The sequence below is a fragment of the Pelmatolapia mariae genome, linkage group LG10_11, assembly GCF_036321145.2.
Source record: "Pelmatolapia mariae isolate MD_Pm_ZW linkage group LG10_11, Pm_UMD_F_2, whole genome shotgun sequence".
Lineage (NCBI taxonomy): Eukaryota > Metazoa > Chordata > Actinopteri > Cichliformes > Cichlidae > Pelmatolapia > Pelmatolapia mariae.
In genome coordinates this window covers 73,707,523-73,771,479 of record NC_086236.1, presented here as the reverse complement: position 1 = coordinate 73,771,479, position 63,957 = coordinate 73,707,523, and the positions used below count along the sequence as shown (strand labels likewise).

Genomic DNA, 63,957 nt, shown 5'->3' with positions numbered 1-63,957 from the left:
GGTACTCGAGTCTTTTAAGTGATGTATGTGTAACACTAATTTTGCTAAGAGCTATTCAAATAAACTTTATTATTATTACCATTAATATGATGCTAAAGAGGACCTTTGAAGTATCTTGAGCTACCTGAGAACTTTATGTAGCTCTGAGCTTAATTTATGGAACTTTAAAGGATGTAAAAAAGTTTAAAAAAAAAAAGTAGAAGACAACAAACCTGATTAACCTGCTGCAGCTGCTGCATCAGAACACCAACACTAAAGTTCGCCTTGCATGTGATGCAGAGATACTGGAAGCATGACAGCAGATGAGTGAGGCTGCAGACACTGCAGAGGATGATTCAAACACAGGCTGTAGGTGTGGATGTCCTCATTCGCTGAGGGTCATGATGAAGTGATGCACTAATGAAGTGAGGGTGTGACGGGCATATGTATATGACTGAACATGGAAGCTAATCAGTTAAGTGTTAGCGTGTTTGTAGGGGAGGAACTCATCTCTGTTCTTGCTTCATGTCTCTGACCTGCAGACACTCCTCTGCAAGTGTCACAGCGAGGTGAGCCTCAGCTGCTCAGTCAAGCAGCGGATGAATCCTCCCACCTGCTGAGGCTCGCAGCGCGATGACATCCAACAGCAGATTAAAGAGACGCTCATGAAAATCACATCACACAGATCCCTGTGCAGCTGCAACACTACAACCCAGTTAATAATTCATGTCATTCAGAGGCTCCGCTCGCTGATGCCGGCGGGTTCTGGGTAACGTAGCTGGTTTCAGCTCGGCGATGAGCAAACAAAGTGTTTGTGCAGAAGAATAAAAAGTGTGAGCGCTTCAAGCAGACAGCAGAGAGAACACGACAGCCAAGCACGTTTCTGCAGCAATATCCTCTAACAGGCTCATCATTCATTATGTTTCAAAGATCAAGAAACTTCTTACACTTTTCTCCTGATTCAAATGCTATCAACTCGTTATCAGCTGGTCCTATCAGCTGGTCTCAGCTGGTCTCAGCTGGTCCAGTCCTCCTGCTCTGAAACCTCAGGTCCTCCACTCGTACAGTGAAACTTTAAAAAGTGATGAAAAAGCCGTGCTGATGTTCATGGATGAATTTTTCATCACATCTTCGAAACTAAAATATTTCAACAAAAAGACTTTTTTTGTCTGTAGCACACTTATCTGGGCCCACGTTACCATGGTAACCAAGGAAACAGAGGTTTAACTGTTTAAGGTAGCAGCTATGAACCCAAACTGATGTGTTTCTAAACTTCACTGAGTTTAATGCCAGATTTTACAAACACACACACTGACATCAGGTGTGATTCAACCACAAAGCCTTACAACCTCCAAATGGGGACTTTTAACCCTTTAAAAGTGGGAAATATTAACTTCTTGTATATGGACATATATGAGTACAGATGAGACCAGAAAGACGAGAAACTGGGCGTGTCCAAATTCATGGGCTGCATCCTCCTGAGGCCACATTTGTAGGCCGATTACGTCACAGCGACGCGACGAAGGCTGTCCAAATTCGTAGACTCCTCCGAATGCAGCCGACAAATTCGTCCTCCTTTTCCCCGAATTTGAAGGATGGGTCGGGTGTGTCCTTCGTGGTCCACCATATCCCAGAATTCATAGCGCGGCCCAGCCAATTCCAGTTTCCAACAATGGCGGCCGCTACTTAGCTTTAATATTACTCTTATTAATCTTTCTTGTGTCCTTGGGCAAGACACTTCACCCGTTGCCTACTGGTGGTGGTCAGAGGGCCCGGTGGCGCCAGTGTCGGGCAGCCTCGCCTCTGTCAGTGCGCCCCAGGGTGGCTGTGGCTACAATGTAGCTTGCCATCACCAGTGTGTGAATGTGTGCGTGAATGGGTGGATGACTGGATATGTAAAGCGCTTTGGGGTCCTTAGGGACTGTTAAAGCGCTATATAAATACAGGCCATTTACCATTTACCATTTTCTGGGTCACAACACAAACTTTCAACATATTTTCAGGCGAAATTGTAGCTGTGTAAACTTCAAATATCTGCTCGGTTTATCAAGACATCACATATTTGCAAAAGTGCTCCGACGTTTTCTGAGACGTCTGTTAACCACCCGCTCGATAGCTAGCCGAGAGCTCGAGGGTCACTGGAGCCGCCGACAACGGCGAACTCCCGGCACATCATTTTCAGATCACCGCAGACTTTCGCTACTCAGGTTAAACGTGATATATAAGTCACTTAGACAACCTAAAAATGTTATTGTTTGTCTTTTTTCAGTGTTTTATTTGTTTGTGAGTAAATCGGTTTGGCTGAGATTAAAGTTTTTAGATTAGATAAAACTTCATTAATCCCCTGGGTGGTTTTCACACAGCTGAATAAACGTCAAACAGAAAACTGATTAAACAGAAGTGTGAGACGATCAGAGTTTACGCCAGTGTCCTGTTACATTTTAGATAGCAAGGAGCAGACGGCCGAGTTTATTCAACTCCACCGAGACAGCGGTGATGCTAATCAGAAGGCTAGACCGTCCCATTTCACAGCCGTTTACTTCCGGCCTACCCAACCTTCTGAGGACCCGGCCCACGTAGACCGCGAAGGCCGGGTCCTCAGGAGGATGCAGCCCATGAATTTGGACATGACTACTGTGCTCAGTTCAGAAAATCAGTGATGGAGGTGATGGGGATAAAAAAAACCATGAAGACAGCGACTTTAAACGCCAGGGAAGAGAAGAATCCCTGTGCTTTTATTTTGAAAGTCCAGTCGCTGATAACCTGTTAACCACCAGACCAGTGGAAGCAAAATACTTATAAATAAGGCGGCTCATGACTTTTGCACAGTACAGTACTTTTTTTCCCTTTATGTTGTCAATAAGCAAACAAACATGTTAACCTGAAGCTGAATGGCTGAGAGCAGCTGGTGGAGCTCAGGGATGAGCGAGTGAACTCTGGGTTAGCGACTTTAATTGGACTGAATTGGAATGAATGGGCCACTTCGTGCTGTTCAATATTCAGTTGTTGTGATTCATGACTGCGGTGCATTATGCCGCATTCGGGGCAGGATGGAAAAACAGGACAGCTGCTCAGAGTTCATGCATTATTCACTGTTACCTCTGTGTTCACACTGGTTAAACAGGCCCGATCAGCTCCATTCAGCGTGTTCCTGAGTTGTAGCAGTTTGTCTCCACCAGCAGCACAAAGCAAACAAACTGATGGCTGCTTACACGTCGACCGGATCAGTGTTAATGTGTTTCCTGAGAGTTGTACAGCTTCACCGGCTCTGAATCCAAATGTTCTCGTGTTGAAGTTTAAGACAAAGTGTCGATAATTCAGTGAAATGCAGAAATGTGATTTACATTTTGATCCTCGAGTACAGGTGAAAATGACCCAGAAATAGCCAGCATGTGAGGCTCTGTGATTGGCTGATTGCTAGTGAAATGCATTATTTTTTAATAGACACAAAAGGCTGCAGTTCCTCTGACGTCCAGCAGAGGCAGCAGTGAGTCAGTCCACCAGACTCCAATGTTAAAACTTTACAGCAGAAATAATCATGCTTCCAGCCTGAAACACAAACTGTTTGCTCTCTATATATCATTTCTCCCTCCTAACACCTGTACGGGGTAAGAAGGGTTTTAGAATTCACCTGTTTAAATCTGAAAAAGTCTTAAACTTTGACGGACAGCTGGATGGCGACACAGGAGGATGTAGCTGCTAGCTGTCTGCTCAGCTTCACCTCAGCTAATCAGAATCCCTGAACTGGACCTTTGACCGTGTTTAGCTGTTGGAGCCTTTGGAAACATTTTTAATGACATTATCTCACCAGTAACAGGTAATATTGATGCAGTAATGTGGCTGCTGTGAGGTTAATTGTATTAACAGACTGTCCAAGAAGTCTGAGCTCCGGCTTCAGAGAGTGAAACTAATGATGTTACTGAGCAGTAAAGGCCAAAAGGCTAAAACTGAGAAGTCAAATCATTTGTCCGTCTTTCATCTACAGTCTTTGTTCTGTGCTGAAGGGGAAAAAAGGTACTGTAGTACAGAAGTACTACAGAGTACTACAGAGTACTACAGAGTACTTTACTACAGTACCTATGTGCCTCAGGGGGCGTTGCCATGGAGATCTGAGTCTCTGTTGTTCTGTGACTGAAACACACAGCATCCTGTGATCAGCTGATTGTCAGCATAGTGACGGAGAGGAAGAGTGACTCACCGTCATCATCACCTGCTGTATAAATAACACAGTGCTGTGTGAAGCTGTGAAAAACTGCCTAAACGTACTGTCACTGCAGAAGGACAAATGAAGGGGGCGGGGTTTCTCGGGGGGGGGGGGGGGGGGTGGCCCACGGACTCCTGTCCCACTGACACAAATACTCCCTGAGAACATGGACTCATCTGCAAACAGCAGCTGCTTCACACAAACACTTTCTTCTTCCAGTTAAAAAGTGACGATGCTGTTCGTTATCAGCGTCGCAGTGCTGGTGCTGTGGTTCACCTCAGGTCACTGCTATCAAACATGGACTAAAGGATCGAGTCCAGCCCTCTACATAGTTCCACATGTGTGAAGATTGCTGAAAATGTCTTCCAATAAAACACTCAGCTGTTCCTGCTCTCAGCACCACTGCAGACATGAAAATATGTGCAAAGTTTAACGTTTCTATCTCTAAAAAAAACCTGCTGTAATCATAAGAAAATAAGACTTTTTATTGAAATTACACTAATGTAGCGATTCATCGTGTGTTCTGTCAATGGAAGCTTATGAAACTTGTGTTTCTTTACATTAAAATGAACAATACACACTTTGCTCTATTTTTTTTGCCCTAAAAACATAAAACACAAAGCCTGTAAAATAAAAAAAGAAGTTAATTTTAGGATAAAATTCAATTTTCTGTAAGCTCCACCCCCAAATTCCAAATCGACCCAGAAAGGAGATATTTACTTATTGAGTAACATATATGTGAAGATAACGGAGTAGAGATGAAACCTGATGAAATATTAATCATGGCACTAATATCAGAGGAGCCCTAAAATGTCTTCTTCTTCTAAAAACTCATTCTTTTATTTTGAAAGAGCACAGTGCTTCCTGCTGTTAGACTCTGCTGTCTGTGTGGATTAAAACTTTGCCGATAGTTTGAAAACCTCCCTGTCCTGTAACCTGTTTCAGATGTTTGCGGATGAGCTGACGGAGGAGAGGTGGCGTCTTTACGAAAACCAGAGTAGCTCACAGGTAGTTCCACATTTGCTCACGCTGCCCCCTGGTGACAGCACACAGCTACAACATGGAGACGGCGATGTGCACCTGCAGACTGCCAACACACAAGCCTGGCCTTTAAAGTGCTTTTTATATCAATTCTGTTCATTTTATGTGGCATTGTTTGTATTTTTAATTTGTCACAGATTCTGTTGATAACATGGAGTTTCTGGCCGCAGGGCGGAGTGCATACACGACGATTGTCTCAGGGTCTCCTCTCTCCAACCTCCAGCTGACACTGGGCTGGTTTGAGGTCATGCTGTGAGGTGGGAGAGCGTGGAGTCCAGGCAGGGAAGGAGTTACTGCCCCGAGTGGAGGAGTTTAGTATGTTGAGCAGAGCGAGAGGATTTCTGCAGTGACGAGGACGCTGTGCCGGTCTGTGTGGTGACAAGAGAGCTGAGCGTGAAAGTGAAGCTGAATGAAACGTGGTCCAAAACTCTTTCAACAAGATTAGGAAAAAGAACGTTTGTAACTTTGAACTTTTCTAATCCTGTAAAAATAATCAAATAAATCTTGAGGATGTGAGCAGAGCGGGCTCGGCGGCCTGAGGCCCTGCGAGGCGTTCAAAGACATGGCACCAGGTATTTTTAGCTGAATTTAATGTCCGATTATGCAGCTGCGGCACAGGTTTATCTGCTCGTGTTTCACGGGTTTTTATCAAAGCTGCACCTTTTACATCTCCTCCCTGAGCTTTATCGCTCTTCTTCATCTCATCACCTCACACGTCTGCAAATCAGCCCAACTTCAAAGCAAATATTACAAACGTTTCCCAACCTCTGGCTCATGTGCTGCACAGAAGTCTCTGAATGCAAAACAGGTCCTCACCGTCCACTAACAGGCAGCAACCAGGACCAGGGAGTCACATGACCCCTGTGACTTTAAACTAATTGGCTACACGGAAAAGATGCTGGGATTTATGAGTATCTGGTTTTGCAAACCCAAACTAAGCATCTGTAACAAAACAAGAATAGATTTTAAAAAAATGTTCTCAAATAGAAAGAAAGAACACGTGAGACACACTGGCCACAAACAATGATTACACAGTGGTTAGAAAAAGATGCAAAAGGGCCCAAAACATTAAGCAACATGGACACAGAGGGGATGCCCAAATGGAGAACACCAAACTAACAGATGCACAAAAGCTAACTAATAAACTGAGAAGACATGCAAAACGATCACAAAAGAGACAAATAGTGATCTCAGAGAGACGTGAAAAGGGGGGGAAAAGTGGTCACGTGTGCAAAATTGGATGTAAAATGAATGAAAACTGAAAAAACCTCCAAAAGATGAAAACTGAAAAAAGTTGTAAAATGTTGAGACCGGACATAAAAACCAAAGTTATTAAAAACATGTAAAATGATCACAAAAAGAAACAAACAGGTGAAAAGAAAGCACAAAGGTGCATAAAGGGCCTAAAATGCCAACCAACAACAATCAGATGGGAACTGGTCCCAGAGAAGACAGAAAATGATGATTAAGAAACTAAACAGGTTAAAAGTAGAAAAAAGAAAAATATTGTAAAAAGAAACAAAATGACTGAAAAACCCAAAGAAACAAATAAAAAAACAGATTTTTAAAAACGACTCTGCAAATAAACAACAAACTAGCACAAAGATTCACAAACGAAGCGCAAATTCAAAAAACTGACAGGAAGGTGCTGCTGAGGTCACTGTGACGTCACCACAGGTGGAGACGGATTAAAACGGACTCACGAAGCATCGATGCTCTGATCAATAAACACCGAGAACCATAAATGATATCAAAGTACGAAGATCCTTCATTCTCGGAGAATCAATCATAACTGATGCTTTATTGATCAGTTCGAGCTGAGAAGTTTTTCATCTGCAGGGATAATAATGAATAACTCGTCTCTCTGTGCGTGATTCATTTTTTTATGAATAATAATGATCCATCATATTGATTAATGAGCCAAACACAAAAAGCGATTAAGGACAAACATTAGTCTCCAGTCGGAGCTTCACTGGCTGCGAGGAAACGTCAGCGCTACTGAAGCTTCTCCTGCCCCGCTTTTTAAAGTACCCGTGAAAAATCCACAGACAGTCACGGAGCTCACCGTGGGGTCATAAATCAACACCTGTGCTGTTTCTCACAAAGAAACACTAACACTCAATCTCATTTCAAAATAAAGGCCCAGTCCTTTCATGTCCACGGGACTCAGTAAATTACGTGGGCTCATTTCCACATATCTGAAAGACACGCAGCCAATAGGAGCGCTCCAAAATTTACATTTACCCCATAATTAAAACAACTGATGAACAAAGCAACAGAAAACAAGACTGCATCCATTCACCCATCCATCCCTCACCCATCCATCCTCCGTGAGACTAAAGACATGAAGAGGAGAAGATGAAGGTGCATGCTTTTACCCTGAGATGCTCAGAGTGCCGGAGTGAATCCAGCTTTAATCACCTCTCAGTCATCATAAAGGTTAAAGAATCAGGCAGGAAGTCAGAGTGGAGACATAAAAAATAAAAGAATTATGAGTAAAGGCTGTGAAAGAAGAAGCTCTCTGAGTTTTTACCTGCTCAGATGTTCATGAAGAAGAAGAAGAAGAAGCTCCAGAGCGAGAAAAGCATCCAAAGTTTCCGCTCAGCTCAGACGGACTGAACTGAGATCAGCTGCGAGCGTACGGACACACAGCTTCAGCTTCATCCTCCTCCTCTTCCACCTCCTCCTCCTCCTGTGGCTGCTGGAGAGCCTTTCCAGCTTCCAGTCACCTCGCGCAGCTTTATAGCGGGGAAAGCCTCACACACGCCGGCGGAGAGGGAGCGGAGGACGTGGGAGAGGAGCGCGGGCTGCAGCGACCCCTGCAGGCCGCACACCGGCGGCACAGGCCGGGCAGCAGAGCCGGAGGAGCGGCGCGGACCGAGCTGTGAGACCTTACTCATTTATAATAAAGCAGTAAGGTTCACATTATGATCAGAGACACGGGCAGTAAAAAAATACAAATTTATATTTTTATATCTGCCTACAGATTTACGAGCTTTTTTTTCAATTCAGGTCATTTTTTTCTTCCCGTATTTTTAAATTATGAATATTTTTTGTTTATTTGTTCATTTATTTATTTTTGAATTTGCCTTTACCTTCACAGATTTTTGTTTATTTGTTTGTTTTTGTTAAATTTGGTTCTTTCTCGCTTTGTTGTTTTTTGTAAATGAAATTGTTTTTTCTCTACTCCGTTTCTATTTATCTGCAAATTGCGTTGTTTTTATATATATATATATATAACTTATGATTCTTCATTTTTTGTTTTTTATGAATTAATTTTTTTCTCTTCAATTTTCTACTTTTTATTTTTGTTGTTGGTGATGTGTTTATCCTAAACGTGTGCTCTAGTAGGGTTGTATATTTTTACTCCATTATATTGTGGATGAAAAAATCATTTTGTACATTTTTGTATTTGAACCCTTTGGTTGTTTCTTATTCTGCAGCTAAAGTTATAATTCCCACATGTTGCTTTATTTATAGGTAAACCTGGTTTTGTTCAGTAGCATTAATAATAATTAATAACAGCATGTACATTGAGAAGCAGAGCAGACCTCGTCCTGCTGTCACTCGTTTTTATATATTTGTTTAAATTCAATCTTTATTGGCAGACTTCCTGTCCATAAAAACAAGACAGAAACACACACAAAAAACCCCCAAAACACAACCTTAAAATATATATATATATTTAATTAAATAAATATAAAACATTTGTAAAAATATAAAAACCATAATATACATAAAGCACAATTACTGTAATTACAGTAAATACTCAAACGCTTCAACCGCTGCTTCCTCAGACTGCATGAGTAACAGGAACCACTCACTGTCGGATCTGTGAGTGCTAAAATCACACTGTTACTAGAGCCATCCAGTCGTTCTCTAAAATTGAACATTAACTTTCTTAAAAGTGCTTTAAAAGCCCGGGGGATGTGGCCATGACCTGGTTAGGGGCTCTGATGGCTCCTAGATGGTGTTTTCCTTGTGGCTGCGTACAGCGGAGATGGGGGAGGGTCTGTACTGGTGGACGTTGGTTACTGGCCTGGTGGCCTGGCTGCCCCCGGGTGGGTCCGGGACGGGCGTGGAGGCTTGGGGGTCTGGGGGTGCTCCGCCCCCGGTCTGGGGTGCTGGCACGGCCTTGGGGGCTTGGGTCCTAGCTGTTGTGTCGCCGGGGCTGTGGGCGGGTGGGTGCAGGGGGGCTCAGCCCCAGTGCAGGGGACCTCTGGTGCATCAGCCCAACTAGGGGGCTCTCTAACTGGTGGGGAGGCTGTTATATCTTTGCAGGTGGTCTCCTCTCTACAGGAGCTCACTTTGCAGGTGGGGGAGAGATATAGGAGAGGTAGAGAATGAACTCAACCTGGGTGTCTATTGTCTTGTGTAGTTTGGGAGATGATTGGATGATGGGGTGGGTGCAGTTTTCTCTGCGGTGGGATCGGGTGGGCTGCCCCGGACTCTGTAGGGCTGGGCGTTGCTGCTGCTGTGGGCCCTGGTCCGGATGGGCCTGGGCCCCCTTGCCCTGGTGGGTTCCAGAGTTGGGGGTGCCTACTGGGGTCAGCGGGGGAGCTGGCCCCAGGGAGGGGCCGCTTGCCCCTCCCTTTCTTCCCTCCTCCTCCCCATCCTCAGCTACCTCCCTCTTCCCGCTCTACCACACCCACCCACCCACGCAGGGCTTGGGGTGCAGATATGTCACCAGGGTGCAGGGGAGGCACTCCCCCTCTGTCCCCTTCTGGCCACCTGTGCCTCAATTTTATTCTGCAACCTAGACATCCACATTACTCACACTCTCACATAACACATACATATAGGGCCTTGGGGGTGGGCACGTTTTACAGCATCCAGAGGATGGTCGGTGTATTCCAACCCACCTCTGGCGCTGGTGCCCTACCCTCAATTTTAATGCATATAGACACTGAGGGTTTTCGGGAGGAGCCGTGCTGCTCTCTGGCAGGAAGCACCATGCCCTCCTGTGTTTTAAATGCACTTTAGAACAGCACACAGCAACACTACATATGAGCGGGCGGAGGGAGGTTTGGGGTCTTCACTCACCCCGGTTCTGTTAACCGTCAGGGCTGGGGGGCTGGGAGGAGGTGCTGGCCGTCAGATTGGGGTCTGTGATGCGGGGCCTCCCTGCTACTGCAGATAAGGAGGCGGTCCGCTTGCCTCCACCCCAGAGAGAAGGGTTACACCTCCTGGGTCTAGGTGCGGCTTGCCCCTCTGGGGGCGGGGGTACCTGGACCTGGGATATAGAGTATGTTTGGGGAGTGTGATTGTCTGTGCAGTGTCTATTTGTGTCTGTCTACACGTTGGGTAAGTGCCGAGTATTTGGTTGTGTATATGGGGGTGGGAATGCACGTTTGAGTCTGCGTGCGCCTGTTCGTCTGTGTCTATATGTCAGGTTGGGTCTTAGACTCCACCTCTCTGGGAACATCTCAGGCCCTCCAAAGTACGGAGGCCTATCTCCCCTCACCACACTCCCTGCCGGTGGCTGATGCCCTCAGTTGGTGTTGGTGGTTCTTGTCGACTGGGGCTGGGCACTCATGTATGTACCGGCTCACTCCTGGTGGCCGATTGGCGGGGCCTGGCGCCTGTGGCCCGGCTGGGCCCCTTCCGGGGGGTGGGGTGTCCTCAGGCCTCTGGCCTCTGGGCCTGAAGCTCGGTCCTCTCTGGCGCAGCTGGCTGCCGGCAGAGCCCGCGGGCACGCCACTGCAACCCCCTCTGGCCTCTGCTCTGTGGCTGCTGGGTGACCTCTCGTTTGGGGCTCTACTCAGCTCTTCCCAGGAGGGTGGCACGGTTCCCCCCCTTTGGTGGTCCTCCTTGGGTCCTCGTACTCTGGGGCCTCTGGATGTCTGGAGCCTGGATCTCCTCCATACCTGCTTCATGCCCTGGGGGACGGGGCTATGGCTCCCCACACTCCCTAGCAGACCGTTACATGGAGAAACCTTTGGAATACAAGCATGCTTATCCACACAGGTGTACACACGGGTGTTCACAGACACAAACTACACCTTTCTTGGCTGCTACCTCAAAGCACATTGTGTGCTGTCTATCTTGCGTGCTGCACAATAACATTTAATATTTAGTATCTACTGTTATCTACTGCTAGCTAGTTTATTGTGATGGTGCTGTATTTATTATGTTGCTGTTTTTTGTTTGTTTGTTTTCTCTTCTGTTTTTTTTTCTCCATACAGGTGATCCAGGTGTTTTGTTTGTTTTCTCTTTCTTTCTTCTCCCCTTTCTCACCATCTCTTCTCCCCTCTATTTTTCTTTCTCTCCCTCTTTCTTTCATTCTTTCTCCCTGTCCTCCCCCAGTGATGTCTGTCCCGACTGTAACAACCGAAAATAAAATAAATACATAATTATAATAAAGGTCAATCAAATGGACCAATATGGCAAGGCCATGATGATCCACTTGGTAAAGTAAATCCGCTTGGCATCTCTCTTGGCCTTAAGACAACAGTTCTGATGGCTAAAGATCCAAACGGGACAGGGGAAAAAAAAAAAAGAAAAAAGAAAAAAAAAAGTGCTTTAAAAGTCCAAACACCCACAGCTACAAACATCTGACTGGCACTACCCACTCTAGGTCTCCTGCAAAGGATTCTCATCGCATCATTATATGCAACATGCAGCTTCTGCATGCTACATTGTTTGTAGGATGACCACAAGGGGGCAGTATATAGCGGTGTGCAATACGCTTTAAACAAAGCCACTTTAACTGGAAGTGAACAAAAGCTGAATTTGCGTGCAATAGCATTTGCCTGCACATAGAGCTTACACCGTTGTCTGTATATGTCATCATCATCATTCATTTGCTCAGTTATAAAGTGACCGAGGTATTTCACCTTTTTATGAACTTCAAGAGTTTTTGGGGTCAGTTTAAACAGGGAAATTTAGCTGTTTATCCTGCTTGGTTCTACATATCAAAACAGCACTTTTAGCAGCATTGTACTCTATGTCATATTGCACACCATATTCAGTAGACATTAAGAAACTCCTGTAACCCAGCACTGCTTGGACTAAAAACACTCAGGTCATCTGCATACATGAGATGATTTATCAGTGTTTTACTGTATGGACAGATCATCAACATATAAATTAAATAAAATTGGAGACAAAATCCCACCCTGTCTGACACCATTGCTGACACCAAAGGGGGCAGAAATACTGCTTCCCCATTTAACCTGCATGTTCTGATGAGCGTACCAGTAAGAGAGAATCCTCACGATGTATTGAGGAACTCCCCGTCTCTTCAGTTTATCAAAAAGCTTTCTGTGGTTCACTCGATCAAAAGCCTTAGAGGCATCAATGAAACACATGAGGACAGATGAATTTTTAGCCCTATACAAACTGACTATTTCCTTGAGTGCATATATGCACATGTCAGTGCTGTGCTTTGGTTTGAAGCCAAACTGATTATCCAGAGAAAAGATGAACACACTAAGTCTGTCAAACAAGATTCTTTCTAACACCTTAGATAAAATACTGGCTAGTGCAATCGGCCTATAATTATCCAAACAGCTCACTTTTGCAGCTTTGTCCTTCATAACTGGTACCAGTAAAATACACAGCATTGAGTCTGGTAATATGCCATGAATCATAAACCCAGTGAAGCAGAGCTCTAGAAGAGGAGCCTTGAACCAGCATGTTTTAAATGTTCTGCAGTGATGTGATTCAAACCAGAATCTTTATTATCAGATAATCTATGAATGGCTTCATATACTTCATGTGTCCTTACACTTATTGTGTCATTACTCATGTCAGAATTGTCCTCATATGGTTCACTTTTTATACAGTTAAACAACGCACTGTAATGCTGTCTCCATAACGCTGCAATGTTATCTGCCCCAGAAACACCTTCAACAGTTGATGGTAGAGATGGTTTACAATTATTAAAAGCAAGTTTATTGAACCTATTAGTATTATTATTATTGTGCTGAATACTGTTTTGGTCCAGTTTATCTGTTTTTGCTCACTTTGTGTTTTGGTAACATGTTTCTTGTTCGAGTCCATTGTTTTTCTTCTGACACTGTCTTAGTCTTTTTTTTCTTATTTTTGCCTGTTCATGTCTTAATATTGTCTTGTTATCACCTTATTTATTTATACTTGACATCTTATTTTGTTTCGATTTTTCCTCTTTTTTAACTTTATTTCCTTTTTCTGAATTTTTGTCACTCTCTGGTTTTGATCACTTTGTGTTTTATTTTGTAACTTTTCTCTGATTTGACTTTATTTCCTTTTATTGTCACCTTTTTTAAAGATTCATTTCATTCTTGTTTCTTTTCACGTTTCGTGTCACCTTTTCACGCCTTTCTGTCTTATTTTGGTTATTTGAAACTCTTTCCTTGTTACTAGCGTTGAGCACCTTTACTTTGAAAATCTTCCCGGTGTGTTAGGCACGGCAGGGCAGAATGCGGAAGTTTGAGTAATATTAGAGAGGAAGAAGGCTTCGAGTTGAGTCTGAACTTTACAGCTGGAAACTTAATCTTCGTCCTCAGCTGCAGAAAACTGAACGGTGAGTTTGTTTCTGAACATTCGCGTTTTTATCGACTTCAAACTTTATCCTCACTTCCTGTTTTAGTGGTTACGTTACGCAGATTTCAAGCCACCATCAAAAGTCGATACGAAGCCCACAGCGCGTCCGTTTCACGAGGAAGTGCGACGCACGCCAGACTTCATTCAGAATTAGGTCAATTTTATTTTCCAGGGTCGTTTCTGGAGAAAAGCGCTGAAATAAAATGCTCGCAGAATCTTTAAATATTTAGTGACCGAGCCGCTCTTCATCTCGGCAGCAGCCTCTTCGTCTTCGTCGTGTATTTGATCGCGGGCCGTGTAGGCTTAAAAAGTTGGTTTATCACCGAATAATCTGCAGAGTAGGGGCGTGCAGTGTGTTCAGTTTGTCGGGACACTCTTTAACTGGACCTGTAGCTGTCTATAATCACAAACTCGCTCATTATCAGCATTTCTCATTACAGTTCAGTGTTGTGGTTCAAATATGGCCGGCTGGCTAATGGCTTCGTAAACTGCTCTTATCACACCTGAGCTGTGCTCACCTGCCCCGATCGCTTTCGCTTTCACTACTGTGAAAATGAGAAATTGATCTGAAATGTCCCCACAGCTCCACGGAGAAGCTCCACGGAGGCTGAAGTGCGGACGGACGCGTGCAGAAATACATTCAGTGACCTTTTAGCGCTTTTCACTTCATTTGTACTGCGTGACGTCATGTCGACCTTATTGCTGTTTATGAAGACAAACGAGCCTGACGCCATATTTAGAGCTGAGCTTTTTTTCTTTCACTGTTTGTTTTTTAAGGTGGACTTTAATGTTTCGGCTGCTCTGAAGCAGCGATTTCCCTTCGTTGGACATAAATACATTAAATCTGTCCTTAAATCCAAATCACAGCCACCATCATTTCTCTGTGACTGCTTTAGTTTTCTGCTCAGCAGCTTTAACTTCATTCAGCGTTTTAAAAACCTGTAATCCCACCTGCTGTTTAGGAGCAGCTGGGTATTATTATTATTACTATTATTATTATTAAACAGATGAATAAAGGTTGTTGGTGTGATTTTAAACGTGGTCACGTGGTTCCTGTGGAAGTGGGCGAGCATTTGAGATATTATAAAATGACTTCGTCTCCCGTTGAATGTGACGTAAAACAGGATTCAGTGACGTGTGTCCCTAAACGTGAGCTTTGACCCCAGACCCCCTGAATAGGCGGACTGTGTGCTGGTGCTGTTTCCGGTTCTCCTCCTTTGTGAACTTTGAGGCTGCTGCAGAGATGAAGTCTGCTGCTGCTCTGATGGTGGGACGAGCTTTAATAACGCTGCTGTCCTGAGAGCTGGCAGATCTCAGGCCTGCAAATACAAAGCGAGGTTAACGGGTTAGCGAGCTTAAAGCCACAGTTTTCAGTCCTCTTTTCATCATCACCATGGTAACTGATGCTGAGCACGCCTGACTTGAAGTGTGTTTAAAAAAGCCACGTCTGGATTCTTTAACAGTTTTTGTGCTGAAGGAATTTTTTATGTATGAAACCTGCTGAGCTGGAACTTAGCGACTCCGCTGAATAAAGCCCAGCTGTAGGAACACCAGCGTTGAACGTAACCTGCCCTAGAGCAGGTTGGGGCAGCAGCATATGTTGCCATGGTGATGTATCTTTGCGGTTATCCTTTCAGGTCTACCTGACAGTCCAGGTAAACCTGAAGTTTCCTCTAAGCCGCAGGTCCTGCCTCGTGCTGCCGGCCTCTGGTGTGAGATTCGAGTGACATTTATGGCTCTGAAATATTAGTGCTGCAGGTTTTTGTCCCTTTTAGAGCAGAAACCATGAGTGTGTGGTGTTTGTGATCTGATGCGTCTCTGTTCTCCCTCTCAGCTCCATCATGGCTGAAGCAGTTTATACTCCCACCACGACCCCAAACCCCGGAAAGAGTTTCTGCCTGATCCCCTCAGACCTCCTGGACAGAAACCGCTTTATCCTAAAAGTTGTTGAAGTGGTGAGTTCAAAGATGCTCATGTGACTCTTCATTAGCCAATGAGATGCTTTCGTTTAGTCCATCCACACTTACAAGGAGCACCAGGAGCATTCACTCACACCTGCAAACACACAAACTGTGTGAAACCTTCAGGGTTTCCTCATCGTCTCAGCTCATTGGCTGAAACTGAAATGGCCAAAACTTAAACGTGTGTTTGCAGGTGTGTCGTAAAAGTCTGAGTCTGCTGAAATTAAGCTTCATTGTTTTCACTTCTTTACTTGTTTGGATTACACTGAGCTGCTCTATGAGCTGACACTGACATCAGTGTCCTCTGTGTGCTGCACGTCTGCAGACTTTCAATTAAAACTGTTCAAGTAAAATATTCAGTTAAAAAAAAAATCATGACCTTCCTCAGATTTAAAATTAAATAATTAAAAGTTGTTTTTATTTTAAATCAATGATACTTAGTTGGAATAAGAAATATAGAGATTGGGGTTATTTAAACATTAATGTTGGTAAATGATTAAATCGTCCTTCAGAATAAGTTTCAGATATTTGTTGCTCGCTCTCAGGCTCTGGCCCGACCTGCACGCGCTCTTTAAACTTCCTTTAACAGCGAGGATCGCGCCCCTGCAGGAAGACGGGCCGACGCCGGGCCCTTCCTGTGGAGAGGTGCCCAGTTTCCTGTCCGGTGTGGTGAACAGTAGCTCAGTCTGAAAGCTGTGACAGAAAAGCAGGTTTCTGATGCTTCAGAGAGGAAAGATTCATTATTTAGCTGCTGAAACTGTGATTGTGTTTGACATGTTGCTGAAACTTTGCCTCAGATGTCTTAAAAGACTCTTTGTCTCTGCTCCCTCACCTCTGACTCTCTGCTGTGGGTCTGATGTTTCCACTGTGCAGGAAAACAATGCAGCGGCTGCTGCTGCTGCTCTGTGACTTCCATGAATTATGCACATGTGCAGTGATCCTCAGTCAGAGTCAAACACTCAGGTTCTCCTGCAGCTCAGTGTTGGTGAAACAGAGTTCAGCTCTTTACATGTCAGAGCTACAGAAGGAGTAGCAGTGAAGAAACGCACATGCAAACCCACAGGGCCTGCAGATCATAACAGTACAGCCCAGAGAAAAGTCACCACTGACCATCTGCAGGCTGGACCGTATAAAACAACCTGAAGCGACGAGTGATGTCTTGGTGGCCAAGCCCAGCTGTGTAGCTGACAGGATCTATTCTAGTTTCAGCTCATTTCAGGGTCGTTACTGTGGAAACCCCCCAAAAACCGAAAGCGACCGGCTGCAGAGTCGATCCTCTGCGAGTCTCTGCAGGCTCATGGCCCTCAGCTGACTGACAGGAAACACTGTGAGCGTGAGAAATGGTGACAGGAATCCAGAACTGGTTCCAAATTACACAGTCTGCACTCATCACCGGTCTGTTAACGATGATGACGACTTGTTTGCTGCTTTTAAAAAAAAGACTTGTAACTCTGTGAGCATTTGTACACCTGAGTTGGATCCATGCAGGTAAGGTGATGCTGTAATGTCCCGGCAGACTTTTTTAAACATGCTAAAATAGGCGAGGAGTGATGAAGGTAACCAACAATAATATCATCGCTGTGGACAAATCCTCCTGGACCGAGACCAAAACAACTCTGCGCACCTGAGCGCTGCTTTCAGGATTAAACCAGGTGGACTTGTGCTTTCACCTCAGTTTGTTTAGCATGTGCAGCACGCTCCTCACACGGCCTCCCTTCAGGCTGCTCAGCACAGGAAATGCCTCCGCAGTTTGTGGTGCGTTCACAGTCCACTGCCAGTAATCAGACAGGAAGCTGCTCCACTCTCCTGCAGATCTGTTTGAAACGGGGTTTGCAGCTGGAACCAGATGTTTAACGGAGGCCTGAACAGAGCTGATGTGTCTTAGTTTGATCTCACGAAGTGCTGACCTGCCCGTGTTTAATAACTCCAAAGGAAGGATCTGTCATCGGCGTAGTCTTGTTTCATGAAGGATCCCCTCGCTCTTAGTCTGAAAGATCGGTTGCTGCTAACTAACTCCCCCAAGCACATCCTGTCCCGTGTTTCCGCCTCTGATCCAGTTCACGTTGTGATGGTTTTTGACATCTCTTCAGTCTCTTGTGCTTCAGTCACACGTATTGCAGCAGCCGGTGGTGGACGGCAGCACCCCCACCGTCCTGGGGGACTAGCAGACTAGCAGACAACAACAAGAGTTGCTGATTATTTGCTCATCTATTTGGTACGAAGTACTTCAGAAACAAAACATTTGCAGAGCAGAATTACGCATGCGCCTGTGTACATGTATGTAATGATGTTTACAGCGGTGATATTACCACAGCAACACTGGAGGACATGAAGCTGGATCTGAAAACCCTGGTGGTGCCGCCTCTTTCACAGTTTGGCTGCGCGCTCTTTACAGATGAAGAGTCGTCTGAGCTAGAGCAGGGCGATATGACCAAAGATATTTATCACGATATACGTTTGAAAATTTGCGATAACGATATAACTGACGATATATTTGACACTAGACGAAATACTTTACAACTCCACAACTTTGATGGTTTTTTTGCACTAATAATGTATTTTCACTTAAACAAGCAGCTGTTTTTTATGTGCATTAAAGTTATATAAAGATTTAACAGTGAAAATGCAAATTCCTTGCTGACAGTTTAACCAAAAGGCATTTCCAGTAAAAACTGGCCGACATATCCTCAGCATAACCATGTATAATATCCACAAAACTTAAAAAGAGGTTATACACACACAATACGGTAATATTATGTTGTAGCACAGTACGTATCACTCCGCGAGGCTCCTGCCTACGATAGCCGTAATGCTCCGACAATCCATCAAGCGGTGCGGCTTCGTAGCTTAGCAAAGTCGTATTAAAACATTTGACAGATTTTCGAGCGCCGTGTAGCACATAAAATCGTTTCGAGGTCAGTAAACACAACCAGAATTCATACATAAGGCGCACGGGATTATAAGGGCACTGTGAATTTTCAGAAAAATCAAAGGATTGATTTTAAGTTTGCCGTGTTTTCCAAAAAACACGGTAATAACGACGGCCCGCTAGCATGCTCTACCAAAAATAGTGCTTTGATGTGTATCTGACGGACGAAAGCTAAACCAGTTCCACACCACTGAAGTTGCAGCATTTTTACAAACCAGTTCTGGTTCATCCGTTTCATTCAACGATCCGCTTTCACCCTCCTCATTCTCCGTCGCCACCATGCTTTTTCCGCCATGTGTGTATGAAAACAAAGGCACTGCGCATGCGCGTTTTACCCATATTCTATCGCTGCCTAACATTATACCGGTATTACCGTGAACGGTATGATACGGCCCAGCCCTAGTCTGAACCAACAGCAACACACAACCTGCTGCTGAAGTCAGACGCTCTTAGATAAACCGTGTTACCGCCACGCACCGAACAACTGCACGGAAACACTCACGGCGTGAAACGTGCTGACATCTGTGAGTGTCGGGTTTATGTCATGGTTCCAAAAACAAGAAGCGAAATCTGTGTCAGCTGCTTTTAAGCTGAATTTTTAAAAGCATCCCTGCATCAGTGAATGAAGCAGATATTCATACACACAGCAAAACAAATGTCATGTTCCTGTCCATTTTAGTAGGGGGCGGCGACTATCCCATCTGGCGTTGTACTCGCACAGGTGGGAAACACATTTATATGTATGACTTGAATCCTTTTGTGTCCTGACCTGTGTGCACCGGAGTGAGGATGTTTTTATTGCTCTCAGAGCTGCATGGCAACCACTGGTTGCTAGGGAAAATTGTATATCTGTTGCTTTTGTGCAGCGATATGGCAAAAGTTACCGACAGTTTCACTGCGAGCAGTTAGCGAGTGTTTGGAGACACGTCTGCGATCTGTTCAGGACCAGAGCACTCACTCTGGTGCAGCGCTCTCTCTACATCTGACCTCTGACCTCCAGCAGCCAGTCGGGGAACGTGCCGTGCTGTCTGCAGGGGCATGAGGAAGCGCGTGTCAACATGCTGCTGTATGTACCACACGTGTGCAGGTGCAATGCATCAGTGCGATGATGATGATTCGTTAGCCGTGCTCCATTGTGCGAGGGAACCAGTCGGTGTGTTTGTGTGTGACCTCTCTGTGACTGGATCTTCCTCATCCAGCAGCTCTTCAGGAAGCTGCAGAACGGGAAGCGAAAGTATTGCGGAGCGGTCAGTTTGGCTGTCGTTAGCAGATCTCAGAGCTGCTGTTGCAACAGCTCAGTGAGGTGTTCGGTGGGAGGACGACGCCTGCATCCGGCCCCGGGAGTCTGGATGGAGCTGGCGCGGGTGGCTGCTGGGCAGAAAGAGGATGTGCGGTCAGATCTTTGTGAAACCTTCCTGCAAAATAAACTGAAACTCTGAAACAACTGAAAGCCACAGACTGAAGGAGGCCCAGGTTAATGTTTTTCCATGTGGGCTCCACCAGAGCAGCTTTGCATGAGTCACAGCTCAAAATAATCCATGTTTATGTCCATACTCAGCCTCTGTCCATCTAAACTTCTGATTGGCTGCCCCTCATAACTACAGGTTTGAAAACCAGCACGTAGCATTGCATTACACTTAACCCCAGTCACCACATGCATGTGCAGTCTGCCTCCAGCCTGTTCATCCACAGAGGTGTAGTTACAACAGCTGATCGTTTGGGTGGATGTAGGCATTAGATGTGTAAATGTCTGAAGATGACTGCAGGCAGAGGACGCTGTGTTCCTGTTCCCTTCAGCTGGGAGAGATTCGAACAATCGCTGACATTAATCAGTTTTTTGCATAAATCCTATAAATCGTTTAGATGATCCTCATGTTTTAATCATGTTAGAAAAAATATAATAACCTGTGAAAGTTGCTGCGCAGATTCATGAGAATCGCTAACAAGCACACACGTGCGCCTCCTGGTGGTCTGAAGGTTAAAGCATCGTGTTTGCTGTTGTCCAGCTTCAATCCCTGCCTCTCCAGGTGCTTTCACAATAAAAGCTTTCTATTGTCTCAGTGGCAAATTGTTTATTGTGAAGCAGACAGGAAGTACTGAGTGAGTTTTTAACAGCAGCTTCACTGTAGACTCGTGCGGGGATTCCCACTGTGACTTGCTGTTGTGTGAGTTTAACCCCAGTGTGATACGTCAGCTGATTCGCACCGGGTCACGTCTCACCTGTCCGTGCTGAACAGGAAGTCTTTCGGGGTGATTTCAGGGTGTGCACGCTGGCCTGTGTACATCTGTCAGGTTTCTAAAATCCAGCGTTTCACGAGTGACGCATTTTTATTTTGTGGGAAATGGGACGGCTTCTTTGAGAAGAGTCAGAACTTTCAGTGTTTTCATTACTGCAACACCATCAGACTTCTGCTTTTACAGCAAGATGAAAGGAAAAGAAGAGCTGCTGTGTTTCACACGAGCGACCGCAGAGGCGCAGCCGGGTGTCGATGGAGTTTACTGCAGCGCTGTTTAAAGCGTTCATAAAAGAGGGCCATAAAGAACAAAACACGTCTAAGACACTGAAAGGATCTGGACTTGTTGTAGTGAAGCTTAGTGGAGCGTAAAGCTCTGATTTAAATGAGCGCAGGTGTTCACGAGCAAAGACACTAAAAGCTGCTTCACATTTTAACCCGTTAAAGCGTAATAGGAGGGACCATCAAAGTGACCTGAGCAGTTTGTCATATTTCAGGGTCATTGTGGAACAAAATGACTCTGTGTGCATCACAATTCAGTGAGTGCAGCTCATTGGAAAAAAACGGTTTCACCGCAGGCCTCAAATCAGAGCAAACTTCGACTTTCTGTTCCAGGTGACCTCAATTTCATCCACAGTTTCCAACCCTAAGACCTCAGATTTATTTTTGAGGTTGTACATCGGAGGTGAGACGAAGCTGTCAGCGTGGAGTTCCACATTACCGCCCCGGGGCGAGAGCGTTTTCGCCCGCCTCTTTGTGTTCCCTAAAATAAACCAGCTTGGACACGATGGAGGAGATCCAGCACCAGTGACTGACACACGGTGGAGGTCTTCTACAGAGTGACATAAAAACAGCAGAGGTGCACGAGAAGGTTTTTGATTTCCACGTTGCACCTACAGCTGTGTTTCTGATTTGACTTGGAGATTAATGTTAACAGCACGGGGGCAGCAGCCTGACTGATGACAGTGATGGTGGAATTCAATCTTTGCATATTTATGTTGGTATAGTTCATATAGTGGGGAAGTGAGAGCAGATGACTCAGCACGTGCAGGATGTTAATGATGGGCACAAACACAGTGGCAGTTTTTACAGAAACACTCAGATTCTCTCACGTCTCGTGTTTTCTGCTCCTAGAATGAAGAAATATGCGTCCCTAAAAATGTTCTGGTGGTACAGAACAGTGTCAGAACATGTAATCAGATTACTGAAGGAGAATGAGTCATGTCGGTGTTTCTGACTGAAGGATAAAAGTATCGGCGCCGCTCTCGGCCCGCTGACGTCAGGCGGTCTGCTGTTAGCTCTGTGGTTCTGGGTTTGTCTGAAGAAAAGCACAAAGCCTTTTTATAACCTAAGGCTCACTTTAACATGGAATATTCCTACAGTTAAACTCGCCGCTGTAACGGAGACAGAGCCTGGCGTTCGGTTTAACCACGAGGACAAACACTCGACAGTGAGAGGAAAGTATCCCTGCACACGTGCACGGCTGTTTAAAGCACAGACTCAGACACAGTTCATATTTAAATGTGTTTGTTCCTCCTGGTTCCTGATGATCCCGACTTTGGTTCCTGGTGCTTATCTGTTGGCGTGAGGATCTCCTGGGTCTGGACGAGCGGCGACTCTACTCTGAGCTCTGTCTTTATGCTCATTTTGCAGCTTTACTCGTGATTTTATTCTTTTAGTAACTACCTCATGACCACGGGTGAGCGTTGGAACGTAGACGTGCTCTCAGTCATCTCACGTCCCACCTTCCAACCACCGTGAGCTCAGAGGGAGGGCTCTGCAGAGAGACGTGGCCTCAGGCCTGACGCTGCCGTCTCTCGTCCCAGCTGCTCCACACTCGGCTACAAACCCGGAGGTCGTGGTGTGAAGAAGCCGACGGGACGGCATCACCTGCAGAAAGGAGGTGTGCAGGTCTGACACGTTCCTCGAACGTTTCACAGGGAGGAAATCTGGCAGCTTGGACTTTCTCGAGAGTGCAATCGACACATCATCGTGTGTCTGGACCAATCAGAGCACACTAGTGTCCTTTCTTAAAGTTTCTGTCCTGATAAGTGGTCAGAGAGTTGGTGTGGTCCTGACTACCTCCTTCAGCAGTTACAGGAAGCTCCACATCAGCCGTCCTCCTGCACTGCACTGCTCTGAGTCATTTAAAGGTCAGTTTACATTCACAACACCAGTATTTCTTTTTATAAAAACTGCTGAGAGCAGATGTGCTCAGGGCGTCCCTGCGACGGCTGCTGGTGTGGAGCAGCCGCTGTTGTTGCCGCCCACACAGATCTGAGCGGTCGGAGCGGTTCGACCACAACTTCTAATGAAACGCAGCAGAGCTGGCGCCTTTGTGTTGTCACGCCGGCCTGAAACTGCCAGCAGCTGCTCAGACTGGAAAGAGACGTCACGTTTCATCAAATAAGCTGGCATCGTCTCAGATAAGAGGACGAAAAGATGAATACACGAGGCAGCAGCTGACAGAGGCTGAAGGTCTCAGTTTCCTACAGGAAGAGGAAGTGGTGACTGTCGGGTCAGTTTCTCCCCGTGTGTCGTAGCGTTCGATGCCGGGAGCAGACAAGTGAAACAAAAGATTTTATGCAATTATTTCTTCATAATCATCAAAATGACAAAATATGAGAATAATCATTATTGTTATCATTGTTCGTGCTTTAACGCAGGGATGTCAAACTGCAGCCCACTTTGATCCTGAGTGGGCCGGTCCACTGAAACTACACGTTTTATTGTAAGACTCAGGTTTGACTTGATGAACCTGCACATCCATAGATGATATTTTTCTTCAACTAGTAAAAGACGCATCACGAGAATCTCTGCACAGCACTGTCCCGAGTAAGTGGGCAGCCGTGGTTTCACAGGCTGTGACAGATTCACAGTAGTGTTCACAGGTCGGTCTCTGCTTTAGGAGAACATCTCGCTTTAACACGCCGACTGTTTGATGTATGAAGCCAACAGGAGTGGTCCCAGGAGCGATCCCTGAGGCACACCCTGACTCATATTTCTTTTCTATGCTCACCTGTGCTGACTTCCTGTTTCTCCCTCAGGCGCTGTCCTTCATTGCCTTCGTCCTGGAGGAGACGGTGGACAGCTGCTTCACCTGCTCTCCTCTCTACTTCTTTGAGTTCGTCAGCTGCACGGCCTTCCTCTTCACCCTGCTGCTGCTCGTCCTCCTTTCCACTAAGCTGCACGAAAAAATTCACATCGAGGCCTGGCCCACTGTGGTAAGAACCTGGAGATCACGTTTCAGTCACTCTTCTCCGCTCGCGTGAGGAGAGTCGGACGTTCAGATGAACGCTCCGGCTGCAGGTTAGCTTAGCATTAAGGCTGGAAACAGCTGGCCTCACTCAAGATAATTCAAAGTGAAATTAAAAATAACAAAGGAAGAGAAAATAATGTATTGGAAAGGTCACTGAGCTTTGAGTGTTAAACAGTCTCTGAATCTGAACAGAGTTCATGTCTGGCTTTATTTAGAGTCACTTCCTCTTTCAGAGCACATTTTTATCTTTGGTGGTCTTTGTTCAAGCCCACTTCAAACTACAATAACGACCTGACCGGCAGTCATTAGAGGAGCAGGTCGCTACATACATGTTCAAAGTAACCCGAGTTTGGCTTCCACAGTCACAGATCGTGAGTGTAAACCCGAGTCGGCCCAGCACTCGTTCATGTTGTCGGAGCATCTGTCCAGAGAGTGCTGAGCTGGCTTTAACCCAGCAACACATGATGCTCGTGGTCCGTATTATTCATAATCCAGTCCTTTGACTTCACTTTACGCATTTAATTTTGCATCGTTTTGAATTTCTGGACAGATGAGGAACTTTTTGTTACTATTTTTAACCTTTACTTGACTAAAAAAAACTGTCTTTGCATTGGTTCACTGAGCTGCAGCATCAGAGCAGCGTGCTTTCTGTCTGTGATGTCAGTAACTCTGAGGGAGTCGGGTACTCGTGTGAGTACTCGAGTAAAATCAGTGTGAGGAGGATGCGTGGCGGTGCCGTTTGTCCCGGCTATCCTCCTGTGAGCTCCGCTGTCGTCTCGCACCAAAATGAAAACAGACGGTTTATTTTAGTCTCTCACTGATGACACTTCCAGACGATGTTTCCCGCTCAGTCTTTCATCTTACAGCGTGGGTGCAGTGAAACTCGAAAACGAGAAGCGGACGATTTTCTTTTTGCAAATTCAGACTCAGCAGGTGGAAAACGTTTGCATGTGGAGCTGCGAGTGCACCAGCTGTTCTCAAAACTAATGAAGGTGCCAGCTTCGATCGAGCCCTCGCCCTCCCCTTTAGAGTGGTGCCTCTCTGATTGGCTGAGCACAAACCAGGCCGCCCCCACCTTATGATGGGATTTAAAGTTGGCCAGTCAAACGACACCTCCCTGTTAAATCATTCACGTGGAAATGAGCCACCTAAATAAAGATGCTCAAAAATAACTTCAGATTAAAGTAATTAAAGCGTTCCCTCATTTTCACGTCCACGTGGAAAAAACCTGCTCTGAACTTTGAACCAGGAAAGCGTGGGATTGGATGCGAGGGGGGGGAGGGGTCAGAGCATCAAGAGTTTGGTCCAGTAAAGTTGGCGTGAGTTCACGGCTGGTATCTGCAGCCGTTTAAAGGCTGATCGTTGAGAAATGGTGGAGCAGCTTCGGCGTTTTGGTGTCAGCCTTAACTCTACTGCCAGAGACGCTGCTTCCTCTGCTTTCCAGAGGAAAAGTTTAAAAGTCGTGCAGGTTAGCGTGGACAGGAAACCGGAAGCTGAAGGCCGAGCCTTTCCGCTGCACTGATTTTCAGCGGCGCTCTCTTTCCACCGGAGGCCTCAGCTCCACCTTGGTGTGTGGAAACACTTTTATTTTGGGATACCTGCCTGAAATAAAAAGAGGAACAGGACACCGACCGCAGCGCGCTGCTCTCATAACACCAGTGTCTGCTCAGACGGCTGACGAGCCACAGAGTTCTTCTTCATCGTAGCCAATAAAGAGAAACCTCAACATGAGTCTGCCCACAAAGAAACACCAGACAGGAACAGCAGCAGCTGAACTTTCACAATAAGAGCACATTGTCACAGGGAAGTTTGATGAGAGCCATTTGAAGCCCACACTTCCACAGTCAGTGATCAGAGGTGACCTGTTCCCATCTGTTTTATTCCTGCTGCTTATGAGGGGCAGCCAATCAGGAGAAAGTTGTCTTAGAGGGAGGAAGAACTCTAATGGTGGTCCGAGTGTGTCTGTTTTCTCTGTGTGGTCTTTGTAGTTTAAATGAAACTGAACAAAAGAACAGAGGAGCTGAAAAAACAGTCGATATGAGAGAAGCGCAGAGGCTGAACTTGAGATCGGACTCTGGCGCAGCCGCCATGATGTCACCCAAAGGTTTCAGGCTTCACATCTTAACGCAAGCATTTTAGCCACCGCCTCGCCGTCAGCGTTGGCTTCCTGTTTAGCACTCAGGCCTAAAAGGCTGATGGCGTCGCCCTGCTGTCAGGCAGCGTGGACGCCAACGATTGTGACTGTGACAACGTGAGAACGAGGTAATGTAAGATTGTCACAGTCGCTCCACAGACGCATCGACTCAAAGTGTTGGACGAGTTTGAATCTCAGTGATCGGGAACGTTTGTGAACATCACCTCTCACATCGGTACCACAGCGAGTGCCCACCAGCTGTGGTGTGTTTAAATACGAGACGAGTACGAGCGGTCCAGCCTCGTTAGACTTATTCATTCCCACTAAACGATGAATTAAAACGAGATACGGCCCCAAACTCAAAGCGTGAACCGCACCGTATCTGCAGACACGCCTTACACCCGCAACAAGTCACACAAAGTCTGAAGTCTGAACTTGGTTTTATCGCAGCTACAACTTTAAAGACGTCCCAGAGTGAAACTGTGAGGCTGGAAACAATCGAAATGAACTAATGAAGATTCTTGGACTGTAAAAAGCTGCTTTTCCTCATTTGCCTCCTGCAGCTGTGCAGCCTTCACAGCTGGAACACACACACACACACACACACACACACTGTGGCTGAAAACCAGTAAAAGCAGCTGTCATATAACTGTGTGATGCTGCCACCTACAGTCTGCAGACTGAACTGCACTCAGTCAGAGCGTCAGAACTCAGATGGATCAAAGCAGGAAAAACATTTTAACACACGTTTATTCCGAGACTGTTGTTGGATTGTAGCTCTTTATTAATAAGTGTAGCGAGGCCGTGAACGGTGAGTCGAGGGTTCAGCATGCTGCAAAAATCCAGACTGAAGGCTCAAAATGAAGCGTGTGGCTGTTTTACGTCACGCTGCAGCGCCTCCAGTTTGAGAAAAGTCCACCTTTATTGTTTTATTGATCCGGTCAGATTGAGGGCGGCGACTCGGAGACTGTCGGAGGCGCTCGTCTCACCTTCTTCTTCTTCTTCTCTTTTACAGGACTTGATTTACACCGGGGTCATCGCTGTGCTGCTCTTCATCTCCTCCTGCGTCTTCGCCGCAGACCGCGGCCCTTTGGTTCAGGCGACCGTTGCTGTGGTGAGAAAACGTCCTCGGACTCACACTACCCTCCTTTCCTACCTCCTGAATCTTCCTTTTCCTTTCCTTCTATACCTCCTTCTTTCCTTCCTGGCTGACAGTGTGTGTTATCAGGTCACCTACAGCAGCGCTCTTCTTCTTCTCTGTCATCCAGGTCTTTGGCTTCTTGGCGACTGGGGCGTTTTTCATTGACGTCGGCCTGATGGTGAAGAGCAAGGGGCTTCCCTTCCTAAACAAAGACAAGAAGCAGGAGCACACTAACGGCATCCCGACGCCGGCAGAGGAGGAAAGACTCAAAGACAACGAGACAGTTTAAGCGTCTTTCTGCTCATACGCGTGAGGTCGCTCATTACTTTTCCCAATATTCCTCTAACATGATGGTGAAGGGGCGGAGCTTCCAATGCTGACCTTGCGTCCATTTTTTTCTTTGTAAATCCGGTTTGTAGTTCTTTTCCCAGCGCTGAAGGCGCTCTGTTCAGAAATCATCACCCTGTCGCTGTGCAGAGCGCCGAAAACGAGAGACACTAAAACCATCGAACCACTAAATCTTCTGCTGTAGTTTCGATTGTAGGATTTATTTTTACGCAGTTTGTGATAAACGCTTTGCTTTATCGTCCTGTTGTCATAGAAATAATCAGATGGACGAGAAGGAATCACAGAAGTGTTTTTGAAGGCGTCGGCACCTCCGATTGGTCCGAGTCTCTCCAGCAGAATCCTGATTTTAAAATATATTCTCCTTTTAATTTGAATGAAATGTTGCACACTTTTACCTCCTCAGACCAAGGAAAATATTCCTGATTGTTGAAGTACCAACTGTGTCCCTGAACGCCTCACGATGCTGAGGTTGAGACTGAGAGCGTGTTAAAGTCGATTATTCATCAGCCTTACTCGTGTTGCAATGACTCCGAGTGTCCAGCAGGGGGAGACGTCTGCTCATCAACCATCCAGGGGCCGTTTCATAAACGCTCGTTTAGTTGATGCAGACGAGTTAGTTATTTCACGTTTTTTATCCGGACACTGTGGAAATACGGTCCTTTGCCAAACGTGCCTTAGTCCTCCTTAAATTTCTCCCTGTGGACCAGTCAGGTTTATCCATAGCCTGTATCTAAAAGATGGACCTAGCTGCTGTGACATCACCTGTTGGTTGGTGATGAACGCTTTTTTTGAACGCTTTCACGTGAAACGAGCGACAGACTTTGTTTTCCTACCAGAGTCGTCGCCCCCTGCTGGACATTACAGAGCATTAGCTTTCAGGTCTTTTAATGTTTTGTGTCACTCTTGACATCATTTTAAAAGTGAAATTGTGCCTTTTTTTTAAACATACTTTTTTACTTCCTGTCTGTGTTTGATATCTTTGATGCCGTGTGGTCAAATATGAATATCGGGGGTAATTTAGCAAAATCAGCTCAGTTTTTAATGATCTCTTTTAATGCTTTTATTAACTGTTATCACTAATTATTGCCTTGATGTTGGGCTCAAGCTCATCAGCTTAAATCATAGTGACTCTTGGGGATTCTAATCGCTGACGTGTGAATGTGTTAAAATGTAACAATGAAAGGGTGAATATCAAAGTGTTTGTTTGAGGTTTTCTTCCGTCTTTACTCTGCTGTTGGCGGCTGAAGCTGATGTAGCTGCAGGTGTGTGAGGGCGTCGTGGAGGGGAGGCCTCCGCAGCCGGCAGCATCGTTAAAAAGAGTAACATTAGAGAACTTGAAAATGATGCTGCGTGCCTACAAATGATTTAACATTGGAACGTAAGAGGAATCGAGCTCTTTGAGTGAGCAGGAATTCTCCTTTTCTTCCTGTTAAAAGCAAGTTTTTCCTCCCGTCTGTCACTCGCTGATGGGTTTTCTCTCCAGCACTGTCGGGCACCTCTGTCGTTGTAAATGTGTTCGTGGTTCAGTAATCCTCCGTCCCCCCCCACACCCACACACACCCACTCAAACTTCACTAAAGTCACATCAAACTCTAAATTTTATGCCCAGCAAATGAAGCGGACTGCAGTTTAAAGGCAAACACCCATCTATTCTTGTTTGGGGGTTTTTTTACTACAAATTTAATATTTTTAAATGTTTAATTATAAAAAGTGTTTTTTTTTTTTCTTTATTTCTGAGGTCTCATATTTTTTATCTTGTTTTTGTTTTTTTAAATTGCGTCCATTTCTCCAAAGTCTCAGGAAATAAAAAGTCACGTTAAACATGAAAATGAAATCAGTGAGAAGTTTGAAATTCAGAAACATTTGAGAGAACATGAAGCAGCAGACTAATAAAGGACGGGTTTTTATACAAACTTTTCTACATTTGTAAAAATGAAAAACACTTTATGATGACGAGAACATTTGTTAGTAATCAGAGTACACTGGAACACTTCCGTGTGTGTCGAACAATCCAGAAATCTGAAATCATTTCTATTTGGGACCAAGTAAAGTTTATTTTCGAGACAGGAAGCCCGTTTGTTTTGTATATAAGTTTCTCTGATGTTTGTCAGCCTGTGTGTGAACGTACAGTTATGATTTCACTGTCTGTAATAAATTGCTGCAGTTTCTTTCTGTCACGTGATAAAGAGATTTTCAATAAATACACGTGTTCGGTTTCTGTTTTCACCCACATACATGAAAAACTTTTTGGACTGAAGGTGAGTTCTAGAAAAATCTGACCTCATGTTAAAACAGAGAAATGGTGTCAAAGCACCCACAGCTTCAGGAGGGCCTCTGAGGAACTCTTCATTAAAATTACATCAAACTTATGTCCTAATAAATATATTACTCACAATGAGGGAGGAGCTTCAGAGAGGGCGTGGCCATCTGTGAGCCTGTGACCTCCAGTTGGTGGAAGACTGAAGCACAGAGCAAACACCCTGAGCGGTCCCTTGGACCACTGTGAGTAACATCAGACGTGTGCAGTTTAATTCTTCTGTTAAAGTATTTCTGTTAGAATACAGTGGAACCCCGACTTACGAATACCCCGTTTCACAAAAAATTCAAGTTGCAAAGGCACTGAACGGCAATATTTTTGCCCGTGTTACGGCAAAATGCACGAGTAACGAAATCCGCTGGCTCTGATTGGCTGAGCCTACAATGCCCACAATGTCTTCCAAATCATGTGACAACCCCTTGGCTTCCATACTTGCGCTTCGCTGTTCCACTTGAACGACGTGTTGTTGTTCTACTTAGCAGCCTATAGCCTATCGTTCAGCATCGCCTCAGTCAAAACACGCGATGGGTGCTTCGACTTACGAAAATTTTCGAATTACGAAAGACCCTCGGGAACAAATTAATTTTGTAAGTCGGGGTTCCACTGTACTTCTAATTAAGTGCATTAGCCCACTTACAGTGAAAATTGCAAACATCTTGTCCATGACCTGTGTAGTATATTAACACCAAATTGGAAGTGAAAATTACTTAAACCCCAATTTTGAAAACAATATTTTTTTCAAGCTCTGACTTGTATAATGAGTCTGTGTGAAGCTCCTGCTGTGGTCTGGGACACAGTCCTGGAACTCTTTGTCTCCAAAATACACTATTTAATTACCAATGTTGGGCAAGTTATTTTGAAAAAGTAATTAATTATAGTTACTAGTTAATTCTTCAAAAAAGTAACAGAGTTTTGCAAACAACCAAGTTGCAGCTATTTACCTAAAAATGCAGCCAAGGCAGTTTTTATAACCATTTCAAACTATTTACAGAACAATCAGGTGTTCTGCATCAAATATGAGTCACACAAATTATTTGTGTCCACTACAAAGGAGAAAATCACATCCTGATACCTGCAGGCCTGACAGCAGCAGGTGTAGCACTGCTCCTGTTTCCACCTGCAGACAGCGTTTACACTTTAATCTGCATTTGGTGGCTTTGTGGCAGAACTGTGACGTTCAGCAGCCGCCTCATTGCTCTGACGCACAAACTAAAACTGTGTAGGGTAATTTCCAATAAACCAAGTTCACAAAAGGAGTCTATGGCTGACGCATGTTCCTGGTTTCCAAAAGAAATGCTTCCAGTTGCATTATGATTTGAAGACTGTTTATTTATTACAAACTGAGGATGTAACAATGAACTCTTTCCTAAATAAGCATGAAAGTTCCAAAAAATGAGCATTTATCCAGAACTACATGTGCACACGGTCAGAAAACCGTGAGACTCCTAACCCCTCTGTCCATGCTCCTCCCCCTCACACAGGGTTTCATGCTACTATTGCACTTAAATACTTAAAGTGAGAGGTACCCCCTTTTAGGTTCCAATCCCAAAACAGTGACTTAAAATTACTTTATGTAAACACATATATTTTCACATTTATTAATCCTGAAAAGATGACTTATGTAATGAATCTATGAATTATAAAACAAACATGAACTCAATCGTAAATAAAAATATAAAGCAGACGTCTGGCGCTTACAAAAATATCCACAAAACAACACACTAACTACACAGTCCAAACACGCTAAACGTCACAAATCTCTCACATGTAAAAGCTCGCTCTCTCTCACCACCGTCACTCCTCAAATGAATTGTTACGTATTTATTTTAATTTGAATTCAGGTTGGATTTTTTGTGCGCGGCGACCGCGTCAGCAGGTTGCGCATGCGCGCAGCTCAGAGGTAACATTTGTGTTTTCTCTGTTGTCTTTGTTAATGCAGGGTCTTTACCTTACAATATGAGCGCCTCGAGGCAACATTTGTTGTGATTTGGCGCTATGTGAACAAAGCTGAATTGAATCGTGTGACGTTGACTTAGAAAAGAAAGAAATATGTGCAACAAAAAAACCTGTTGCATAAATCAGCCGTGGCAAAAGCCGGAGTGACGAAATTAGAAGAACGATTGCAGCCTGTTGGCAACAAACCGACAGCAATCACATCCTGACTCTCACACGTCACAACCCAGTGTTTCAGCTAACGGAGAGCTGAGGATCCAGCAGACATTCCCAGGAAAGATTCGTGTTGGATAAAATTTCACATCATCAGTGTTCACAGTCTGATGATGGAAAGAGTAGAGGATGGTCCACGTATCACATGTAGGTAAAAATAAGAGTACATTACACATGGTAACAAACATGCACTTTTCAAGCTTTGTCCAATGAAAGATCAGAAACATGGTCAAACTTCCAGGGTACCACAGATCCTTTCACAGTGTGATGCTGATGTTCAGCGTGGTTTTCTTTTTCACCACAGCTCAACAGAAGCATTCAATCTGATGTTTACGGTAAAAAACAGCAGATTGGAGAGGGGGAGGTGAGAGGCACATCAGCAGCATTTTTCCACTGTTTGGTCATTTTGAGGAAATGTTGCGACAAATAGGAAATTTCAATATTTTCTAATAAGAGGTAAAAAAAAATGAGGAAGTTCAGAGCTGACCACAAAGAAATCAAACCCAGTGTGTCAGTCAGTGTCTTCATCAGCACTGCTGCAGTTTGATCGCACGTTTAAAGAAGTCATTCAGTCGGCTCATTAAAACGTGAGGATGGCAGTTTGGGACAAAAACAGTCTGTGGGGGCTCCTGTTCCTGCTGGCAGGTAAGACCTGTTTAACATTTTTATGTGTCTTATTGTAACTGCTTGTGTTTTCACATCAAACCGACTTCTTTCCGTTTCAGAAACTTTGTTTTAGAGCTTCACACACAGCAGTCTGTATTTTCTGTCTCTAAACTGAGTCACTGTGTTTGAATCTCAGCTCTGTGTTTGCTCCTCTTTAGGTGCTGTGGGTCAAACTGTGATCTATCCTTTCACGTCTACCTGTGCTGTCAGAGGATCCACTGTCACCCTCCCCTGCACCTTCACACCTCTGAAGTCTTTCAAAGTGAATCAAACAGAAGTTCCACTAAAGATCGTCAGAGTCCTCTGGTGTCAGAACCACCGGTACTGCTACACTAACACTCCCTCTGTGTATGACAGTAACTCAGCAAACATCAATCCTCGTTATCAATATCTGGGAGACATGAAGACAAACTGCACTTTACAGATCAGAGATGTTCAGCAGGGAGACAACGCAACCTTTCGCTTCAGGATGGAAGCTGATCATCGTGAAGGACATTTCACTAACAAGACAGGAGTGACTGTCAGAGTTGATGGTGAGAGAAAAATGTCCTGATTCTCACACAAATATTAATCTTTAATATTAACGACTGTTTATTCAAACTAATGAACACTTTGATTTTAGATGGGTCTAAAATGAGAATAATCAGCTCCAGTGATGATGAAACGTTGAGCAGAGGTGAAACCGTCACACTGCTCTGTGCTTCAGGCTGCACTTTCCACCAACTGGAGGTCACCTGGTTCAAAGATAACCACGCCCTCTCAGACACTGGCCCCTCCCTCCATCTCAGCCCTTTGACTGCAGAGGACTCTGGGAGCTACACCTGTGCTCTGAAGGCCAACATGGAGACTGTCTCTGAGCCGTACAGCCTGCAGGTGGAGGCAGGTTGGTGTGATCAGTTTCTCTCAGATTTTCCTCTCCGTCAAACAGCTGCATGATGTTAAACCTTTGCTGCGCTGCACTCTTCCCTACAACATGTGTTAACCTGCAGCTCCAGCATCCAGGAGGGAATATATTAGATCTGTGTGGGGTCTGCAGAGCAGCTCAGAAATATCTGATCTTCTTCACAGGAAACCTGGACGAGCTCACAGTCATCCGTCTGGTTCTGTTCAGCGCTCACACGCTGCTCATCGTCACTGTGGCATCAATAATAATCAAAAGGTAATTTCCTCCCACTCACTGTCAGTGGATCCACTGGAACATCAGCTGCAGTGTTCACAGACCAGCACAGTCACATGCACCTGTGTCAGGTGAGTCCAGCTCAGGGCTGAGAGCGTGTGTAAAACAGAGAGATGGGACTCAGGAGTCACCACAGCCAGCAGCTCTGAACGACATGGGTCCTGGAGCTGAACCTGGAATACTCACGTTGTCCTTGGACTTGGATGAGAGCTGACATTCCCACCTCTGACTGTTCTTCTTCCTGTCTGCACAGGACGTGTTGTTTGCAGCACAGGAGCAGGTCAGCAGCAGAAAGCTAAGAGACATCTGGAAGCTCAGGTGAGTCACATGATTATATAAATGATCTGTCAAAGGTATAACGAAGCACACGAGGTCTGTGAATGAGCCTGACTCTAAATCTGGTTCTTCTAGTTTTAAATGAGAAAACATTTTCAAACCTGATGAAACTCTGACCCAGATATTAAGACTGTTGAAGCAGACCTTTACAGGTGTTTACAAAGGTCCCGCCCACCTGTGAAAATCACTTGATATCGCTGAAGAGATTTCTCCCTGCAGGCTGGAGCTGTGTCTCCCCCTTCTGGCAGAGAGAGTAATTACACAAACACTGTCAGTGCTGAGGATGAGAAAAAGCCTCAGCAACGGTCACAGATGGCTTTCTCTGTCAGACTGTAATCCTTCCTCTGAACACTGAGGCTCTTTTTATCTGAATCATCACAAACTGAACTCTGTTTGCATCACTTGTCATGATTTGGAGTTTGAGCCTGTTTATCAGCACCGACCTGTCTGCTGCTGTCTTCTTCTCATCCTCGTTATCTCATCGCTGCTGTTTGAACTCTGCTTCCTGTTGTAGCCTCCAGACGTCACTGAGGAGCCGAGGACCAACGAAGAAGAACGAGGCCAGGCTGTGTGATGGCACCGTCACCTGTAACATGTCTGCTTTATTACCCATAATGCTCACCGTGGCGGTTCAGACTCCACGGTCACACTCTGACCTGTTTTAGGTGGCGTTAAAAATGAGTCCAACACAAGTGCAGCCTGTTCATGATCCGTCTGCAATCAGGGAGTCTTAACCCTTGTGTGGTGTTCGTATTTTTGTTACTCAGCCGGTGTTCATGGGTCTGGTGGACCCGCTAGAGTTTTGGCTTTCCAAATTAACACTATCAAACAATTTTATGTTAAATTACTCAACAGATGTTTACTTCATCCCAATTACAAGCCATATGAACAGCAAACATGGTTATTTTTTTCCCTTTACCTTTGTTAGATCACATTTATGAATTAATGTGCTTCTCGTTTTTTTAATTTTTTTTTATAAAATCTTATAAAAAAATAAATCAGTTATAATCAAGTGGAGTTAGTGGAAAGACACAACACATTTACACTTAAAGCAATATGTTTCACAACTAAATGGGATCAGCTGCTCATCAATGGTGACATTAGGCCCAGGGTTGTAAAACAAGGGGAGGTGGTGCACCCACTGTCCTGATGGCAGCTAGCTTGTCTCTCTGCCGTCGAGCTGGTCTGTCGTCTCGGTTATCAAAACGGATAATCCTGGAAATTTTGTGGAAGTTTTCCAGAGACATTGATGCATGGAAAGATTCTTGCCCGGTTTCTGCATCCCACAGGGATTCTGTGAATTCCCCTTTGGAAAACTCCTGCAAGGATAAGAACCCCAAAGTAGGCCTTTGGGGTTCTTAGATCAATTTGGTCCATCTACTTCCACCTCTCTCCAAAAACACACCTTCCGTCTAGGTTACTGCAATCCAGAATAATTTTCTGGATGGAATCTAGGATGAAAAGCTCAAATGAAGACTTGATGTCCTGCACATGAGTAACTGTCAGCCGTGTTGGCCCTGGCTTATCACAGTAGCAGCTCTGCAGGCTGGCTCATTTCTTGGGTAAGAAGACCATTCAATTTCACCATTTATTGGCATCCATATTTCTTCACCTGCTGTCTGGTGGGCTTGTTCTGGTCCTGGAGCTGGCTGCTGATGGGGTACTCGTCTTCATTTTTTTACTAAATGGTGCTCAACCTCATCCTCTTCTTCAAAGTCACTGTCAGACTCTGAATTTTCAGAAATGTGAAATATTCTGAAACCTCTTTGTCAACATCATGATCCAAAGCTCCTCTCTCTTCCAAAATCAATTGGATGGCCCTCGCAGCACATAATCTTTTGCCATCTTGATCACTTGTGATAAAGAACCACACTGGCAAAGTCTTATTTATAGTATTATGCCCCTAATTTGCAGGTGGGAGAGGGTGTGAGAAAATAAAATTTGGATCCCTCAAGAAAGAGGGTAAAATGTGCGGGAATGTAAGAGGTGTAAGAAGGTTTTGATAGTTGAATTTTCAACAATGTTGCAACTTTGTGCAGGAGCAGGAGGGGAAAAAACACTATCAGCAGCACCAGAAAGAAGGAAGACAGAGTATGGGAACACAGGACCTACACTTTCAACACTTTTATTAGACCTGGGTCCAGTGGACCCGAACACCTTGTATGTAATGTAAATGCGTGGGGGGATGTACAGTATGAGGTCATTGAAAATTAGTTCGGATTTATGTTCTTCACAGAAAATAAGCCAAAGCCAATGAATTTCAGGTTGAAAAAATAATTAATTGTTTACTTTTTCTTTTGAAAAAAACTGAAAACGGGTCTCACAGACCCGAACACCATACAAGGGTTAAAATCAAGCCCACAAAGATCTGTTAGTGTGTTTGGAGGCAGCGCTTCAGCTTCCTTTTGCTTCTTGCTTTAGTTTCAGCTGTGAGAGAACACCCAGTCTATTTTTATTCAAACACGTGGATATAATCTTATTTCTGTGACAGCTTTGATGTTGGTTAAAACGATTCAGTGTTTCTTTGCATTGCTGCAACTTATTAAAGCAATAAGAGCCTGACTGTTTCAGAGTGCTTGCACAGAAAATGTCACAGTTCAGCTGTGTGGTTGGCAGGAAGTGGACCCAAATAATCCAACAGGGAACATCCTACCTGTCCACGACAGTCAGTTATACACATGGACTGATTCTTATGTAGCGCTTTTCTACTCTCCCTCACTGTATACAACATGCCTCATTCACCCCCACTCATACAAGCACTTCCTTCTGTACTTAAGTGCAATCTAAGCATTCACACACATTCACACTCCGATGGACGCATCGGAGAGCATCTTGGGGTTAGTATCTTGCCCGTGCCAAGGATATTTGGCATGCAGACTGGGGAAGCCAAGGATCGAACCACCAACCTTCCAGGTGCGACTCTCACTCTGACCCTCTGAGTGCAAAGGTAACAGAACAACAAGGTGAGCTAACCAGCAGGTACAGGTGCACTGCTGACATCACAGCTAAACACACTCGGATCGCCTCTCGAGTTTGAGTCAAAGTCTGTCTGATAAAGTTCAGCTGTTCGTTCTTACAGGACGAGCGTTACAGCGAATCGAAATCATCGGCAGGAACAGGAAAATCTGAGATCACACCTCGGATGTAGATCAGGTCCAAACTGGGAAATCAAAATCAAACAAAGCAGATGAAATGGGTGCAAATGGTAACGGTTAAAAAGCTTTGGAGATGAAAATAATTACAATAAGATGGAATTTAAACAATAAAGTCCACATCCAGTATTTCTCTCTTGGTTTTTATGTGTTTGTTCAGCTGTGATTCTATTACTGAGCCCAGGATGGATTCAAAGATGAAGAGGAAACAGTCAACACTGTGTTTTAGAAGCGATTCATGTGATTTATATCTAAAATCTTAATGTTTAACGCAGCAGCAGTGCACAAAAGAGGAATACTTCACGTTGGTGATAAATTAGAGGAAGAACTAGATGGCCTTGTCAGCTCCATGAACATGAAGCTGAAAATGTGTCAGTGAAAATCATTTAATATCTCCTGTTGATCTTTAACGTCACCGCAGCATCTTCCACTCCTCTGTGGCCTAAAGAAAAGTGCACCGGGTCGAGCACGTGCTCGGTTTGCCTTAAAAACTTGACAAGTTTACTTTCATCACAACTGATGTGAGAGCAACCGGTGTAAAGTCGAGTCATGGAGCAGGCGTTCATAGATCAGGTACACACTGTGCCTGCAAAGACACACGACAGGAGTCGCACTGATAAAAGGTAAAGTGTGAGCCGTGATTAAAATCACCTAGAAACCAGCTGACTCCGCCTCCAACCCACTTGACGTGAGAGTCGCGACGTCTGACTTTAGTGAAACAGTGAAACATGGTGTGGTTACCGTTCAGTGTGTGGACATCTGTATTGTTGTCACGTGGTATTTGTGCCGAATAAGTGAGAATCACGTGTATGTGAACTGGATTCGTGGAAACTTTCATGTACCACGTTAACGTCTCCGTGTTCGTTTCCAGGCCTCCTATAAAAATACTCTTTGCTCTGATTGGTGCACGCTGCCAAAGTTATGTCTGCTGGAAACAAAACTCCACCTCTCTGAGTGCATCACTGGAGAAAACGTCGGTTTTATTCTTGTAAAACACATTTCAAGAATGTGGGATACTGTTTGTCCATGGTTGGGACAGGGGGACAGGCTCTGTCTAGGATACGTACTTTGGCGCCACAGCGGTTGCTGCGTTCCCGTTTGCACGGTTGGCGGTCGTTGATGAAGTGATGGCTATGAGAAGGTTTGAGGAAGAGGATGAGACTCCTCAAGGAGATGAAGCAACACAGGAGTACACTGAACTATTTACACTTTTTACACCAGCCAAGGTAAAATGGTGTAAAAGTATTTTTTTACTGCTTAAACATTTCCTTTATAATATCAAGTATTGACAAATAGGACTTAAATAATCCTTTGAATGTCAATTTTCCAACAAAGTATATTGGCAACAGTCACAGGCAGCTAAATACACGCACAGCAGCTTCCCCATAAATGCTCTGTCTGTGGGTTACAGTGTATCATTATTACACGTTTACATATTATTGCATATGTTAGTGTTTAGAATGAAAATACGTTTCCCAGGGGCCTCCTGTGGACACGTTTCTGACAAAAAAGAACTCACCTGCTTCCTCAGGTATCAGTGGGCTGGTTCAGCGTGGGGAGACTGACAGCTGAGCCTGAGGTGTGATCTGTGTGGCAGCAGGTCCAGGGGCGGATCTAGAGAAAGTTTCTTAGGGGGGCATGGTTAGCTCAAATCAAAGCCTTTTTAAACACATATGTTACATATGGTTACAATGGTTCACATGCAGTAAGTCTACACGTTTGTATAACTGAATTATTTTCTTTAGCCCACATAATGAAACACCTCAGTTACACGTGTGAGTTTGGATGTTATGTACTGTGTAGCCTGTATAATAAATAAATATGTAGCCCAATAAAGCTACACAACATGGGGCGGTTCATTTACAAACACAAGTCTAACTGAAGCTTCACACTTTGTTTGTTAGAAAAAATCAGATTGTTGCTTAAATTTACACAAAATGTCAGAAATCTGCACCGTCATGAACAAAAAGCTCATTTTTCATGATTTGTTGGGTTCACCCTCTGGGGAGCACGACATAACCGCACACTTTTCACTACTTTGTGTTTCACCCTTACATCTTTTGTTGCCTCGTTTGTTTGGTATCATTCTCTTCAGCTCAGCCTCACGTGTCTGAATTTACACGGAGTTTTTCACTGACATACTGTAGTAACACAACTGATCTGAAATCACACAAAAACATCAAATCCTAGTCGTAGTTATATTCGCTTTACTGTAAAAACCACAAATATGTTTACTGAATAATTTGACTAAAGTTGAAATGCAAATATAAACTGTCAGATTTTAAAAAACGTATGCAAACAACAACAAAGTTATATACAACTATTTATCTAAAAGTCAATGCATCCCACAGGTTTTTGCACAAACATTTACAACTACTGAAACTACAATGAGAGAACGAGCAGATGTCACAATAAGATGCCGCACGAATTATTTGTGTCAGTGAACAAAAATAGTTTGTGGCCACAAGACAGAGGAGAACAGCACAGGGACAAAGCTGCAGGCCTGACAGCAGGAGGTGTATCACTGCTCCTGTTTCCACCTGGAGACAGTGTTTCCACTGCAGTCTGCCTTTGTCACAGTCATTAGTGCCCTCACTGACACACAACAAACACTACACAACACATTAACTACACAAGACAATAGCTTGCTCAGTGCTTTTAAATTATTTGTTCTACTAAGTGAGAAAAGTTTACATCAATTCATGTTGGGAATAAAAGAGCGGGAGCACAAGGGTCTACAGGTCAATGAAACTGACGATGCTTTTACTGCTTTGTGCTTGTTTTCATGTTACTGTACAAGGTCAGTGAAAGAAAACATGTGTTAACCCCTGGACTAAAGAACAAATGCTCCAAGTGGGCGAGGTGATAATGTTCAGATGGCAGGTCTACATCTAGAATCAACATGAGCACAAACATCAACAACCAAAGTGAAGCATTAAGACAAAACAGAGCAACGTCAAACAGGATCCACACATTTGGGCCACAAAATAGATGTAAATCGACTAAAGTAAGACACAAATCAGACAAAAATAGATGCAGCATGATCACAAACAGACACATGTTGGCTACATGTTGATGCAAAATGACTAAAATCACACGTGCAACACTTTCTACATATTTGACAACAGAAGAAAAACACAAAGTCGGAATGTATTTTTAATTTAGATTTTTTTATTTGATGCCAAATCAGATATTTAAAAAATCAAACGCCAAATCACAAAGTCTCCTCTCTGTTTGTACTGTAAGGTGAAAACCCTACAGTACTACAGAGAACCCCAACAATCAAATGATCCCCCTCTGAGCAAGCACGAGGCGACTGTGGGGAAGAAAAACTTCCAAGAAACTTCCAACGGAACCGGGCTCAGAAGGGGCGGCCATCCGCTGCGACCGGTTGGGGGGGATGGAAATCAAAAAGGAGACGAGATGGCGTGAAGTACAGTTGTTAAAATTTGGATTTGGTGCTAAAATTCTGCTTCAAGATGTTAAAAGAAGCAGGGCGGCGGGGAAAAGCCAGGATGGTCATTTTAATCATCTCTGGCTTTAGTGAACCACCTAAAGGGTTTTCCCAGAGTTTTTCCCAACGCTGAAAAAAACCTGGAAATTTTGGACTTTTTGGGAGGACTGGGGATGACTCCGAGGAGCATTTTTAGATGCTTTATCAGAGCCTCATCAAAAGACGCATCCTTTGCCATCGCAGCCTTTAACACATTGTCTGGCGAGCCAAACTCCTTGATGAGGCATTTGGCTATTTTCTTGATGAACTTCTTCTTGTCCTTCATCAGACTTGTGGCGGACTCTGTGCTGCTGAGTTCAGGCTGCATCACATCTCTCAGACGGTTGAGGAGCGCGTCTATTTCTTTTGTAGTACATGAGATGCTGCGAAAAAACTGTTTAGTTTCAGGTTCTGATTTTCTGATGATTCTCATCAGGAGGATCAAAGCGAGGTCATCGGAAATTCTCTCAGCATCAGAAGATGACACTGATACAGACCTCATCTCTGACATGTCAGAGGAATCCTTGGGAGAGCCTGAAACACTGGCAGAGCGTTTTTGGGGAGAAATGCTCCCAGATTCTGGTGCCAGATCAGGTGACTGATCATGTTCCAGAGAGCATTTTTGGGGAGAAATGCTCCCAGATTTTGGTGCCAGATCAGGTTCCAGAGAGCATTTTTCTGGGGTACAGCTCCCAGATTTATGTGTCTGATCAGGTGTATGATCAGGTACCAGAGAGCATTTTTCTGGGGTAATGCTCCCAGATTTTGGTGTTACAGGTAATGGAACAGATTCTCTTCCACTGCCATCTGAATCTGTGCTTGTTCCCTTTGTTGTGGTCCTTGTTCTTTTAATAAAGTCCTGGATTTCTTCCACAGCCACAGAAACCTTGTCCTCAATCAGTTGGTCTTGGTCTTCGTTCTCCACCCAGAGTGAAAGCTTTTGTACAAACCTTTCTACTGCGTCTTCTACGAGCACATAGAGGACTTCAGGAGAAAAGGGACGCTTTGATCCATGTGCTGGTTGTGGAGTCCTGCAGATGACGGTGTCTGAGAGGGATCTACCCATTACAGGTTCGGGGATTTCATACAGCCGATCCGTCATGAGTATGTAGCCTGGCTAAATTAACCAGCCCAGAACACAGATTATCTTTGGGGTTCTTTTAATCTGAATGATAAAGTAAGCGCTCAGAAGAAAATAAAAAAGGTTGTAAAAATAAAGAAATAAAATTGTTACAGACAGTTCTTATCCAGTAACAGCTTTGTGCACTGGTAACCTACTGCTACTGCAGGTTATTCCCCAACTTTATCAGTGTCTGGAACTCAAGGATGTCTAGCGTCAATTTGTGACTGATATAAACCCATACAGAAATAAAACAAACTTAGCAGTGCAAAAATAACTGTAGTGGCTTCTCCTGCTAAGATACAGAGCCAAGATTAAACAATTAACAAGGCACATTTTCCCTCTTACCCACAGAGATAGTATAATACAAGTGTGAACTCAAATACATACAGTGCATTAATCCAGCAGAAAACGGAATACAGATCCCTCTGAGATGAACGGCGAAGTTGGTTGCAGCAACTCCTGGTGCCTTAACTGTTCCACACTTTGCATTTAAAACCGATCACGCAGCGAAAAACGGCATTGCACACCCACATAACACCAATGCAAGCTAGCACTTCCGTTAATGTCTCTGTAGATCCCCATCATCCCTTGCGCTCTCAGAGGTACCCCAAAAGAAACAGCGCCCTCCAGTGGCATGTCCCATAATATTGACCTTCCACCTGGCTACATTCTCCCCTGCTTAAGAGTCAACGTCCCTGGTGACTCAATTGGTATATTTCAACTCATGCACTGCTTCTTTAAAGAGGGCAGTACCCATATTAGTCAACAACTGAGACAGTACCTCCGGGCTCAAAGTGATGGCATGACATGCTGATACAGGGACATGGTAAGGGTTTGAATGCACTCCAGCATTAGCTCTCTTACTCCGACGGGGTACTGGCGTTGGTGTAATGACCCCAATATCCCCGTCAGTCTCAGTAGCAACTGTCTCTGGTGTGGACACCTGCTCAGAGGCAGACGGTGCAGTAACACGAGCATCATCAGTGTTTACAGACTCTGAAACGCCACTGCTTTGAACTGCTTCCCTGGCTTCATCAGACCCCTGCTCTGCAATTGAGTATGAGGTTTCTCCTAACAACATATACTCAGGATCTGAATCTGAACAGCCTGTTTTCTCTTCTGTCATGGGACCCGCTACCACAGGGGACTCATTATTTTTCTTTTTCCTGGGTGCAGGAATGGGGCCAATACAAGGTCTAAGGTTAGCTCTGTGAACCCGTTTTACTGGCCCACCCTCCACAGGCTCCACCGCATGTGTGCTGTCCTGGACTTCGACAACCCTATAAACCACAGGACTCCAGGCGTCTTGAATTTTGTTCCTGCCTTGAGGCCAGTGTCGCAGATACACTAACTGACCTATTTCAACAGGAGGGCAATAGACCCGGGTTTTGTCCAGCTCAAGCCTTTCTGCTGCTTTCTGCTCAGTGTACTGCCTCGCCCGGTTATGTGCCTCATTTAAGCGCTGCTGATGCACAACCAGCCAGTCATGTCTCTTATCAAGCACCTGCTCCTTCCCTAGTAAAGCATCTACAGGAAGGTGGGGGTGCACTCCAAACATGAGGTAATACGGCGAGTGACCTGTGGTGGCATGGGGAGTCACATTGTATGCATAGACCAACTCTGGCAAATACTCAGGCCAACGGCGTTTCTTGTCCGGTGGGAGGGTACGCAATAGGTCATGAAGTGTCCTATTGAAACGTTCACATTGTGCGTTACCTTGGGGATGATGTGGTGTAGTACGGCTTTTTTTAACCCCATATAACTTGCACAGTTCCTGAATCACCTCACTTTCAAAATTTCTGCCCTGATCAGAATGTAACCTCTCTGGTACACCATACCTCATGAACCACTCTCTGAGCAAAATCTTAGCAGTTGTATCAGCTTTCTGGTCGCGTGTAGGGAAAGCTTGTGTGAACTTGGTGAAAACATCTGTAACCACCAACACATTTTCCCGTCCATCTGAGGCTTGCTCCAACACGCTAAAATCTACTGCAACCACTTCAAGAGGTCTAGTGGCCAGAAAAGGCTTCACAGGGGCATGAATCTTGGGCTGTGGCAACTTAGTGAGCACACATCTGTAGCATTTCTTAATCCACTGGTCCACTTCTTCATACATACCAACCCAAAAACATCTCTGTCTTAACAGATTCTGGGTCCGCTCCACCCCCTGATGCCCCATCTGATCATGCACACTCCCTAGTACAGCTTCCTTTAAACAAGCTGGCAAAAGGAGCTGCTGACACCTCCCCAAATGTCCATCCTCAATGATCCGATACAACAATCCCTCAATCTCCATGATTCGTGACCACTGTCGGAGCAGAGAAATCACAGATTTAGCCAAACCTTTCCTCTGCTGGTGTGTGGGTTTCTTCTTTTTGTCCCAAAACTGCCTAAAGGTCTTGATAGTAGGGTCAGAGCTCTGAAACTGTCGCAACTCTTCCTTAGAATACCCTGGCAGAGTGGGTGTATTCCCTTGGGAATCAGTAAAATGAGTGTCTTGCTCAACTGCTGTGACCCGGGCCTGCCTCACCTGACAACATTTTACACCTGCACTTACTAAGTCCCGCCCTATTGTTGTCCCTCTGCTGACTAGGTTACAGATGGATATGCATTCATCAAACTCCTCCTCATCTCCTGCATGCTGGGGCTCCCCTGCTAATGGCTGCCTAGAGAGGGTATCGGCTGCTGTGTTACACCGACCAGGGCGATACTGCACCTCAAAGTCAAATGGTGCTAACTGGGCAACCCAGCGCTGTTCAATGGCTCCCAGCTTTGCTGAGTTCAGGTGGCAGAGGGGGTTGTTATCGGTCACAACTGTGAATTTGGAGCCTAAGAGATACCCTCTAAACTTCTCAGACACAGCCCATTTAAGGGCGAGGAGCTCTAATTTCATGCTGCTATAATTTCTGTCATTTCTCTCTGCATTTCTCAACCTTCGGCTGGCGTATGCTATAACACGTTTCCTGCCACCCTGCACCTGATAAAGAACTGCTCCCAGTCCTAAACTGCTGGCATCTGTCTCAACAACAAATGGCAGTGAGAAATCAGCATAAGCAAGTAGGGGGGCACTTGTGAGCTTCTCTTTCAGCTGCTCAAACAACTCTTGACAAGATGGCGTCCACACACTTTCAAGCAAGTTTTTATATTTAGCTGGACTGTCATCCTTGCCCCATGCATTAACCAGATCATGCAAAGGACCTGCCAGCTGTGAAAATCCATGGAGAAATCTCCTGTAATAACTGCAAAATCCCAGGAAGGATCTCAGCTCTTTAACTGTGGTGGGTACTGGCCACTGCCTCACTGCAGCTATCTTGTCTGGGTCCATACCTATCCCTTCAGCTGAGATCTGGTGACCCAAAAAGCGTACACTAGATTGGAGAAAATGACATTTCTCCACCTTAACCTTCAGCCCAGTTTCCCTGAGTCTCTGCAACACTGTCTGAAGACGTGCCAAATGGTCTTCAAAAGTGGATGAGTAGACTAATATGTCGTCTAGGTACACGAGCATAATCTGAAGGATTAAGTCACTCATAGTGGCCTGCATGAGTCTTTGGAAAGTGGCTGGACCATTACACACACCAAAGGGCAATCTGGTATATTCAAACAACCCAAATGGAGTTGTAAAAGCTGTCTTGTGCCTGTCCCTTTCGTGAACTGCCACTTGATGATAGCCACTTGCCAGGTCGATAGTCGAGAAAAACCTTGCACCATGTAATGCATCAAAGGATTCATCTATACGGGGCAAAGGAAAGGCATCACGTCTGGTCTTGGCATTTAGCCGCCTGTAATCGACACATAACCTCAAGCTGTTGTCTGTCTTCCTCACCAGCACAATGGGCGATGCATAGGCACTAGTGCTTTCTTTGATCACACCCTTTTTCAGAAGCTGGGTTATGTGTTCTCGCACCTCTTTGTACTGTGTTGGAGGTATTCGTCGGTAGGCCTGGGTGACAGGGACATCATCGACCAGGTGTATCTCATGACTGACCTTCTCTGTATAACCTAGATCTTCATCCTTGAAAGCAAATACATCTGCATACTGAGCCAAAAGTGCAGCTAATTTGGTCTGTTCCTCTTGGGAGCCACCAATACTCAGCTGCTCTATCAGCAATTTCAGTTCACCATCAGATTCTTTAGCCCCTTTCTTATTCAGTGACACTTCCTCGTGGTCAGCAGAAATGCGATTAAACTGCACCTCAGCTGCATTTTCAACACGCTCCACTACAGTAAGCACACCAAGTCTGGTCCGGGGAGCCAACCACACATCTTCCTGAGAGAAGTTCACAACTTGAACTGGAAACACGTGCCTGTCAGTTTCAACAAGAGTAGGAACAACAACCAAACCGCTGGGAACGAGCGTGTTGGTTGGCTCAAGTAACATTAAGGTCTGGTCATCTGAAACTTTCCCAAGCCCCCTAGCAAATACTGTGGCCACGGATGATGCTGGCACGTGTACAGTATTTTTACCAGCTAACCGGGCGGTGGATGACTTCTCTAATACTTCGCAGGCTTGCACCCTCTGAAAAGCTTCTCCCCAAGCGGCATTTAACTCTCCTCCGAGAGTCGAATCAAAACTAGCAATGGCTAGCTCCTTACATCTCTTTATTATGTTCATTCCAACAAGAACAGGGGGGGATCCCTCTAGTCTGCTGGCACCTTTTTCCACCTGCTGTTCCGCATCATTTTCCTGCACCTTAACTTTAGCTGACATTAGCTCTTGGTCCTGTGGCCCTCCCGGTTCTGGGGCGGGGTCCCTGACTACCAAAAACCCACACTCCTGCACTGTTAACCCCATGGCCTGCACATCCAGCTCAATGTAACCTATATAAGGAATTGGCAATGAGTTAGCTGCAGTCAATTTAAGCCATTTAGCTGTAGGGGTTACGTCATCATCTTTGCCCATTAGGTGTTGTCGGAAAAATGCCTCTGAGATGGTGCTAACCTGGCTCCCTGTATCCAAAAGGGTTCTAGCCTTAATCCCTCCCACCTCAATTTCAACTTCAGGACATTTACCAACTGCTCTGTCAAAAAATCTCTTACGAGTTAGGGTCTTTGAGCCAGTAGTCTCCCCTCGAATTGCCCGGCTCTTGGCAACCGAGGTAGCTAGTTTCCCTGAACAGGTGCATGAACAGCAACCGGAGAAGCTCCTTGCTTAAGGGTTTTGCACTCCCTAGCAATGTGTCCAACTCCCTTACACTTGAAACAGATGGGCTTCCCATCTTCAGTGAACTGGAACTTTGATCTGGGAATCCCACGTTTAGGGGCCCTTTCTCCGGATGTAACACTCTCCCGAACCACACTGAGTAACTCCCCAATAGCCTTGCCCTGCTCAGAAACCACCTTAAGGATCTCATCTAGAGTTGCAGATGATCTATCTGGAGCTTCACGGATACTCTGATCCCCTGCAACCGCACTGGCACTTAATATGGGCCTGCTCTTGGCAACTCTGGTGCCACTAGGTTTTTCTTCCATAGACCAAGCAATTGCTTCCTGACGTACATCAAAAAGCGTAGACTCTGGCTTTTCCCTCACCATCTTGCGAAGCTCCCTTCGCAGAGTGGAGTCTCTTACTCCCTCCACAAACTGGTCTCTAACTGCCATCTTTGCGTCTCGTACTGCATCAGGCCTTTGTTTAAGGGCTAAGCGGAGGATCTGGGACAGAGCGTGTGAGTACTCAAAGAAATCTTCACCTTCTAGCTGGAAACGGCTAAAAAAGGTTTGCAGTAACTGTGCTACACTGCGCCTCTCACCGTAAGCTTCTCTGAGAAAACAAAAAATGTCTTCGGGTTCCGTCTGCTCTCCCCCAGTACACAACTTGATCTCTTCAAGTGCAGAACCCCTGAGGAGGGAAAAAATGAAGTCGACCTGATCGTCATTACCCAAGCCTCTAGTTCTGATACCCCTCTGTACTTCATCAATAAACTCCTCTACAGAACGTCCATCTACGGTTGCATCCCCACTAAAGGGTTGAATAGGTCGCTCTCGCGGCAGATATACATACGACCTACTTGCTCCGTCACTCAAAGCAGTTATCCTGGCCATAGCCTGGTCATGTTTGTTACTCAGTTCTGACAATTTTGCCTGAAGCTCAGTGACAGGGTCCCTTCCGGTGGCCCCCGCCAAACCCTGGTCATCGTCACTGTTTGTGTCTGACATAATGAAATGTCTGTGTCCAGATTAGTCTTTGGTGAGGATGCAGAAAATGCCTTAACAGTCTATTCAGCTAGGTGCCACTGATGTCCTCCTCTCCTCTGGAAAGAATCCTTCCCTCGATCGAAATCGCCTTCTTCTGGACAGACTGGCCACTGCTCTTCTGCACACCTCTGGTATGGCCCCAATCGTCAGGTCCTTTCCAATCCCTCGCGCCGCGGGTGACCACCACTACAGTTATTTTTTTTTTTTTTTGCACCGTAAAATAACCTACTTAAACTGAAACCCATAAAAACAAAAATCACTGAGCTGCCCCTTGCAGATACCCCACTCCTGGTACCAAATTGTGTAGCCTGGCTAAATTAACCAGCCCAGAACACAGATTATCTTTGGGGTTCTTTTAATCTGAATGATAAAGTAAGCGCTCAGAAGAAAATAAAAAAGGTTGTAAAAATAAAGAAATAAAATTGTTACAGACAGTTCTTATCCAGTAACAGCTTTGTGCACTGGTAACCTACTGCTACTGCAGGTTATTCCCCAACTTTATCAGTGTCTGGAACTCAAGGATGTCTAGCGTCAATTTGTGACTGATATAAACCCATACAGAAATAAAACAAACTTAGCAGTGCAAAAATAACTGTAGTGGCTTCTCCTGCTAAGATACAGAGCCAAGATTAAACAATTAACAAGGCACATTTTCCCTCTTACCCACAGAGATAGTATAATACAAGTGTGAACTCAAATACATACAGTGCATTAATCCAGCAGAAAACGGAATACAGATCCCTCTGAGATGAACGGCGAAGTTGGTTGCAGCAACTCCTGGTGCCTTAACTGTTCCACACTTTGCATTTAAAACCGATCACGCAGCGAAAAACGGCATTGCACACCCACATAACACCAATGCAAGCTAGCACTTCCGTTAATGTCTCTGTAGATCCCCATCATCCCTTGCGCTCTCAGAGGTACCCCAAAAGAAACAGCGCCCTCCAGTGGCATGTCCCATAATATTGACCTTCCACCTGGCTACAAGTAGATCAAACATTTTTGCCGTTAACTCCACAGTAAAATCTCTGGTTCCCCCACTAGTTCTAAAGTTTTCCACTGTTTTGTGGACGATGACGAGTTTTTCTTTCGTCGTTAATTTCTCATATAACTGATTAACGTCTGCTCTAATGGCGTCAAAGTCGATGGGAGAGGAACGTATGTAACGGAGCAGTGTGTTTCGAGAAGGGGCTCGATGAGCCTCTGTACTCTGGGACCCTGGGAGGCTGGAAACCATACCTTCATCTGAGGGCACGGTGTCACTCTTGGGGTACTTGCACATGTTTTTTAGACAAACAAAAAATTTTCTGTTTGCCTTTATTACTTTTCTCAGCTCTTTTTTCATTTTGTCAAATTGTTTTCTCGCAAACATGGAAAAGCGCTGTTTGCGTGCTTTGAGCCCGGAGTGAGAGGTGGATGGCAAACATCTGGAGAAGAAGTCTCTCAGCTTGTTGATAAGTAATCCTGCATTAAAGGCAGGTTTGGGTAAGCTGCACCTCTCACAGTGCTCTTCACTGCTTAAATCCATGTTGCCAAGTATCTCATTTACGATGTCAGCTGCAACCACTTCTACTGGGGTTGGAGCTCGGATACTTTGGCTTCCTGCAGCTGGTTTGATTTCGTCCTTTTCTGTTAGAGTTTCTTCCTCGTCCTCATTTTTATCTGTCATCTCTCCATCTGAGCTCCTTGATGACAGAATCACAGAAATCTCTGTGATTGCTGATTTCACGGACATCTTTGAATCCGTACTTTCTGTACCGGAATCAGAGCCGTTCGACACGCACCGGCAGCACAGCCTACGTGCTACATGCCTTTTAAGGCACGAGGCAGCGTGGCAAACCATGCGGTGCAGCTTTTTAATATTACTACACTTGCCGCTGACATAAACGGCGGGGTCTTGCGGGAGATCGGGGCTTTCTCTAATGAGTTGGACTGTTGAGCTAACCTTTTCGGAGATCTCTTCCTCAACCATCCGTGTCAGCTCGTCAGCGCTCTCATGTCGCTGTTCCGGGACGTTAAGAGCGCTGGCGATGGCGGCTGAGATTGAGTCTCCGAGGGACGGGCTTATTTTCCCCGCACCTAAAGGCTCCGGATCTGCCTTCGTCATGCGCTCCTGAATAACAGGAAGGGGATTTTTGATGATTCTAGTAGAGGCGATCTGAATGATATCACAAATCATATCAGCGAGCACCGCTATGACGCCAGAGTCGTATGCGCCACTTTCTATCATGCTCCACTGAACTCCAGAGAGCCTTTCGAAGCACCTGTTGATAGGTGGCATAATCTGGTCTGGTGTGACCAGGACTGAATTTTCATTTTCACTGCGTGTTGACATGTTTGTATCGCACATTAGATTTTCTGGGTTTGAGAGAACCGCGGGATAATTTCCTTGTTTTGGAGAACGCCGACTGTTGAACATTTGCAAACAGATGAGCAGTAATGCTTCTATTTAAGGCTTTTCCTGCCTGTGATGTGGCTGTGACGATCAAAGCAAAAGCTAATTCCTTTGATCTGCCAGTGACGTCATAAAGAACGCACGCGCACACGGATAGAAGCCGCGCGCTCACCATATCCCAGGATTCACTGCGAGTCAACGGATGAAGAAAAATGGTGGACGGCCGAAGTGAAGCTGTCCAGAAATAAAGTCTTCAAAGTAAGCGCTGCGCTTTTATCTCACTTCAAATATACCGCGGAACAAATGTTAGCGTAATGAAAAGTCTTAAAAAGTCACATTTAGCGAACCTTCGGCTAAGCTACGTGACGTTGGTGATATCGCCGTTTAACGCGGCTCTTTGGTCGGTTAGTTAGTTCCATTGACTGTAGAAAACATGGACGACGCGACTCCGCCTCTTACCATTGTGCAAAAATGAAGCCAAAATATCCCGCTTGTGGAGGCTGCCATCTTGCAAATTTGGAGCCAGAGTCTGCGCAGTAGTGACTTGAGGTGGAGCAACTGTGTAACGCTCGGCCCACACACCCGCTGGACATGACCGCAAACACGCCCCCCTACACTTTTTACGTAGCCCGGCTGCTCGAGTTTTTTTGCTGGTTTACCGTGACTGACGACTCGTTTAATTAACGTAAATACAACCATGTCACTGTTATAAAAAAAGACGCACAGCTTATCATCTTATAGTTCTAAAATCACTCTGTTGTTAATTCGTTCACTAGATTAACCGCTAGCATACGCGCTGTGTTGGAGGCTTGTTGCTAGCTAGTTAGCGATGCTACACACCTGCTACTCTAATAGTCTGTGTTATTGAAGGATTCAGCACTTCTTATGTTTGTTTTTATCCATTTTTAGACAGCGATGAGATCATCTGCACACTCTACAGAAGCCCAGAGTTACTGTTAATATCAAAAATATCATGCTGTCCTTTGAGATTTTAACATAAGACTGTGAGTGTAATGGATCTAAAACTGTTTAAATCTTCAGAGCCCTCTACAGCCTGGTAACATGGAAACTTTAAAAACATCAGCAAAGCGTTTCAGTAGTGTAGTCTAATTTGTTCTTTTCATTTAATAATAGAGTCCATATTATATCAACAGCTACATTCACCCTGGAGAGAAACTAGTGAGGGAGACCACCAGGACCAAGCTGGGTTTCCTGGGTCCAGAGGTTTGGAGAAACTTCCTTTTCTTTCATCACAGCTGTCCTGTGCCAGATGTTCTGTTGACCCACTGAGAGAGGCTTCATTTAAGAAACACCAGGAAGACTGAAGCTCATGGCATTGATCAAGCAGGACTCATGATCTTCACCAGCAGCTCCCTCACAGGGAAATCTTCAGCACCTCCATAGGCCCGATCCAGGAGATGGATAAACCCAGCATTTCATGAACACTGTGATGGAGACCTTTGGTTTGTGTAATGTTATAAATACTCGGATACTCCCCAGAGGCTCCAGACTTTTACATAAAGATATTATATTCAGTCCTGTAAGTTATATATTTAAAAATATATGATCCTCTCTGGTTACTCTGGTATGAATAACTCTGAATCACTTTATGGTAAATAACACACTATCTGCAAAAACTGTGAAAGAATTCCAGATCACAAGTTTGTAGTTCAACATACAAGTGACGACCTTTGACCTTCATCAGGTTTTATTTAATTGTGTTAGAGAAAATCTCATGTGCTCTTCATGCAGCTGAGTACATCAAGTGTTTAAAACGGAAGCTGTGCAGGTCTGAGATCAGCAGCTTTGTGAAACACCAAACTGAGGTCCTGTTAATGCTGATATATAGTGACACAGTTACATGAATGATTAATCCTTTTGTTTTTTTGTCTTTAACTTTATCAATAAAGCTGCAGCTTTCACTACAGCACGTGTGGTACTTTAACCTTTGCACTGTTTTCATCAGTTCATTTTGCAGTTAACATGTGAACATGTTGGATGATCTGTCTGCTGTCACTGGGTGGTGCTGAGGTCTGAATCTGAGGGCAGCTCCTGTAATCACAAAGAGAACAGAACCATCACAAACTCAAATATAAATTTTATCACTCAAAATTGAAATGAAGCTGATTCTTCTGTCCTCACACACTCAGGATCTGAAGTTCTTCTCTTACATTTTTTCAGTATTACAGTACACTACAGTACTTTAATCCATAGTTCCTGATTAATGAGGGGTTACTGAAGTACAAGCTTTTAAAAAAGATGTTACTGTCTTTACAGATGTGGCAAGAGACTGAAAACATGCTGTTGTTTGCATATATTTAATATTCAGCTCTGCACAGGAGCTGCAGCAGGGTGCAGCCTGTTGCTTTTACAGTATAATACTTGTAATAAAAGTACAGTAACGGTAATTAGTGACTGATTAGCCCGGAACGTTTCTCTTGATTTCTCCTTGAATTCATTCACCTGCACAGATTAGCTAAATGAACCCCGATAGCCGAGTGCTCATCTTAGCTAGCTAGGTCTCAGGAGCTAGCTAAGGACGGTAGTTACGGATTAGCTTACAAACACGATTAACTTACCGAAAAAGTGCAGCAGGGCCTCGGGTCCTTCTGTCAGGTAGTCCAGTTTACTGAAGAACACCTCAGACTGTCAGGTTAAAACACTCGGTCGTGTTTTCGTAGCGTAAACGCTGGCCCTCCTCTCAGAGCCTACGCTCTATCTGCTATTCCCGAACAGAGATACGCAAGTTTCTCCGTGACTGCAGCTGCCAGTCAAAGCTGTTATGATGACGTTTCACCCCAATTTAACATCACCGCGGTAGGAATTAGAATCAAACTTATGGGAAAGGAGACGCCTTGGACATCAATCAGCATGATGAGAACTATTGATAACAAAAGAAAGAATCTTTGAAAAAAAATATCTAAGGAGAATAAATTTTTATTTCAGTCTGGCTTCATTTTTGGGGAGCTGTGGCGTCGGCCACGAAAAAAATACTGTTGCTGACCCCGCAGGAGAGCTACCATTTGCTTTAATTTCTGCTCTCGCTCAGCACCAGTGTAGGATACATAGGCCTGATGTTTGGTTTCATAATGACGTCGTACATTATACTCTTTCATAATTGCCAAGTTTCAGTGCAGATCAAACAGATACACTTCCCCTTGAATTCTTTGAAGAAATATTCACTCTCCCACCGTGTCTGAAATTTTCTGCATTCACTTTCTACCTTTCGCTTCTTTGGTTCTGCCATGTTTAGCAACTTGGGGTAAATTTCTTCTGTGATTGTCCTTTTTGGTGGAGCAACTGCCTTGATCAAAAGTAGCTCCCCCTGGTGTTAAAACTAAGAAGTGCAATACACTCAGGCAAAAGTTGAAGTGTGGGCCATATTCTATTCTATTTATAAAATTACTTGCGGGCCAATTAAAATTGGGCCGGAGTTTGGACACCCCTGCTCTAAGGAGTTTAAGACCATGGCACCATCTGCTGGCCAAACCTTCACATTGCACTACGAGAATAGAATAGAATTCAACTTTATTATCATTGTGTGATAGATTGATTATTAGTTGAAGTTCATAATGGAGTAAACAGTTGTGGTTAAAAGTTACTCAATTTATTATTCAATTTGTTTCAGATATGTAAATGTATAAACAAGGGTAAAAGAAGTCCCATCAAAGAGTAATGTAATGTAACACAAAACAGTTAAAAGAGTTCATGACTTTGTTCAACCGGATAACAATCCTTAATGTGACTATAACCTGTGTAAAATTCAATCTGTGATCTACTTGTCGAGCCTGGGGAATAATCCATGTGATTTAGTGATCATGATTGATTCGTTATGTCTGCCGTTGCCGGAAGGGGGAGCTCTGGCCACGATGCCTCATTCGCAATGAAGCTGCTGAAAGAGAAACATCGTGTCTGAGCGTCATCATTGACTTATCCCCTTTTCAGGTAATAATTGAGCAATTCTGCTTTTGAACTTTATAAATATGTATGTTGAGCTGTACTGACCGTGTTTCCAAATGTACCAAGAGGATACTAGGGATATTTAGATGATTTATGTTAACTGTGTTGTTAGGATAAGCTATAAGCAGCTAGCTAAGCTAAGCGCTCTGTTGGTGGCTAGCATGGAGCATTATCGTGCCAGACTGTGTATGAAACATACAGCATTGTGTGCATTTTGCATTTGATCTGGGCAAAGAACATGTTTATTTTGTGTGAACGGACAAATGCCTATTAGTATTTTTATATGAATATTTTGTTTATTTTCTGTACATTTAAGTTTAATGATCTAAGTTTGTTTATTGATTCATAAGCTGTTTTTGTAAATTCTTACATTCAATTTAATCTGTAACTTAAAGGAAAGGAAAGAAAACAGTCTTGAGATATATTGTCTTACAACTAACAGAGACTGTACATCGTTGTTAAGATGTTTAATATTTTTGTATGTATGTATATATTTCTGAATCATTCGCAATGAAGCTGCTGAAAGAGAAGCATCGTGTCTGAGCGTCATCATTGACTTATCCCCTTTTCAGCCCCTTTTCAGGGTGTAACAATTGCACATGTCACAAGTACAAGGCAACGAAATGCGGTTTGCATCCATCCAGAAGGTGCTTTAGCAATAATATAGATATATTACAGAAATGGGTCTGTTATGGGTATGTTACAATGTACATGGTATGAAGGTATGTCATGAATAAGCTATAAGTATGTACAGGCTGTAGTGAGTATACAGGCTATGAACAGGATATCAATATGAACTATGCAAGTTATAAACAGTTGTAAACTGTTTATAACTTGCATACGGTTTATAGAAGATGGTTGATCTTCTATAAACCGTTTATAGAATTATAATTATTGTATTGCCACATATCCAAACTGACATCATGACCAGCAGCTTTTACAGCTGTGGCTCCAGAAAACATCAGCTGATACTAGAAATTAATATTACAGTTTTTCTCAAATGCTAAAACACATTTCACAAACGTTTCCACCATGTTCCTCAGTGTCTAAACACAACACCCTTTTCTAAAGCTACATAAACACAACCACACCTTCCCACTGCAAAACTCAAACTTTCACACCAAAAGAGCAGCTCGAAGCTTTCAAAAATGTAAACACTATACACATCATTACACACTACAGCAAAACAATTGAAAACACAATGCTCAATTTGTGAGAAGGTTCTTTGTTTCATAACTGCCAATGCATATTTTTAGAAACTATACAGTAACGGATCGTCGTAGATCTCTGCAGAGGATTAGGCATTTAGATTTGTGAGTTTCATATGAAGAGTATAAATCTATAGAAAATCCTGCATGTACATACACTACTGTAACACAACTCTTGAAAACATGATCAGGGTGTGAAGTTTTTTTATTTACTTGATTCACACCACACACACACCACAATCACTGTGCGGCATCATGTCGCTGAGCTGCATCGGGCCACATCACCTCATCCACATCGCAGGCTATATTGTCTCTTGCCAGGCACCGCGGGAAAAACGCCCTGGAATGGCGAATCCATCCTTGGAAGGCCTCCGCTGGGATGTCAACACAGGCCAGCTCCATTGCCCTTAGGAGGTTCTCTCTTGTGTATGGTTGTCTGTCATAAACCTTCCATCTCCACGATGAGAAGAACTCCTCTATAGGGTTCAGGAAAGAGGAGTAGGGTGGCAGACAGACGTTTAAAAAGTGGTCACTGTTGGTGGTGAACCACTCTCTGATTTGGTTTGTTCTGTGGAAGTGGACATTGTCCCAAATGATCACATAAATGTGATGTGCGGGCCCAGGATGGTGTTGTTGGCGGTCCAGGAGGATGTCTTTTAGCTCCTCTAGGAAGGTGAGGAGACGTTGGGTGTTGTAAGACCCAAGGACAGCATGCCGGTGGACAAGCCCCTCCGAACCCATGGCCGCACAAAGAGTAATATTACCCCCCCGTTGGCCAGGGACCTCAGTGATGGCTCATTGGCCAATGATGTTACGGCCTCTTTGCCTTCGTTTCTGCAGGTTGAAGCCAGCCTCATCCAGGAAGAGGTACTCATGAGGTCTGGCCATCGCGTCCAACTGTAATATCCTCTGTGAAAATGTAAAAGTGCACAGGTGTTCAGAACAACAGTCAATCAGGTAGCACAGTATTGTCCAGAAGTAATGTAGGCCACTGAGCAACACAGTATGTCCACTAACTGTACTGTGAACATGGATGTATACTTACTTGCACATACTCGTAACGTAGGTCTTTGTGTCGCGCAGAGTTGCACGCAAAGGGAACCCTATAGACTTGTTTCATCCGCGTCTTTTGGCGCCGGAGAACTCGGTCTATTGTGGCCAAGCTGACATCGTCAATGCTCTCAAAGTTGACATTATCGGCAATGACTTTGTCTCTGATCTCCCGGAGTCTGATGAGGTTGTTCCCACAAACCATATCCACAATGAGGGTTTCTTGTGCCGCTGTAAATATGGCAACCCTCCCACCTCTATGTGGCATTCTTTCAACTCTAAAGAAAGAAACACGTGTTGTCAATTGACATTTGTTACAATACAGTCACAACTGATTTGAAACCAATAGACTACTTTCACAGGTTTGTAAAACTGTATTGTGACAAAGAAAGCAATAGAGTACAATACCTGTTGTGTTGTCTGAATGCCCTGATAATGGTGGCCACGGTGAACCTACTCAGGTTTGGACGGACTCTTAGTCCTGCTTCAGCCATTGTCATGCCATGGACAATGACATGGTCAATGACTGTTGCTCGCATCTCGTCCGTAATGATGGTGCGAGGTTGTCTTGCTCTCCCTCCTGGACCTTCTCCTCTTCCTCGTTGGCCTGCTCCTCTTCCTCCTCTCATTTGAACTCCTCTTCCTCGTTGGCCTGCTCCTCTTCTTCCAGGGCCAGCTCTTCTCCCTCCTCTGCATCGAATTCCTCTTCCCCTGACTCTGCCTTCATCCATTGTGTTTGTTTGGAATCTTCAGCAAACTGTGCACTCTGAACTTGCTTTTATACATGTGGTCACAGCATTAGCAACAAGTGTCTTCAATTTTGAGTCGTTGTGTGTAATGAATGATGCCAGGTGTGTTCATTGTGTTCAAATATTGCTGACTGTGGCAAGCATGTTGCATCACATGAGCTTTCATTTGAGAATATGAGCAGAGTTCTTTTGCAACTTGTGTTTTAGCAAGGCAAGATGTGTTTAGATTTATGACAACAGAGGATTGTGTTCTGTGAATTGTGTCTTCATGTGACATGTGTTTATGATATTGGTAAATGATGGCTAGATTTAGTAAATGTGTTTAGATAACTGATCATTTGGTTTGGAGGATTGGCTTTTGTGTTTTAGCGTTTGAGAAAAACTGTAAATAAATTCTAACAACAGCTGATCGAGCTTAAACGTGCTGCTGTTGTTTAGCGCGACATCCGCTGGTTTCCTCTTTCTGGCGCAAAGTGGGCGATAAACAAACAAGAGAGAAAAGCCGATCAGCTGATCATTGATCAGTTTCATGATTGAAGTAGCAACAGGAGAGGGAGGGGAGAATGAGATAAGAAGAGGCAGCTGCAGCAAAGACAGAATAACTCCAGCTTTGTGTCTTTTCCATTCTAGCTGAAGTCCGGGACAAACTGTGTTCTTTTTCAGCTCAACACGAAACGCGTAATATTTTCTCTGAATACGGAACGATTCCATTTTTTATGGGATGTTTGGCAACTCTAATAACTAACCTTATGAACAAAATAAAGTTCACTCTCAGTAACATCATAGCACCCACCCAGCTGTATAGAAACTCCGTCATGCTAGCTAGTACGCAGTACGAAAAAGTCAGCATAACGAAAATAAACTCCACCTAAACTTGGTTTATATCTGACCCAGATAGACTGCAGGTCATAACTTCTTACCTGAAGTTCAGTTCACCTGACACTTGGATTGGCGGCCGCCTCGGGTCTCTCCTCTTGCCTCCCCTTTCTCTCATCCACCTGCTGGCCTCCACCACTTGCTCATGTTACTGAATCTGTGGAAGCTCCGCGATAGCCACCACACGAAGTAACGAATAACGAGCCTATCTAAATCCCAGTAACAATAACGCGTTCCTGATTTTGGGATAATAACTAGTTACCTTGCTCGTTACCACAATAATAACGTAGTTACTGTAACGCGTTACTTAATAACGCGTTAGTCCCAACACTGATGGAAAGCCACGGCTCATCGCAGTAGGAACCCTGATTTGCTGTGTGGCTTACCGCATTGTGCAGACTGTGTTCCAGCCTACTTTACACCTCTCCCGGTGGGTCGCAACCTTAACATGATGTTAATTAATGCCCGCTCAATTGCCAACAAGTATTATATCTTAAATGACTTGTTCTGTGCAGAGAAGCTTGGTTTTATGTAGGTGGAGGTGGAACAGCTGTAATTTTTTAAAGACATTTTTATGCCAGGTGATCTCTTCGAGCTGTTACAACTCTTTTGAGATGATTATGATAAAAATTGAAAAAGATCAGCCCATGTACGTTATCTTAATTTATCATCCACCTGGGTCTGCTGCGTCTTTTCTGTCAGACTTGCAAGAACCTTTAACTTCCACTATTAAACTGGGCAAGGTCATCATTGTTGGAGACTTCAACATTCATGCAGAGGACTCATCAATTAGTATCACTAAGGAGGAGGACTTAACGTTGTTTTTAGCCCCCATAAGTCAGTCTCTTTTAACCTATCTGTCAACTTAGAGTCTCGTACCCAAGGTTTTATTAGGCACAGGCGCTTTATTGATGACTCTATTATTTCTAAATTTTCTTCTCTTTTTAATTTTAAAACTTCTTCCGACAACATTGAGCTCCTTATTAACTCTTGTCTTGCCATTGTCAATCAGGTTGCTCCTTTCAAAACTAAGCATCGCTCTGTTAGTTCCCGCACACCCTGGTTAAATAATCAATCTCGTGGTCTTCAACGCTCATGTCGAAAAGCAGAGCGTCTCTGGAAGTCCACTGGTCTGGTTGTCCATCGTGAGGACTTCAAAGATCTTCTTCACTTATAAAACGAGTCCGTGAAAGAGGCTAGATCCTCTTATTTCAATAATCCTATAAATCGTCATAAGAATAACCCGAGAATTCTATTTGATACCATCAACAGTATTGTTTTTCCTCCAACTCAGCATGCTGTGTTACTCTCTGATGAAGATTTTAATACTTTTCTCCATCACTTTGTTGATAAGGTGATGGACTTGAGATCCAAAATCTCCTCAAGTGCCTCCCCTTATGAAGACCCCCCTTGGTGTCCTGGATCATTTACTTCTTTTTCTTACAAAATACACTGCTGCTTGTTGTCTTCGCTCACAGACTCAGTTTGTTGGTTGTTCGTACATGGCTGAAGACTATAGGGGAGAGAGCCTTTCAGTCTGTGGCACCACGGCTGTCTACCACCACAACTACATTTGGTTGACTCTGTGCAATCCTTTAAAAAGCAGTTAAAAACGTTTCTGTTTAAACAAGCCTTCTATTGATTAACACTTTTTAAAAGAAAATATTTACTTTTTTAGAATTTACATTTGACCCTTTGTTTTGTTTATATTGTCTGTTTTATTACAATCTGGATATATACATATATGTATAAGCGAGCCTACCACAGACATGAGCGAGACAGATAAATATGAAGGCATGCCGGCTCGGACGTCGACGGATCAACGAGGTCCGCGTCAGGTGTTGAGGAACCAGGGCACCCTGACGAGAAGTGGGCTACTGGAACAAGAAGGCATCGGTGGGCAAGAGATGAAAACAGGGCGTTGTTGGAATGCTACTACGCAAGTAACCCTGGCGGAAGGGGTTACATGAATAGGATGAGGGACCTATGGATTCTGTGAGAGCAGTCCCTTCTTTCGAATGTTGGAACACTGAGCTACTAGTTGTTTCGCCGTCATTGTGGATGTTGGGTATCGAAGAATCCATAGGTCCCTCAACATCGATACCCAACATCCACAATGACGGCGAAACAACTAGTAGCTCAGTGTTCCAACATTCGAAAGAAGGGACTGCTCTCACAGCTAGAGATTGACGAGGTACAACATAAATGCTACGGCTAGGAGGAGTCAGGACGCCAGGTCAGGGGGGAGATATCATCACCCCCACCTGAGATTGGGTACAAAGCCCCAAGTGCGATAGGAGAAGGATCGTTTAGTGCGAGAGAAACTGACCTGAAAGATAGGATCATGGCCAAGCTTGAAACCCGGATCCCCCGTAGCCGGTTACCAAGATTACGTGAAGTACCCTCAGAAGGTCTGCTAGATGATGTTAATGCAGCACTATGGATGATACCTACAACCACGATTACCGACACTAACAAGCTGATCTACAATACGGCAGCAGTGATCAGTGAGATGCTTGGCTACAAGTTGAACAGCCACAAGGGGCAGTACCCTCCATGGAGAAGGAGGCTAGAGGGCAAGATCAAAGTAGCACGAAGGGAGGTTAGCCAACTAACGGAGTTGCAGAAAGGCGCGACAAAGAAGGTGCATAAGAAATACAGCAAGCTGTCCATACCTGAGGCCTTGGAAACTGCCAAGCAAAGACTCACAGCCTTGGCCAGCCGCTTGAGGAGGTACACCAGAGAGATAGAAGGCAGGAGAATAAACTGTCATGGTCCTGGGTCTGTCTACTCAGTGTTTTGTGTTTCTTTATATTATTTCCTGTGCTTGTTTATCCTGTTATATCTTTGGTTGAGGTTGCCGTTTGTTAAGGTTTTGTTCTGTGCCTGCCTGCTCCCACTTCTGTGTTCCCTCTGTCTGTCTATGGTGTCACTATGTCTGCTCGTGAGTCTGCCTGTCGAGTTCAGTGTCCTGTCTGGTTCTCTGTGTCTGTTTGTTTCCTGTTTTATTCTGAAAGTTCGTGTCTCATGCCAGTGTGTTCAGTTTTACCTCTCCCCTGTCTCGTTAGCCTAATTTCTCCCAGCTGTGTCTCCCTCCTGTTGCCCATTCCCTAATTACTCCCCTGATTACTGGTGTGTGTATTTAAGCCCTGTGTGTTCTCCTGCCTGTTGCCGGTTCGTCTGCGTTACTCTGTGTTCCTCGGTGTCCTGGTCTTCGTCTGCGTCTCTCTGCCTCTCATCCCTTTTCGTATGTTCCCAGGTCTGTTATTTAGTTCTCCCAGTTTAGGTGTCTTCAGTTATTTGTCATGTCCCACTGCTTGTTTGCCACTACACCACCTTGTAAATAAACTTCACTAGCATTTTCATCCACTGCTTGCATCTTGGGTCCTCCTTCCTTCCTACACCATATGGCTCGCCTTGGCAGCCGTGACATAAACCAGCTGTTCTCCACAGAACCAGCAAAGGTGTACTCTCAGTGGCAAGGGAACAATAAGAGAACGGCACCACCAAGGCTGGAGACGGAGCAATACTGGAAGAGCATATGGGAGAAGGACGCAACCCATAACGGCAATGCTCAGTGGCTAGTGGATCTGAGGGCAGACCATAGTGACCTCCCTGAACAGGGTCCAGTAACCATCACAGTGGCAGATATCCAAGAAAGGGTCTCCAGTATGAAGAGTTGGACAGCACCAGGGCCCGATATGGTTCACACCTACTGGCTGAAGAAGCTGACTGCACTCCACGAGCGTCTGGCAGCACAAATGAACCAGCTGCTAGTTAACGAGAGACACCCGGAATGGCTAACCGAAGGTCGCACGGTCCTGATCCCCAAGGACCCCAAGAAGGGACCGGTCCCATCCAACTACCGACCAATAACCTGCCTCAGTACTACATGGAAGCTCCTGTCAGGCATCATATCGGCTAAGATGAACAGGCACATGGGTCAATACATGAGCGGGGCACAGAAAGGGATTGGCAAGAATACCAGAGGCGCAAAACACCAGCTACTGGTAGACAGAACAGTCAGCTGAGACTGCAAGACCAGACTGACCAACCTGTGCACTGCCTGGATTGATTACAAGAAGGCCTATGACTCAATGCCCCACAGCTGGATACTGGAATGCCTAGAATTGTACAAGATCAACAGGACCCTAAGAGCCTTCATCAGGAACTCAATGGGGATGTGGCGTACAACACTAGAGGCCAACTCCAAGCCCGTAGCACAAGTCACCATCAAGTGTGGGATCTACCAAGGAGATGCTCTGTCCCCACTGCTGTTCTGCATAGGCCTGAACCCCCTCAGTGAGATCATTAACAAGACTGGCTACGGATACCAACTGCGGAACGGAGCGGTTGTCAGCCACCTCCTGTACATGGATGACATACAGAAGTGTAGTCGGATGGTAACAAAGAGAGGGAAGGTAGTCAGAACTGAGGGGATCGAACTACCAGACAACATTGCAGACATAGAGGACAGTTACAAGTACCTGGGGATCCCGCAGGCGAATGGGAACCATGAAGAGGCCACTAGGAAAGCTGCAACCACCAAGTACCTGCAGAGGGTCAGGCAAGTCCTGAGGAGTCAGCTGAACGGTAAGAACAAGATCCGGGCTATCAACACCTACGCCCTGCCCGTGATCAGGTACCCAGCTGGGATAATAAGCTGGCCAAAGGAGGAGATAGAAGCCACTGACATAAAGACAAGAAAGCTCCTTACCATGCATGGAGGGTTTCACCCCAAGTCCAGCACCCTGAGGCTGTACGCTAAGCGGAAGGAAGGAGGCCGGGGACTGGTGAGTGTCAGCACCACAGTCCAGGATGAGACAAGAAACATCCACGAATACATCACGAAGATGGCCCCAACTGACCGAGTGCTCAGTGAATACCTCAGGCAGCAGAAACCCAAGAAAGAGGAGGAAGGCGAGGAACCATCATGGAAGGACAGGCCCCTGCACGGTATGTACCACCGGCAGATAGAGGAGGTGGCTGATACCCAGAAATCCTACCAGTGGCTGGACAAAGCTGGACTGAAAGACAGCACAGAGGCACTAATCATGGCAGCACAAGAACAAGCTCTGAGTACAAGATCCATAGAGGCTGGGGTCTATCACACCAGGCAAGACCCCAGGTGCAGGCTGTGTAAAGATGCCCCAGAGACAATCCAGCACATAACAGCAGGGTGCAAGATGCTAGCAGGCAGGGCATACATGGAGCGCCATAACCAAGTGGCCGGCATAGTGTACAGAAACATCTGTGCCGAGTATGGCCTGGAAGTTCCGAGGTCAAAATGGGAGACGCCCCCAAGGGTGGTGGAGAATGACCGAGCTAAGATCCTGTG

General features: G+C 44.8%; 3 protein-coding genes across 3 annotated transcripts in view; 2 read left to right on the top strand and 1 right to left on the bottom strand.

Moving 5' to 3' along the window:
• The window catches only part of cpne4a (copine IVa), a 101,436-nt gene extending 93,521 nt beyond the window's left edge, over positions 1 to 7,915 (bottom strand). The window contains exon 1 of the mRNA XM_063486237.1: positions 7,758 to 7,915. The gene's annotated coding sequence lies outside the window, so the exon portion shown is untranslated. The remainder of the gene's footprint in view (positions 1 to 7,757) is intronic.
• Positions 7,916 to 13,619: 5,704 nt separating this feature from the next.
• On the top strand, positions 13,620 to 29,957 carry cmtm6 (CKLF-like MARVEL transmembrane domain containing 6). The gene is made up of 5 exons (XM_063488219.1): positions 13,620 to 13,730; positions 15,585 to 15,705; positions 23,922 to 24,098; positions 27,283 to 27,381; positions 27,536 to 29,957. The coding sequence occupies exons 2-5, from the start codon at positions 15,592 to 15,594 to the stop codon at positions 27,695 to 27,697; spliced, it is 552 nt and encodes a 183-aa protein (XP_063344289.1). The 5' UTR covers positions 13,620 to 13,730; positions 15,585 to 15,591; the 3' UTR covers positions 27,698 to 29,957.
• A 2,853-nt stretch (positions 29,958 to 32,810) lies between these two features.
• On the top strand, positions 32,811 to 35,118 carry LOC134637972 (sialic acid-binding Ig-like lectin 10). Its single transcript, XM_063488572.2, has 6 exons — positions 32,811 to 32,884; positions 33,064 to 33,438; positions 33,528 to 33,788; positions 33,974 to 34,064; positions 34,336 to 34,400; positions 34,933 to 35,118. The coding sequence occupies exons 1-5, from the start codon at positions 32,833 to 32,835 to the stop codon at positions 34,379 to 34,381; spliced, it is 825 nt and encodes a 274-aa protein (XP_063344642.1). The 5' UTR covers positions 32,811 to 32,832; the 3' UTR covers positions 34,382 to 34,400; positions 34,933 to 35,118.
• Positions 35,119 to 63,957: the final 28,839 nt, after the last annotated feature.

Excerpts from the sequence above, each read along its gene's own strand:
- cmtm6 (XM_063488219.1), top strand. The coding sequence starts at position 15,592 with ATGGCTGAAGCAGTTTATACTCCCACCACGACCCCAAACCCCGGAAAG. Across the intron at positions 15,706-23,921 it reads TCCTAAAAGTTGTTGAAGTG|GCGCTGTCCTTCATTGCCTT; the intron begins GTGAGTTCAAAG and ends TTTCTCCCTCAG. Across the intron at positions 24,099-27,282 it reads TCGAGGCCTGGCCCACTGTG|GACTTGATTTACACCGGGGT; the intron begins GTAAGAACCTGG and ends TCTCTTTTACAG.
- LOC134637972 (XM_063488572.2), top strand. The coding sequence starts at position 32,833 with ATGGCAGTTTGGGACAAAAACAGTCTGTGGGGGCTCCTGTTCCTGCTG. Across the intron at positions 32,885-33,063 it reads GCTCCTGTTCCTGCTGGCAG|GTGCTGTGGGTCAAACTGTG; the intron begins GTAAGACCTGTT and ends GCTCCTCTTTAG. Across the intron at positions 34,065-34,335 it reads GCATCAATAATAATCAAAAG|GACGTGTTGTTTGCAGCACA; the intron begins GTAATTTCCTCC and ends CTGTCTGCACAG.